General features: G+C 41.9%; 2 protein-coding genes and 1 non-coding gene across 3 annotated transcripts; all 3 read left to right on the top strand.

Moving 5' to 3' along the window:
• The first annotated feature begins 16083 nt into the window (after positions 1–16083).
• On the top strand, positions 16084–56634 carry Iml1 (GATOR complex protein Iml1). The gene is given in 33 exon segments (XM_080266731.1): positions 16084–16188; positions 16576–16719; positions 17276–17445; positions 17985–18110; positions 18497–18637; positions 18773–18915; positions 19723–19910; positions 20441–20637; positions 21104–21240; positions 21848–22015; positions 22278–22413; positions 22700–22838; positions 23269–23378; positions 23745–23868; positions 24594–24905; positions 25362–25433; positions 25650–25814; positions 30290–30325; positions 35130–35344; positions 35919–36118; positions 36499–36676; positions 37674–37805; positions 38451–38531; positions 42164–42316; positions 43815–44017; positions 44324–44522; positions 45343–45442; positions 46259–46444; positions 47207–47364; positions 47627–47839; positions 48361–48585; positions 52428–52517; positions 56257–56634. Coding segments are annotated over 33 exon segments (5094 nt in total). The 5' UTR covers positions 16084–16145; the 3' UTR covers positions 56467–56634.
• Positions 45756–45874, top strand: LOC145392290 (5S ribosomal RNA). Its single transcript, XR_013895962.1, has one exon. It is a non-coding gene; the product is annotated as a 5S ribosomal RNA (ribosomal RNA).
• Positions 56635–65307: 8673 nt separating the features above from the next.
• On the top strand, positions 65308–71088 carry LOC145392165 (uncharacterized). Its single transcript, XM_080266615.1, has 7 exons — positions 65308–65564; positions 67361–67469; positions 68380–68651; positions 68962–69349; positions 69733–69853; positions 70084–70263; positions 70592–71088. The coding sequence occupies exons 1-7, from the start codon at positions 65308–65310 to the stop codon at positions 71086–71088; spliced, it is 1824 nt and encodes a 607-aa protein (XP_080122741.1).
• Positions 71089–72089: the final 1001 nt, after the last annotated feature.

Consider the following 72089-nt stretch of genomic DNA (forward strand, 5'->3'; position numbering starts at 1 on the left):
TGAAAGTATCCCTCTCCAGCACAAAATAGCAAGAGTAAAAATGAAATATACATCACGAGTGACGGAGTTGCAGGTGATGCATATGTGACTGTTTACGGTACTTCTGTCACAAGATAATACCCTGGCCTGTGAACCAACCAGCAGATTATAAATACAAACACTACTTCATTACCACCTCGTATAAATTAAAAAGGACACATGATTTCATTACACTTCTGCTCAGAGTTTCTATTTTCAAAACCCCATCCAAAACCTGCAAATCCAGTATACAGATTTCATCTCTGCATATGGTTCTCCTCAGCCTCAATCCATACCTGGGCTGCCATTATTAATTTTAACTGTCTTCCTATTACAGTTCTTAATTTCCCTTCATTCATTCATCATATGCCCATACTTTGCCTTTAAACAGTAATACATCAAACCATCTACTTCCGCCTGGTAAACACTAATTACAGTAATATATATATATATATTTACTAAACCGGGTACCTTACCTCTACACTCAACTGTCTACACATATATTCACAACTACTGTAATGGCCACTGTAACTACTTTTTAAGAGTACAAATGGCATAGCATAAATTAAGTAACATTAAATATGTAAAAATTACACAAGCACTACATGCTACATATTTAAGGTTAATCGAGATATTCTTACACTGTATTTACAATCTCTGACACCCATCTGGTTCCCTTATGCAAAACCAGGCAAGGTATATGAACACCTTTAAGGGCTGTTCTTCTACTATGAATTTTATACAGCATAGTCCTAGAGAGCTATGGGAAAATAGTCAGTGATATAAACTTAATACATTACATTGTGAACACAATAAACTTCTGAGTCTGGAATACCATCCCACTTTACTTCCTCCACTCCTTGAGAGCAAAAGTAATGGGGTCATGGGTAACTGAAGAGGTGGGTGGACTGTCCACACTGCCAGCGGACATGGCTCGGTCCAGGAAGAAAGGACTCGGGTTTAGAGGTGAGTTGGTGAGTGGCGGGTGACCATACAGACCCTCTCCGCTGACTAGGGGCTGGATTGAGGGTGAACCAGCATGGGGCAGTGCAGGGTTGCTTTCACTGTACAGGGAACCACTGGTTGTGGGATTCAATGCTGGCATATCATAGCTACTTGGAGAGGCAACTGCTGCCGGCAGAGGTGTGGGGGGATTGTCTAAATTATAGTATGTTGGTGGTGAGAAACTGTCAAAGCTGTTGTCGCCATCCTGAGGCTGCAAGTACACAGGGTCGTAGTTCCCCAGCAAAGAAGGCTGGGATGTCGATGGGTAGCCATACAAGGTCTGCTCACTGACTGGGTCACTGTACATAGGATCATGGCCAACTGGTGGTCGAAGAGGGAGTGGAGTGACTGGCCCATGACTGTCTAGATCATACAGAGTGACCGACCGTTGCAGTGAATGTAAATCATAGTCCATTGGTTCAGTGGGAAGTGGTGAGACCATGTGGTGACTGTCCATGTAGTAACTGGATGCTGTGGGTGGCAGTGATGCAGCATCATCACTGACTAGTGTTGCTGTGGGAGCACCAACTGTAAGTTGAGGCTCCAAGCTGTTACTTGCAACATTCATATCATACAGTCTGTTGTGGGTTGCTGTTGTCACTGATGAACCAATCACACTTCCACTCTTCATAGTTGTGGAATCAGCTGGAAAGCTGGTCGGCAGTGGTGTCATAACTGCCTTACTTGAAACAACTGTTTGTGGACTGTTTTGACTGTGAGTGGAAGGGGGTAACGTGACAGGATGGTGGGGACATCTGTCTTGTGATGGGGCCGGCATGGGCCTGTGAACTGCAGGTGAAGCAACAGGTGTGGTGTGGGTGGCTGAGGTGGTTAGTAGGGGATTCTGGGAGGGTGTGGTTGTGGGGAAACAGCACTTAATTGTGGTGCTGGTGAGGGCACTGACAGAAACTGTGGTGGCAGCAGAAGCAGCCTGTGCAACTGAAGAAACCCCAGGGGGCTGTGGCAGTGCTGTGTCAGGCAAGGAAGATTTTGTGGTGAGTGCTGCAGTACTGGGAGACAGTGCTGTGTTTGTGGCCGAGTATGGGGAATCATGTTTGTGGCAGTGGGTGGTTAAGTCAAGCAGAGGAGTGTGGGGCGGTGGTACACTTGATTTTGTGTCTGACTGCTGACCACGGGTGAGCACAACGTTGGCTGGCATGCCCGTGGCCAGGTGTGGGGTGGCGAGGAGAGATGACGTTGTGGTGAGGCTGGGAGAAGCTGTACTGAAGTGTGACAGATGTGGTGAGGTGTGGCGTGGTGCTGGGAAGGGTGGTAGGGTGGTGAGTTGTGCACTGGTATGATGACATGTCCTTGCTAGCGGACTGGCTCGAGCTGAATTGAAGATGGAACTTTTGGGAGTGACTGGGTTATGGCTCACAGATGGGATATCCCTTGTACGGTCATGTTTGGAGGACTTTGAGGCAGAGGGAAGTGGTGTGATGGTAAAGGGTCGTGATCCAATGTTGAAGGGAAATACTGAGGTGGTGGGGAGCTGTGTTGCTGGCTTGAATGAGGGAGGTAGTGAAGGGGTTAGAGAGGTTGTGGTGGATGGCAGTGTGGCTGGTGTTACTGGTTTTGATATTGGTGTAGATAAGGATGTGGTAAAAAGCGTTGCTGAGAGTGGTGTGGGAGGGGCCGTGCGCTGAGGTGGATCTTTGGGTGGCAGTGGCAGGACCGTAATGGGTGATACCACGGGTTCTGGTGTAGGTGTGGGCGACAACATGGATATTGGTGTGGTTGCTGAGGGTGGAGATGTAGGGGGTGAGGCTGATAGAGGTACCTGTGTTGACAAATTGGTAGGTGGGGCAGGAGAGGTGGAGGTGAGGAGGGCACTGACAGCAGGTGATGATGTGATGGTGGTGTTGGGTGGTGAGGTATTGGAGTCAGGTGGTGTCATTTCAACGGCAGGTGGTGTGGTTGGTTTCAGTGGCGGTGTGACATCATCCTGTGACATGACAGGTGCAGTGGATGTTGGCTTGGTGGCTGTTGCTGGAGGTGTAATGGCTGGTGGTGGTGGTGGTGGGGTGGGGGTGCTAGCAGCCTCAGTCATCTCTGCTGAGGTACTGGCACTGGCAGCTTCTGTCACTACTCCAGGTGGTGGCGTCACTGAAGATACTGGAGTGTTTGTGGTGGGCAGAGGGGTTAATGAAGCACACAATGTCACTGGGGGTGATGAGGGACTCACGGTAGAGGGTGACATCACTTCCATGGGTGAAGGTGTCTTTTCAGAGAGGGATATCATGGTGGTGGGCATTGGATATCCTGACTTAGGTGAAGAAGTTCTGGCACAAGGTGACATTACTATATTAGGTGTTGGAGATCTTGATTTAGGTGAAGTCCTATCACTTGGTGACATCCCTGTGGTAGGGGTTGGAGATCTTGACTTGGGTGAGGATGTCCCAGCACCAAGTGACATCAGTGTGGCAGGTGAAGGGGTCCTGGCATCAGGCGCAGGTGTTCTTGACTTTGAAGATGAACCAGGTGATGCCATCCCTGTTGGCGTTGGAGTTCTTGCTGAGGAAATGCCGGCGACAGACACGCCAACTACAGGAGTCTGTGAGGGTCCTGTTGCATCTGCCAGTGCAGGGGACGATGGAAAGGGTGGGTTTGCAAGCAAAGGGGATGAGGCAGAGGGTGGATTTGCAACTAAAGGAGATGATGCAGAGGGTGGGGTGGTCTGTGTGGTGGTCTGTGTTTGTGGTGATGGCTGTGGTGGCCAGTCTTCCATCACAAACACAGTGCTGTCTTCATCATCATCATTGGGTATTTCCTGAAGGGAGAACAAATTCCAATGAGTAAATAGACGAGATATGGATGAGATGAAATAACAATGGCAGTGAAGGGAATAATAATAAGCTGTGGAAGATAAAAAGTACTACATAAATATTTTTCAAGCTGGCTGTAGCTACTCTTTAAGACAGCTACAAGAAATATACACATGATCATGATCATGGTGATCATCATCATTTTAGTCCTATTTCCACCTAATATCTAAGGTGTCTACAATTTTAAAATGTTAAAGAAACATTGGGGATACAGCTGATGATGCCGATGATTGTTAGTTAATGGGTGATGACAACAACAATGCTGACGATGTTGATGACAGTTGATCATTAATACACAATGATGATGATGATGATGATGATGATGATGACAACTGATGGTTAATGCACAATGACAATGAAGATGACGACTAAAAAAAACACTCACCTCCTTTATGATGTCAATATCCTGCTCAACTCCCAGGACGGAACTCTCAGCAGTCATGCAGTCCGGGGAGGAGCGTGGCCGATTCATCCTGGTCTCCGGCAGCTGCCTCACCAGGGTGGCAGCGGCACGGTGAAGGAAGGGACGCTGGGGGGCCTGGCCTGTGCGAAGCTGGGCCATGGGGGTGTTGGGGGCAGGAATGATGGTACCAGTTCGGCTGTTGATCAGTATGGAGTTGCCCGCTGGAGTCAGCAAGAATGTGGCAGGGATTGTAGAAACCGTTGTGTTCTGTGGGGGTGTGGGTGTGAAGGGGTTTATGAGTGGGTTGGGTGTGGTGTGTACTATGCGGGTGCCAGCAGGAGTGTGGATGGGCTGTGTGCCAGGCTGGGCTGGACGTCGCAGGGTTGAGGAGTGGGTGGCTGCAGGTGGAGGGGGAAGGTTCTGTGCACCAAAGTTGTCCTCATCACTGGCATCTCTCTCCTCAGTGATGCGTATGACCCTATCATCAACCACTGAGGGGCCGGATGGGTTTGAGAAGCCACTGAAAGAGGAGGTGGATGCTGGGCTGTCCCCAGTGAAGGGTGAGGGGCCAGGTGCCACCCGGAAGCCACTAACCTGAAGCAGCTCCGCCGTCCGGATCAATGACCGCAACTCACTCTCAAGTACTGTTGTCTCACCTCTGAGGCATCACACACACAGAATCACGTGTCATTAATTTATACATTAATTGATGGGCTGGTATCCAACCCTACTCCCCCCACCCCCCAAAAAAAAAATATCATCCATAAACAATAGGAAGACACAAGTTGGGGAAATATCAGCTGTATGTAAAATGAAATGGGGCACATAATCATTCACATAAAGACTTACTGGAAGCTTCCCTCAACCTCACATGCACAACCACTTACCCATTTACAAATGCATAAGGATGCATACATGCACATGTGCACACACACACACACACACACTCACACACACACACACAGTCTTTACTGATGTGCTTCTAATACACCTGTCAAACACACATGCCAAGTTACGGATGGGTGTCAAACCCATCATGTGCTTCTCCTTTCCTACTCTATCCCCCCCTCCCCACCCCACCCAAAAAAAAAAAAAAAAGAACAAAAGAAAACTCAAACAAGGAATACAACAAGTGTGAAAAGAAATGCAGCACAGCAACTCACTTGTACATGAAGCTGATGATGTGTGAGAGATGTGCAAATGAGACAGACGGCGGCATGATGACCACTGGGTGCTTGCACGGGTTGGCCTGCAGCACACGCTGGAAGTATGGACTCATTGCCGACAGTACCAGCTGTTGACAGAGGACATCACAGCACGATGAAAAAGACTGACCACAGTTATCACATATGTCATCCACAGGGAGGGAAGGTTATTCCATGTAAGTGTAATTATTTCATACCAGATTAAAGTTTTGGCAAGCCTTACTCTAGGCTGGGTTGGGTTGGGTAGGGTTGGGATGGGTCAGGTTGGGCTGTAAGACTGGACTGTTCTGGTGCACTATGCTGTGTTTGGCTAAGTTTTTGGTCACATTAAATATGGTTACATTATGTTGGGTTAGGTTATTTAGATTTTGGGCTGGGTCACTGAAAGCGCTATGCTATGCTTAGCAACACTTCAGGCCAGCCTGGGTGATGATAAGTTGCAGTGCTGGGAGGGGAGGGGGGATTGGTAGCAGATGAGGATGGGTAAAGGTGCTACCACTCCCTCCCTCCCCATCACTGATACTTATCATCTGAATGTAATCCAGCATCTTCCCACAAACAGAAGTGATGCTGGAGGAGGATGCTTTTACACACTAACACCAATATAACTGGATCACTCTGGCTGCCTGGTAATGCAAACATCTCTCAAATCCCTACCCATCTCCACAAAGGAAGGATGGTGAACTGCCAGAGAAGGGCAACTTCAGCAAGCAGCCAACCAGGTTGTTTCAAATGAACCTGAAGTTACTACTACGGTACTATTACTACTACTATTACTGCTATTGCTACTACTACTGAAGGAGGAATATGATCCTGGAACTAAAAAAGAAAGATTATATACTGATAACACACAACTCCATATCACCCCACGCAAGGATAAGTACTCCACAAACACTCTTCACAAACGTCATGAACACCCTGACCTTGTGAGCGCTGATGGGCCGCCCCTCTGCCGTCAGCGTGACGTCAACAAATGCCTCGTCGTTGACCAAGGCCTCCAGCACCCGGCGAGAGTGGTAGTTGTGCTGCACGTGGAGCTGGTCTGATGCAGCAAACATACACAGAGTCAGTCACAAGACAGAGAAAAAGAGAAGCATGCATGGATACTTTCAACATCATCATCAACCTAATTTGAATACAGGTAAAACTGTCAAGTAGCAGCAAGATGAAAACTAAACAGGATATCACCTGGGTTCACGGGGTCAAACAAGACGAGGAGTCAAAACTGGCTTTGCAACTTACTTGGTGACCTCGACATGTGGGGCGGGAGGTTGGAGTTTAGGGGGTCGCGTGTCTGAGAGGGTCCTGTCCCACGACTGTCATCCACCGCAATGCCCTCAGGGATGCTGCACTCCACAGTCATGGTCTCGTACTGCTCTTCAGATGAGCGACTGAAATTTGATGAGCTGCTGAATCCCGCTGCCTGGCTGAAGCTGGGTGTCCGGATCAGATTAATCGGAGTTGCAAACTGTCCAGTCTGAGTGAAGCTACCGGGGGTGATGTGACTGGCCACACGACCATAACCGCCATAGCTGGTGCCGGCCATGGCCAGTGGCTCAAACTGGATGCCAGAGAATGACTCACTGTTGATCTGTGCACTGGTGGTGGGGTCCTCTGCTTTATTTATCTCAATGGCCTGTTTACCTCGCCTGGCCCGGCCTCCTCGTGTGCCTCGGTTTCGTCCGCCTCGTATGGGCTTTCCCCTCACGGCCTTCCCTCGCCGGTTGCCACCCCGCTTGCTGACAACAGGAAGGCCAGCAGTGACCACCATGGGGACAGTGGACAAGGGGAGGGGGGCACTGCCTTGCAGGGAGGTGGACCCGGTGTCATGGAGGGGGGCAGGCCCAGAGACAGCTCCAGAGGTGAGATCAGCCACCACGGAAGAGGAAATGGGGGTACCAAGGGGCTGGGCAGCTGGATCAAACACTAGTGGTGCATCTGAAAAGGATGATGATGATAATGTACTTCACAGTTACTATTAGACACTTCTCATACTGTATCCGTCAAGACCAATTAGGCTATGGTAAAGTAAAATGGGGTCATTTTGCCGCAAAACTAATAATTCCAAGTCAAAGGCCCACAGTTCCCAAACTTTTGCATGGATTCAGCTTCTGTTGGGCTTAGGTTTTAGAGGAATGCCGACCTAACAAAGTCATGGGAAGTTTTTATCCACTGTGCAAAACAAATGGCATTGGAGAAATGAAATTGCTTACCAAAAACTTTCTGCATTTATTGCATCAATAAAAACTGGAAAAAAAAAAAAAATCTATTTACCCATTATTTACAAGTTTCAGGTTATAAGTGGTTCAGAAATGTTTGCACTGTTCACACACACACACACACACACACACACACACACACACACACACACACACACACACACACACACCAAAACAGTACCCTGCCATGCACTCATGCCATGGGAGGCCCCCTGACCAACTTACTAACCATGAAACAATCAGTGAAACAATGATGGATGCCATCAACGAAAAGTACACCTAATACATGGCACTGGCCCTACTGTATGGTAGTCTAGGCTACCTAAGACTAGTTATAATCAATTGTGTATGATATGTGGTGTGGTATTATAACAATAAATATAACAATAATAACAACAAATAAGTTGTGGCGAAATTGCCCCGTCAGGTGGAGAAAGTTCATCGTGAGACACTTTATTTTTTCAAAAACCTGTGAGTGGGCCAAAACTTTTTTTTCTGGCAAAAGTTATTACTGGTATAAGTATCTTTAGCAGAAGGGCTGAATGTACAGATAAAGCAATAAAAATGTCAACAGTCCATATGTGGCTGTTTATGTTTAGCAAAAACCACCATTCGCAGTGAAATTACCCTGTGTTACCCAAATAACTATACAGTACCAGCACGGTAAAGAAAACAATACAGCAACCTCAGCCGGAGGAAAAAAAAAAAGTTCTTACCTATGCGTCGCCTCTTGCGCCTTCTGGGCCCGGGTTTGGCCCTGCCCTTACGTGCTGGTGGGGCAGTGGTGTCCTCCAGAAATTCATTATCCAGCCGTATTTCCATGCTGGCCCTGACTGCAGCTGCACGAGGGGCTGGCGGCCCCGGCGGCATCTCTGAGGCATCATGTGGTTTGACGTCCACGTGGGTGAGGCCTGACCCATTACTGCCAGACTGGCTGGTGGACGGCTCGGCCTTAGCTGCTTCACTGGTCAGGTCCTTTGGCTTTTCCTCTGTGGTCACCACTCCACCAACCTGAGATAAATTTGCCATTAGTACCTACAGTAAAACCCACTGTAAATTACAGAATACTGTAAGTGGTTGGCTACGTGTGTTAGGGTCTTCGGTTGGCTCCTTACCTCAAGCTCCTTGATATAAAGCTATAAATACAAATTTCCATACAATATACACACAATAGTGTTGCTGGCATTGTGAATTAACTTTATCTTACCTCACTCATACCTTAATTATGCCCTTAATAACTGATACTGGTACTGTACTACAGTATTTCATTCACCTGATCTTCCTTAATTGTCAGTGACACTTTAGCAGCTAAAAATTTCCCTCAGTTGAGCTAAACTGCTGCGTGTTTCTAGAGAATTCTTCTAATCATGACTAGAGATGAAAAACTGTCTGACAAGACCAAGAACAAAACACAAAAAGATCTCATAGTACTGAAGGTATTATGTGGTAAAAACTAGTCTCTAGCAATCATTCAATCCTTCCCCATGTATGCAGAGGCCCAAGGTTAAACTAATTATTAAGCTGAGTGACATTATGTAAGCACCAAACCCCAACCTTCCCTCAAATTTCTACCCTGCAAATGTATGTTGTGAACCGGAAATGTTGGATGGGACAAAGACACAAGTTAGAGCTTGAATTCTTTGTTTTCTCAAGCATTTTGGGCTACACAGAACCTATCTTCTGAGCGGCTGGCTGTCCCGTGTAGCCTGAAATGTTAGGGAAAATACACAATTCCAGCTCTACCCAGTGTCTCCCTCCCACCCAACATTTCCACTTGTTGTAATGGATCACTTATATGTTGTGAGCTCTTACCGTGTCCTGACTGCCACTGGCCACGTCCTCCACCTTCCACACCCCCACCTTGCCTGCTTTGGCGGGAGGCTTCTTGCTCCTCATGTACTTCTTCTTTACCTTCCCTGCTGGGTTCTTGCCATAGATTTTGTCCTTGTAGAAGTATATGGTTGACCTGGTGCCAGAGAGGATTTGACACTTGTCAGAGAGTGTGAGAGGAGGTGGAGAGGAACTGAGAAAGACCAAGGATAAGATGGAGAGGAACTGAGGGAGACCAAGGATGAGGTGGAGAGGTAAATGAATACGGGTGGTGTGAGCTGGAGGAAGTGCAGCTTGATGGCAGTAGAGAGGGTGACATGTAACTGATTTGTTTATGATTACCTGCTCAGGGCTTAAGGAATCTGACTATTAACAGATCTATGGATCTGAAAGAGTCCTCATACTGAAAAGGTTACCATATTTACTCAGAAAATGTCACATGGATTTAGCTAGTGTCACCTCCACACAATTTGATTCAATTTATGGGAAGGCTCTCTCAAGCTGAATAAAACCATCTGAGGGTAATAATAATAATAATAATAATAATAATAATAATCTATAATAATAAAAACTAATAAAAATAATGATAGTAATAAAAATAGTAATACTAAAAATAATAATAATAATAATAATAATAATAATAAAATACTACTACTACTACTACTATTACCACAACAATAGTACAGTAATAATAAACAAAAGACTGAAGGGGATATGATGGTTTGCATTAAAAACCATCTAATCACTACTAATCATATTCATTTCCTTTTTATATCAGATCCTACACTGGGTTTGGGGGTGTACCTGGTAACATAAATGATAAAAAAAAAAAAAAAAAATACACAACCACTTGGGGTACACAAGCTCACAATACAATGTTAAAAATAGCCGACTAAATTAACATAAGAGAAAGAGAATTAAGAAACAGGCAAATAAATAACAGCAGTGTTAAAAGTAACATGGCAAACAGCAACATTTAATCATAATCAGAGAAACTGATAACTAAGATGACACCTAACAAAATACTCTGACAAGACTAACTGGGATACTGAACGTAAATGTAGCTGCCATTAGCAAATAACTTTCTCATTTACTTACAAAAGTCTGCACATATTAATACTTAAACTGAAAAGTTGCACAGGTAATTAATTATACCATATCATTAGACTAACCTGGACACACTGAAGTTCTCCATTATTGTATCCCATGCCTCGCCTGCTTGTATCTGCTTTATCAGGTCCTGGCGCTGAGCTGGTGTCAGCTTGATGTAGCTGCGCTTGTTAGTCTTGGACATGGCTGCCACTGGGGTTGACGGATTCATCTGCCAGACACGCAAATTCACGCAAATGAGAAGGCCAAACTCCCCATTAATAGGCCATCTTCCAGCCTTCTGTTATTTCTCGGGTTTTCCGCTTTTACGGACTAGTTCAGCTCATCATACCACCTTCCTCACATTTCTCGTGATCCAACAGCCGCTTGGCACGACACTGGCATCACTGGGAACTAAATTAGGGTCCCAGGTGATGGTAAATAAGAAACTATGGCTGGTCTGTTGTCTCGCCACTCTCTCAGCTGGCTCCCTAAATGATCCTGGAATCAATTTGTCTTTCAGGCAATTTTCTGGGCTACTGTATGGTCAGAGGCCCACGCTGATTCAATTTAAAGCATCTCCTGTAGGATAATTGAGCAATTAATGAAGATAAATGGAATTAGACCAACACTGTAATGTAAACAAATGAGAGTTGAGATGGTCCCTCATTCTCGACGCCGCTTGGCTGGTCATACAGTCTCGCTCGGAGTACTTGATTCTCTTTCACTGTAATGCAGTGTCAAAGGGAAATAATGTAATATAAAGTCTACTTTGCACTCCATTTGTGTACAGTAATTGAAATAATCCCATATGCATTGTCAGATTACCACATAATTTTTCGATAATTATGGTACGCGCGCTCCTTTCTTCAACTGTTTCAATCAACATTAGAATTTCAGTAATAATTTCCTTAAAGTAATGCTACTCGATCAATTGGATGTGTATTAAAGCTGATCCCACTCTTACCTCTCAAAGTCACGGCAGTATTCTGATCAGTGCAGTACCATGGTAATTTTCTCAAATATATTTGTCTATATTTCAAGGGTAATGGCTGATTATTGACTAATGGACGTTGTTAGAGGTCAGCAGAAACACCCAGCCTCTGCTGCACCCGTCATGTTTTCTTTTGAAAAAAAAAAAAAAAAATGTTTACATCCATATTTATGCAGGTGAATTGTTTATTGTTGTAAAAGTATACGGGGTACATTTGCAACGAAAGATGGTGGTGGGTCTTGTCACAACCACCTTCAGTAAAAATGGATACAGTGGTTACAACTGCATACAGCATACAACAACAGAAGCTGATGGAATTTGCAAACCTCCTTTGCGCAAACAGAGATTTAATAGCCTATATGTCTCGGGCTGTCGTTCTAGCTGTCATGATTTTCATTGTCACCCAGTCAGGTCTAGCGGTACACAAACAAATAAGATGTAACAAACTGACTGAGAAAGGTGTAGCTGATGACAGAATGAGGTGTGATGAATAATGTAAGGTGTCAAGAAAAGGGAAAATAGGTGTGAAAAATGTTAGATTGGGGGGGAATGTATGTATTGAGCGATAACCAGCATTATTTCACTGACAGTAATCACTACTAGATAGACCCTGCCATTTTACGTAAACAACAGGAAATGAAAAACACATGCATACGAGTTCTAGAGGAACAAGAGAGAAAATAAAGAGTTCTAGGGGAAAAAGAGAGAAAGTACAGATTTCAGCGCGAAAGAGGAAAGTCAGGCAGCTGCGTAAACTGTAGGTGTGTTTATGAAGGAGTAAATCCACCTCTCCGTGGGAATAGAGAGGTGCGCATCGCCATTTTTACTTACCTGATGACCAGATATATTTGGATGTTTGAAACTGTAGCCTAACACCTGTAGTCTCGCGACATTTATATTTCCATGTCTTCTCTCCTCAAATGGTTTTATTTAGCTGTACGGGTAAGAGCATATTTGTGGATGGCTCGTAACATCAGGCAAGATATTTCACAGCTTCGGAGAGAGAGAGAGAGAGAGAATAATCTCACCTTCCTGCCCACCAATGACCCTGATCCTCTCGCACTCTATTGTATAAATCTATGAACACACACACACACACAAACACACACATCGCTTGCTGGCTAAGTGGTAATGTTCTCGCATGCCATCTGGTAGACGGGAGTTCGCGCCTCGCTCAGGGTGTGAAAAGTTTCACTGACGAAGTGGGTGGTTACTGTCCCCCTCGAGCAAGGGGACGGGTGTGTGCGTGTGTGAAGGTCACAGCCTTGCCCTTAGATCGGACTAAATGAGCTCTCAGCTCCCCTCCGGGAGGGTAAAAGCTGACGATCACGACCATCAAGTGATCCTGACCGACCCGGTGAATTACACACACACACACACACAAAATAATAGGGCAGTACGAGCTTGACTCATTCCCGTAAAGTTATAATTAGGTAAGAACAACGAAAGATATTTATTATTGTGTGAGTCATGGAACCTTGACATCAAAGTGATTTCTCCAGACTTCCTCCTCCTCACCTGACTTTCCTCCAGTCGGACCAGTCCTCTCCACACTCCAGACTTTCCTCCACTTCTCTCTAGACTTTCCTCCACATCTCTCTATTGTAGACTTTCCTCCACTTCCCTTCAGACTCCTCCACTTCCCTTCAGCCTTCACTTCTCTCTAGACTTTCCTCCACTTTTCTTCAGACTTTCCTCCACTTTTCTTCAGACTTTCCTCCACTTTTCTCCAGGCTTTCCTCTACTTTTCTCCAGGCTTTCCTCCACTTCTCTATAGACTTTCCTCCACTTTTCTCCAGACTTTCCACTTTTCTCCAGACTTTCCACTTTTCTCCAGGCTTTCCTTCTCCTCCTCTGACTTTCCTCCAAAATCTCCACACATTCCTCCAGTCTTCTCCAAGCCCTCATCATCATCACCATCAGACTATCATGAAAAATTAACTGATAAGGAAGATACCGACGAGAGTATAAAAGACACCATACTGATACAGATAAGAGACGAATTAACTTGTATTAAATAGGTGGGTGAGATCCGTAAATACAGACGTAGAACTATCATCATCATCATTAGTATAATTATCACCATCATTGTCCCCATTATCATCATCATCGTCATTGTCGTCGTCGTCATCGTTAATTTCTTGCCATATTCCCACCTGCAGTAGGCTATGTTGAGAGGACCGAGTGGAAAAATACATAGGTATGGAATGGGGTGGGGAGGTACTGTAGAGAGTATTGTGCGACAAGTGTGTAACTGGAGGCTGTTCTGCTATGTGGCCACCCCTTGCTTTAGACCTTGCCCCTTGGGAATAAATGAATGAATGAAAATGTGACTTGGTGGCGCAGGCAAGAGTGGCCGGAGGTAACGGTGTCTGAGCTAGAAATAAAATGGTACCCGTATATCATCCTCGTATATGTCTTGATATGCTTAACTATATAAATAGTGTCTAACTGCAAAACTAATATGTCGTCCATATTTATTTTGATTATAATATGATCATGCTGGTGTGAAGAATAACACATCGTGGCATTTGTATTCAAATTTCTGGTTAGTGTTGCATAGGAATTTTGTAGTGAGTTTACGACGAGATATTGGGGCAGGGAACAAAAAAAAAAAAAAAGTTTGGTCCCCAACTAAAAATTCAGGAGGAACAACTGCCCCCCTTGCCCTCCACCCACACTTCCGGCATCCATACGGGCTGGTAACGAAATGGGTGTAGCCCACTCCTGGATCCGCCCCTGCGTGATGGCTGCTGATACGCTCTGTAACATGGCATGCACGCTAACCACAATGCTCACTACTGTTCCAAAATGACAGATCTGGGAATGAAGGTCTACAGATATCTTTATACTTCTGATTTCCTGAATACCACCGTTACGTTCCCTCTATTTTGTATCCTGTAGATTGAAGTATATTCCTAATCGTATCCGCTCTCCATATCTATTGTGGAAGCCATGACACCTAAGCGTGCAATTTTCTTCCTCGTATACAAGACAATAATAAAAATGTGGCCATGACAACAATCTCTAAAGCATCTACTTTATCCGTACTCACCAAACACGAACAGTGGATCAGGCTGGAGTACCACGCGGTGATGAAAATGAATAAAAACGCGATTCAAAATTCAGGGGGCTCTATCTCTCTCTTACACACACTCACACTTTCTCCAACACCAACTGGTTCCAATATTTAGTCTATTCCTTGGCCTGGCGGACGGTGTTGCAAGGTAGAACTAAGCTTTTTTGTAGAGATACTAAGCTTTTTGAAATGCAAATCTAAGGTAATACGACACGGCGGTGGGTCGGAGTGTTTCATGAACCTTTAGAGACTCAGAGCAATTCGTTCAAAAGCCAGAAATTATGGCGAAAGATAAACTAATTTTCTTTTCAATATGCCTCAAATCGGAAAAATTACAGTGAAGGGTTACTCTTTTTTTTTTTTTTTCTGTTTTTATATGACAAAATCTGAAGAAGATTAACCACATGTTGTCTTTTTCACCCATGAACAGATTAAAAATTCAGAGGTGGTTTGGGAACATGTGATAAACTCCGGAACACTCAGGGATTAGAATAGATCCGGCCATGCTAATTTGCTAAAGCGAGCAGTTTTAAAAAGATGTTAACCCAATTTGAGGGAAAGGTTGACGGAGTTATCCTGACAAAACTTATCAGGTTTGAGTACAAGAGGTAAAAGATCAAAGCTACAAGGCAAGCTAATAATGGTTTACCTTACCTTGTGACCTTGATCTTTAACCTATTCAGGAAAAATCGTTGGTATCATCATGGACCACCCCGCATCACCTCCATCAAATCTAGTGTGTGGTCATATGCAGGGGTAATGGATACCAAAGTACTATTTAAAGTGCCAGTATGCAGTTTTCCCAATACCACTTTCTTTCTTTCTTTTTCTACTTAGGCTACGTATGGTACTGGGTGTCATCTTCAAAGTCTCCCATGAATCACCCACGCTTAGGAAACTCAATATTATCTCTAAATCTTCTTGCAGTCTTTGAAATCTTTGAAATATAAAACTAATCAGGCGATAAGTTTATGGACAATATTATGAACGACACAGATTGTAAGTCTTCTCACAATGGGATGAACATCGCAAACAGGTTGCAACTGGTGCATTACTGATTCAGTATCTTCTGACTTTGAAAATAGGAAAGATCGCGTTTTTACTCACTTTCCGAATGATCATATGTGTAAGATTAATATTCTCCTTGTAGCAACAATGAACACATTTCAAGTTATTGGAATGCACTGATGGGACAAGTTGCGAGTCCTTGATCACCAAGTTTGAAATTCCCTGTTAATTAAAGGGATAATTCGTTGAGTCACATATATCGCCACTCCCTGAAATGAAGCTTATTAGCAGCCGCAACACTCCAGTAAAAGCAAGAGGCATCATCTCATTTGAATAAGGGCAATGTAACAATAAAAACTGCATTTAATATTTTGGGGACGATACGAAAGATCCAAATTGTAGAGGGTGTTGGGTATGGTGTAAACAAAAAGCTGCGTGATGTGCTAGTTAGGCCTATAATTTCAACAGTCATGAATAAATTAAAGCTACAATACCATCAGAAGACCTACCGAGGTGAGTGGTTGTGTGTGACCAACAAAGAGTACATGTATTTCAATATAGACTGTATAATAACCATGTACAAATTTAATATTGTGATTTATGTGTACACTGCTGATCCACTAATATATTTGTTTTGAAGGGTGCTTGGGTGTATGATATTGGACTATCATGTTGTTTTTGCCATTTTGCTTTTCGTGGTGACTCAATGCTCGACTTTTGAAGGTAGTGTATGTCAAGGGGTCTCACTAATCTGAATGGCAAATGACACCGAATGACGAATCACAACGGTAAATGTAGATAATAACCACTCCTAACTGTCATATTATATCTAGGCCCAAAGTCTGGATGAACCTGGGGCCGCAAGAATAGCTACAATTTTTTTTTCTGTGTGTGTTTCAGATGAGGAGCTTTTGGTCAATATCCGAGAGTTGGGTCCAGAGGTGAAGGCAGGGGATGTGATTGAGATATATCACCCTGAGGATGACCTCCCCCGCCTCCTTCTCCAGGTACCCCATTTACTCGAGGATGTCGGTGTACAGAAAGGTGAGTTACTGGTACCATGTTTTTTTTTTTTGTTTTTTTTTCATATATTGGCAGTGAGGATTCAGACAGCCACAGTTCAGTATCAGTTGCAAAATTCAATACTTGCAAGATTCAGTAGCAACTTACTGGATGATGATAATGATGGTGATGATTTTATTTGCCAGATTCCATTAGCATTACTTACAGAGGGAAATACGGTTATGAGGCGATTTGTTTGTGGCCACCCCAAACGGGATTGAGGCGTCTGGCAATAGATAGATAGATAGATAGATAGATGATGATGATTATATTCTGCCATGGATACTGGTTATATTGATTATGGTGGAAATGATGATGATGATATTGATGATGATGATAGTAGTGATGACAATGATACTTCTTCCCAGACACCATTGGCATTGAATATAATGGAAAATAGGGAAGTGATGATGATAAAATTAATGATGATGATACTAATGATGGTGATAATACTAATGATCATGATATTAATGATGATGATGATACTAATGGTGATGATAACAGTGATGGTGATGACAGTGATGCTCTTCCACCGCAGACACCATCAGCATCGAGTACAGCATCGCCACAACATTCCAGCTGCGCAACTACAAGGATGTAATAGTGAACCGAGTCGAGCCCAAACATGTGGCTCTGGAAATGGTCGAGCTTACTTTCAAGGATCAGTATTTGGGACGATCTGACATGTGGAGGCTCAAGATGAATTTGGTAAGTGTAGGTGTGGTGGTGGTTGTGGTGTGTGGCATGGGATGTGGTGGTTGTGGTGTGTGGTATGGGATATGATGCTGTGGTGGAATGAAATGTGGTTGTGTGATGGATTGGGAGTAAGATGGTGTGGTGAAGTGGAGTGGGAGTAAGGTGGTGTGGTTTAATGGAAGTTACATGATGAGGTAGAGTGGAGTGAGGGTGAGATGGTGTGTTGGTGGCTGCATTATGACAATAAGGTTTGAGGTGGTGGTTGATATGGTGTGGTTGTGTGAGGTGGAGTGGTTGTTGATGATGATAAGGTGTTAAAAGGTGGGGTGGTTGTTGTGGTTGTGGTGTGGTGGAGGAAGATGGTGTGGTTGACAGTTGTTAGTGTGCTGTGAGTTGAGGTGGGGTGATTGTGGTATTGAAGTAGGGTGTGGAAAGTTTTTATGAAGAGTGTATTGATAGCAGTGATGAGGTGTTTAAAGATGATTATGGTGATGATGATTATGCTGTTGATAATGATGTTTCTGATTATAGTGATGATGATGGTGTTGCAGGTAAACTCAGTGGTGTACATCAACAAGAAGCTGGAGTTCTGTTATGGCAGTATCCGGTGCCAGGTGTACGAGATGTGGGCCCAGGGTGGCAAGGTGGCCTGTGGAGTGGTTACAGACGACACTAAGGTCAGGCATGGTGGTGGTAGTGGTAATATTATAGGTAGTTCTTGTCAAGATTTCTCTCACCATACCAAAATTATCCTATTCTCCTAAGTGAAACAAATACTGTGGCTGTATAAAACACATTAACATACATTACTGTACAAATATGGTGCTGGAGAGGGATGTATTTACATGGCGACACCACTGTAGCAAGGTAGCTCTGCCGCCTAATTATACAAACATCCTTTAGCTCCTTTCCTTTCCCCTAAAAGAAGGATGATAGAGTGACAGAGAGGGTAGGTTCAACCTGCAGTCCACTAGGTTCACGTTTCAGATGAACTTGGGGATATAAATACAGTATTATTATCATCAAAATATGTGATTTGATAAGAAACAATTTTACCGTACAGGTTGTGTACCGGTCATCAACAAGTATGGTTTACTTGTTCATTCAAATGAGCTCTGAGATGTGGGAGTTTGACATGTATGGTGACCTCTACTTTGAGAAGGCTGTCAATGGCTTTCTTTCTGAACTGTTTGCAAAGTGGAAGGTAAGTTTTTTTGTTTTTTTTAATCAGCATTTACCCCATCTGGATATTTATATAAATCCATATACCACTGTGGAATGTTTATATTAGTCTACTTACCACTATGAAGTGTTTATGTTATCCATTTTGCCACTGCAGAAGGAAGGCAGCAATCATGACGTGACAATTGTGTTGTTCTCCCGCACGTATTATAAAGCCTCCAGCATCGATGAATTCCCTTCATATATGCGGGAGTGTCTGCAGGAGGACTACAAAGGACGTTTCTATGAGGATTTTTATAGGTGGGGACTTAAAGAAAATACAGTTACATTGTACACATGGTAAAAAAATATCACACAGCTGATTTATTTTAGGTGTACACAGGGTAAAAAAACATCACGCAGGTTATCCATGAAATATTATGACGCCATGGACATTGAATGTAGCTATATTGGCAGTGTATTATGATGGGATTTGCTTGAAACATTATGAAAGATACTGAACCAACCCTGCATAATACATTTTTTTTATGTGTTCCTTATATATGTTTATGTGTAAATGTATGTATGTGCATGTGCATCGGTACTTACATGCAAGTAGGGCAAGGATGGCATTTGAACTGCTGGAAGCATTGTTAACATTTTAAGCTTGTAAGTGGTCTCCTGTAAACTGTACAGTATAATAGTTTGACAGTGGTAACTAGATGAAGGGAAAAAAAAAAAACAGTGTAGATTGAAAGGCTGCTAGGCCATTAGCAGGAGGATTCCAGTCTTGCTGTAGGTAACTGGTGCCACTTGACTCAGGTGTCTATCCCCTCTTTTTGGGTTTGCACGCAAAATAATCACCTAAGGTAACACCTAGGAAAGGTAGCTCTGGTAACCTGGTTGATGATGGGGCCATGTATCCCTGGATAGTTGGTAAATAGCCTGCCACATGCTTAAAGCCCTAACTTACAGAGATAAGTACTGTGGCCAGGCACATGACGGCATCTTCCCTCACCTTTACCTCTATGTTTTCCCTGCTATTCTGCCAGTATCCTTCCTTCTATTGCTTCCTCTTTACATCTCTTGTTTTTTCCTTTCTCCCTATTATTTTGTATTTTTATTCAGGGTGGTGGTACAAAATGAGCGTTATGAGGACTGGAGTGCCACCCTGACTCGCCTACGTCGGCTCTTCAACAACTACCTGCCCACTGTTCTTGACCACCACAGGCAGCCTGGCATATCTGTCCCTGAGGCAACAAACTCTTGTGCCTCCCAGGGAAACTTTTTGGAGGTGCTCAATATCTCGCTTAATGGTAAGGCTCCACGGGATCTACAGTAGAATAAGCTCTAAGGGCAAATTTTTGAAAATGCTTAATATTTTGCTTAACCCTTTCACTTCACTGATATATTCGTCCATTACACTTGCACCAGTACCTACAGACAAATTCAACTAGTAGGATAGGTCTCTCAGTAATGTTGGAGTAAATGAAGGTGATATATAACCCCTCTTGTTCACAAGTTCTGTTCAAAAGTGAAGAAACTCATCAGGTGATAGCAGAATAAAGTAGAACAGTATATGGAGGTTATAGTAGAATGAACTCTTAGGGCAACTTTCTGGAGGTGATTAACACTAATGATAAAAACATTAATGATAAGAGTAGGCAGGAAGTGTAGTTGAATTAAAAATGCTCCCAACAATTAAGCAGTGGAAATAAAGTACAACAAGACCCACTTTTATACTTTCTCTTTCCTTGTTTTTATAATTCTTCAAGTTCATTACCAGTGATTTCTAGTCCTCTTTATGCATTAATATCACACAAACATATAACCATGCCTCCATCAGTGTTTGAGAAGCACTACCTGGACCGGAGTTTTGACCGGACTGGCCAGGTGTCGGTGGTGATAACGGCTGGTGTTGGGGTGTTTGAGGTGGACCGAGAGCTGACCAACATCACCAAACAGCGCATCATTGACAACGGTGTGGGATCAGATTTGGTGTGCGTCGGGGAGCAGCCTCTTCATGCAGTGCCATTGTTAAAAGTAGGTGCTTGTGTTCATTGTGGTTGATGCTGTTACTCAGTAGTAACCCCATCAGTGTGGTGACTCTTTAAAAATTATGTTCTTGCCACCACCAGATGATTATGTAGAACTCAGGAGAGACCACCTTATTTATAGGGTATGGTGGAGACTGTTTCCCACTCATTCACTATGATTTGCCTTGCATTAGCCAAATAAAATTGTCAGAAGGTAGCAAGACTGAACTGCATGAAACAGTCTGAATAAAGAGGTTAAATAAAACAGCGTAGTTAGTTTTATCCATTCATAGGAGGTTATCCCCATGAATTGATTGATAAGGATTTCTGTGTATATATAACCCATTCAGATCTGCAGGTCTGTCTTAAGCTGGGTAAGACTGTTGGGCAATAGCAGTAATAATGTGCAAAAGACATCTTTGAACTTAAAGTGTACAGGTTTGTGTTGATGTGAACTTCCCTTCCTTATCCAGTTCCACAACAAGAAGGGCAGCCTGAATGCCGATGACTACAGCATGCCCCACACCTGGATCAACCTCAGCTTCTACTCCACCAGGAAGAAGGTCGGCTACGGCTCCTTTATCCCACGCATCAAGCTGCCCCCAGAGAGGTAGGTGGGATTTGGTGTGTGGCAGAACATCATTTGTGGTTAATAGTTTCTGAGTTCTTTGAAATTGCATAAATCTATTACAGTTAAACACTATCCTCATTTGATCATACTTTTTTTTTTTTTTTTTTTTTTTTTAACAGTACTGTGTTATTCTGTATCAGTATCAATCCAAATGAGGTCCACTGCAGAGCAAGACCTTCTTTGAGGGAGAATGATAGATAAAGTCAACAAGTTGAATGGGGAAAGCCATTGAGCCCAAGCTGATTTATTCACCCATTGTCCTGGAATGCAGGGCCGCTGCATCATCCAGGTTGCCACAGTTACCTCCTGTAGATGTTACACTAGGTTCTGATTTTACTTTCTGACCTACAAAGAGTGGATGGACACTAGAGACTTTAGACTACATTGTGAGGTGTGAAGTGACTAAAATCTGGAGGAATTCGTGATTGACATGTTCTGTACTTCCATGGGATTGTGATGATGATATTGATGAAGATTATGGGCAGGTTGATTATGATGTTAATGTGGGTTGGATGATGATGATGATAATGATGAAGGCAATTGGCTTAGGATGAAAATGATAATGCAGTTTTTCCTGTTTTTGTAGACCCAAGACTGGGGGAAGACAGGGCAATGATAGACTTAGCACCAGCATGAGCAAACCATGTGTCAACCCGACCCCTGCCTCACAGGAGACAGCCCTGCCCAACTCCATCTTTGACTATGATGCTTATGATGCACAGGTGTTTAAACTGCCAACCACACAGAATAATAAGTGAGTACAAAATCCATTGATGACGATGATGATATTCTCTTACTTGTATTTGTTCCCTTCCTCTTTATGATGTTCAGGTGTTTAAACTGCCTTTCACGTAAATTAACAAGTGAGTACAAAATCTTTTCGTGATAGTGAAGATGATGATGATGATAGTTCTGCTGCTCCCACCACACAATAACATGTGAGTACTGGGTTCACATTCAGATGAGCCTGCTGTTGCAATTACTGCTACTACAATGGGTTTTATTTTCTGTGTCAGGACGTACCGCAGCCTCCAGCGTGGGATGGGAAGAAAGAAGACCACCTCCCAGTCGTCAGCATCAGTGCAGCCCCTCACCAGGATCACACTCCAGCGCAAAATGTCAGACCCAGATGTGTACAGCAGTGTTGAGCAGGTGTGTGTGTATAGTAGTGTATTTAAGGACATTGTCCATATGTTTAGCAGTGTGTATGGCAGCTGTGTTTACATGTACAGTATAACAGTGTGTATAACAGTGTCAGGCAGGTTTTAGTTTAATATTTCCGGGGGTAGAAAAATCCTGAGGCTGTTATTGCTGATTTTGCTACTGGCCAGCTACCGTACTCTAGCCAGGAGACCATATACACCACAAGGTAGGTCTGGATGGTACTGTATTTGTTAATTTTCTTGTAAACCAGGTGGTGTTTTTGTTTCCCCACCAGGTCTCCTCCTCAGTGGGACCTCTGGGCACATCAGTAACCTCCACCTCTGTGTTTGACAAGTCCCCGGCCATCAACATCCCTGCGCGCATCACGGAGAACAAGACCTACTCCCAGTCCTTTGGGGCTCTCAATGTGGAAGGTGGGTTGAGGAAAGTTGGGTGAGCAAAATGGATGGATTCTTTACAAGATGATTTTAGTTCTTTTCCCTTAACTTGGCCCAGATTTTCACTCTTTTGTTCCTTATTTCATGTAGGTCATTGGCAGAAAAAGACAATACTGTACTACGATTCTACATAACTTCCATAGCGCTTCATTGTGACCAGCACAACATTCTAGTGATAGCCTGCTGGTACAACTTGTTATTTAAGATGGAGACGGTAATTTTAGGCCAGGTTAGAGGAAAAGATAATGGTTCTCTCAGTATCATGTTTTCTGCTTCCTTAATTTCATGATGATGATGATGATACTGATGATGATGATGGTAATAATAACAATGATGATGATAGTAATAATACCGGTAATAATGATGATGATGATGATGACTGTCCATACATTTCTTATCCCTACAGGAGTAAACCGAGCACGCAACCAGACATTGTACGAAGGAGAGGAGTTATCTCCCCCTCACTCGGGTAAGGTCGGGTCCAGCAGTGGCAATTCACCCAGCGATAACCCTCAGGTCAGTTGTTTTGCGATTATTCAGTCAGTAAAAATCATAAGTGGTGTTAGGGGTTAATTGGGCAGTATTTTGTTTTTGCATTCACCATACCGGTTTAGGGAACAGGAGTGCCCTCATAGTGAAGGGTTTACTTTTGACTGTATTTCTGTTATTCTGTGACTTATTTCAGCTTAACATAGAATCCTAGTAGTGAAGGCTTGATATTAATGTTTATGCAGCTGTTGATTTTATTCAGCTTTTGAAGAGATCTCATGTAGTTCAGGGCTTAATGTTATTATTATTCATGCTGCTATTAAGTGATTTTATTCAGTTTATAACACCTGTTGTAGTGAATGCCTTAATTTTAACTTTATATTACATCCGCAGCCACCCAAAAGAGGCGTCAACACTCACCGTGCGGGCCGGTCGCTCATCAACCCGTTTGACCCATCACACGTCACCATCAAGTTGACGTCAAACAGGCGTCGCTGGATCCACATCTTTCCTAAAGGTTTGTGGCTGGTTGTATTCTCATGGGCTAGGAGGCTCCCTCCCTCCCTCTCTTTTTTATTCAAGGAACCAAAGACCAGAAGTCTACAAGATTGTTCCCTCCAAGAGAAAAAAAAAACAAAATAACAGATACCCAGGTTTAAGATCTGTTCATTTTGAGATGCCAGGACACACTGTGTTTAAAAGACTGGTATCTCTCTGTACAAGTCTACTTTGCATATTAGTGGGAAATTAGATTAAGATAAAAAGAAAATTTAATTCCCCTTGTGAAATTTAGGGACCATAAAGAAGGCTATCATTGTCCAGAATAGCCTGTGGACTGGTACACTGGCTGCCAAAACACCTGATGGTGCTCTGCATATTATACTTTCATATTTAGTGTGTTTATCAATCACTTACTTTTTATAATGTAAATAATTTTCATAAATAATATACTGTACAGGAGAGTACTTAAATGTCATCATCATCATCATCATCATCCGGACCTCCATTCCCACCGTAGGGCAGGGTGAGGAGTAATATGCAAAATTAGTACAGTATTTAATATATATAATAGTAGAGAATAGGTACTAGGCAGCCTTTCTTCATAGTAATGGTGTTACTGGTGACTGATGTACATGGAGGTGATGATATTGCTAATGGTGGTAATGATGATGATGTTGATGATGCTAATGATGAATGATGATGTTAATCCTTATTAATTCTGTATTTACTTATGACCAACAGACCAAACTGGCGTATTGATCCAGCAGCATCACTACCAAGCGTCCAGCAGCCGAGTGCGAGAGGAACCGCCCTCAACCACCACTGCTACCACCACCACCACCACCATCACAAACAAAGAGGGGGACATTGAGCACTCCGCCATCCTCTCTTCCACCCCGTCCCATACCCCAAACCTCCCCTCCACCCCCACCAACACCCCACTCGCTCCCTCCACCCCCACTAACGTGTCCCACCTCTCGTCCACCCCTACCGTGGGCGGGGAGGTGCTGGGATACAGAGCACGAACTCTCACCACCCAACTTAGTCAGGAGAGTGAGTTCAACATTTTTACACCCCTCAGTCCAGTGACATTCTTTTCACATTGTTCTTACTGCATACAGACAATGTTCTTTGAATTTGGAGGAGACATCTGGTTGTGAAATGATTAATAAGATGTGCATTGGAGCCCTCCAGTCCAAAAAGTCTTTCCGATCCTCAGATAAGTCATCAAGTAGTAACAAGAATATAAAATGCATCATCATAGTGAAAGAGTTAACCCCCTCACCATGAATACATGTCATAACTAGACGAGCAATATTGAAATAAACTGATCTTGTGGTGTGACAGTAAAAGAGAAATATTCCACCATATTAAAGGAGTTAATAATTCTCGTACTTTTGTTTTTTCTTGGTGCTGGCCCCTACCAATCCCATTAGTTAGTAAGAAGCAGGGTCAGATAATGAGTGACCCTATTAGTGACTGTAGTAATTGTTGTTTCCTTTGCGTCAGGTGTCAACAGCCTAAGACGTGACACTTTACCTCGGAACTCCTCCCTCACTGGCTCCCTCACCTCAGTTGACAGTAAGTTCAAGTTTGATTTTGCAGCTTTTTGCAGGTTGCTCAGTAGCAGATAGGTATACTACTGCAACTTAGCATCTTTTGCATAGTACCTCTTCATGACTAGCATCATTTCTTAGTGTTATTCTATTGTTACTGCTCAGATTTTAGGCAGAGAGGTAGTTAACTGACCAAGTTCACTGAAGAGAGCATAACACAACATCCCATCTCCATCTATAGCAATGGGTCGAGGTGGCGGGACACCCCAGAAGAGTCGAGGCAGCGTTGGCAGTGTTGGTGGGGCCAGGATGGTGGCGGGGGGCGGGACAGGGAAGGCCAAGTGTCCCGCCACACTGCTGTGGGGTGCCACTGGGGAACAAGAGTGGACTGCTGCGCTTACCACAGGTACTGCTGGTTTAGGACATTACTGTACCTGTAATTGATTTCAGCCTTGATTTTGCGTGACTTGCTTTTTTATGCTGTTCAGTTAGCTGGTGTTGTATATTATTAAAATCAGCCAGTTCCATATTACCTCCTTGAAAGTGTGAAGGCCTGAGTTTTTTTTTTTTTTTTTTTTTAAATAAATGTGTCCAGTTCTGGGCATAGGCTTTACAGCCTGCTCTCAAGGCCCAGTAGTCCTCCTACGTACCACACACCTCTCTACATCTCACCACTTCGGCGCTAACACTCACCATCCATACTGAATACATGCTAGGGCTGCCTCATACAGGACTGGTGTGTTGGTATTAGCCGGGGTATTTTTATGACATGTCGGCGCTCTTCTGGTTGATCAGTAAAGTCTGATTTGATGATATTCAAATCCTTAAACTGTTCCCTGCCCCAGCGGGGATTTGAACCTGGGTCCGGTAGGACTGCAGGCCACCTCTCTACTGACTGAGCCACCGCCTCCAGTACATTTAAGGGTAGATGACCAAACTGTTCCCTTGATAGTGCATTGTTGAAGCGTTGCTGTGGGATCCATGGATAAGAAGGAGGTAATGTGGAATTGTCTTTTTATTTTTATTTTTCACAGTAAAGGAGCAGTACATCAACGACATGCTTGTATTATTACTTTCTCTTTCTCACTCACTCTCTCACTCATGGATGTTCTCATGCATTCACAGCTTCTTTCAAACTCTTGTCATCTTTTTTTGCCTTGTTGTTTATGCTTCTAAACCCTTCAGTACAAGAACTTATTCCTAATATGAGTGAAATTATCTGATGGCACCATGAATAAAAATAGCATCATCGTATTGCAAAGCTAAATGGAGAGCGTTTCTAGCCATTTTGTGATAAGAAATCCCTCCTTAGCTCTGTCAGGGTGCTGGAGATGGATGCCTTCATATGTTAGCTCTGATATCAAGGGGCTGCTCTGTCTGGTGATGCAAATGTCCCTCAGCTCCCTCTCAACCCCCAAAAGGAGGATGGTAGACTGCTGGAGAAGGGTAACTTTAGCCTGCAGTCTTCTACATCCTTATTTCAGATGAACCCAGGGCTACAACTGCACCCTCTTAGTGTAATTATTATTATTATTATTTTTTTCCTTCCTGCTACCTCAAACCGTTTTTTTTTAAGTTTTGGAGAGAAGTATTGAAAGGATTAGAGGAGGATAAATGAACTTGCTTTTGCAATGAGAATTCTCCTATAAACTACATATAATTGTCTTAAAGTAGCAATAATAAACTAGAATATACATTACCAGACTGATGGATTTAAATAAACTTGTATACAGTATCATGATTTTCAGAAGCAAGATTGAAGTAGAATAGATGATGCACTGAAGGGGTTAAGTTGTTTTCATCATATTGCCATTAATATTTACATGTCGATTCTTTTCAACCTTTACTAAGTTCCTTCTTGAGTGTTATTTTGAATGTGTAATTTTTTCCTGCTTACTGTAATTGGAAAATAATTGACATGGACACAATTTGTTTTTCCTTCAGAATTGTGGTCGCGTGTTTTACAAGCATATATTGTTGTTGTCATTATTGTTGTTATTATTATTATTATTATTATTATTATTATTTGTTTTTTATTATTTTTATTATTATTATTCATGGTAGTAGTGGTGGTAGTAGTAGTAGTAGTAGTAGTAGTAGTAATGGTGGTAGTAGAACTTTGTGAGATTTTCAGATGGTTACAAGTTCCGTCACTGCAGCCGTCCTTCATAATAATTTAATGTGTTTAGTGCTCATGAAATATTGTTGCATTTCAGTTTTTAACCAAAACATGTTTATTTTTGTTTTTGTTCGTCCTAGGTGCTGTGGGTAAATATAACATGTACTGTATTTTTTGTTCTTTTATGTAATTGGAGGCTACAAATTATCTGAGTTCATTCTAAGAGATGCTGTCAAATTAGTATGTGCATTCCTGTACATAATTGCACTCAACCAGGTCGTCATTTTAGATAACAGAATCATTCTTTTAATGAAAAGTAAGTTCTGGTGTTGAACATCATGAGTGTCTGTTAATTCATAGTGAAGCCAAGAAACCATTTACAACGCTGGGTGGTAACCATAAAACCAAACCATACGTGCTCCCTACGTGTCAACAAATGGGTTGGTGGGGGGTTAGTGCCCCTCCTCATAAAATTAATAACTCAAAGTCAAATGGTCACCCCTTACGGGATCATGGCGTCTGGCAATAGATAGATAGATAGAGATTAGTGCCAGAATGTATTGGCCTTTTCAGAACACTTAAGCTTTGGTGTTCAGTTTTTGGAGTGTTGGTTGATTGACATTGAGATAGATGTCAGAGTGTATTAATAATTTTACATTTGAATGTGTAAGATTTGATGTTGGACATTGGTGAGTGTATTTACAGTATTAGTGTTGAGATTAAAACTGATTGGTTGATTTTAACATGTAATTCAGACAATGTAACATCAGAGGTCATTGCTGCTGATGTGTGCAAAATTTATTAACCATTTCGTATTCGAGCATGTAATTTTTTGTGTTGGAGTTTGAAGTGTATTTATCATGCCATTTTCAAACACTTAAGTTTTTGTGTTGGAGTTTCTTGAGTGATGATTATTCTGAAATTGAGATGTTCTGGAATTTATTAATCATATTATAGTGGAATACTTAAAGTTTGATGCTAGAGTTGAAAATTGTTTACAGGATGACCCTTGGAATTTTTGAGAAGCTTCAGGAAACTGTTTTAGGGTTAATTTGGTTTTTAAAATGCTGAACCAACGTGGGTCCAGTTCTCAGCCATTACAGAGTGACAGTTACTGATGATCTTATGGACAAAAATTTTTCTCGTACACACCATTCTGAATTTAAATTATACTCGACCACAGCTCACACCGGTCCACACTTCCCCATGCTTTGCCACTGTAATCCTACTTTCTCTCATCCATAAGATCATCAGTAGTTGTAACTTTGTAATGTTTGGACACATGTTGATATAGCATTAATTACAGTACAGTAATCCCTCCACTATCCGATGTAATAGAGCCAAAGGCATGTCCGGAAAGTGGTCCCATCCGGAAAGTGGGCACCTGTCTGCTGGACTGGTACTTAAGGTCCCTAACCTAGCCTAACTTTGAAAGCCACCCAAATAACTCCCTACCGGACATGCATAGCACCTATTTAAACCTATTTAAGACGCTATTCACACCAATAATGGACATGAAGCATGAAATAAATGAAAAGGAACCAAAGAATGAGAAATCAGAAGTGATTGTACCTCAGCCAGGGTACTTACAGCACGTCTGTGGCCACCTTCTTAAGGCTTTGGCAGTGGTGAAAATGCACTTGAAGCACGTACAGTAATCCAGTGTTGTGCTTTACTTACAGTAATTCTTTGCACTGTGAGTTATAATTGCTTAACACTGCACATTGTTAATTGCACCACGCCAGTTTCAACCGCCAGTTTGCACTCCACAGTTAATTCTTTGCATTCTAAATTCTAATTTCTTAACACTGCACAACACTGTAAGTTCCCGTGTGGTCTACTGGCGAGGTATTGCAGTTTATTCACTGTTTATTAAAAAAAAAAAAAAAAGAGCACATGTGGCATCCACTGCGATAAGCATCCACTCGCGATCGAAGTTAAGCAGTAACTGTTGGAGTGTTGGTGACGGGGAAACAGAGTTGCCAGATCGCAACAGCCACATTGCCAAACTCCTCAATTTTCATTACCAAATTTAACTTTTCATTGCCAAATTTTTACAGCTAGCATTTATCCTTCACTAATTATATAAACAAGTAGAAATAAATGTAATCATTCTCCTTATAATTAACAGCATGTTGATTATTTTCATGCTATGTAGGCTAGCTGATTAATCAGAGAGAGCAGACAATCCACCATCTCCATCCTGTGTATACTCACACATGTGAAAAATCCATTTGGTAATACATTATTCTGATTCGTTACCAAATGAATTTTTCATTACCAAATTGGCCCACATTTGGTAATGAAAAATACCAAATAGCAACCCTGACAGGGGAGGGGGGAGGAAGGAAGGGGTAAAGGGGTGCATGGTGTAAACAGCTGTTCGGCGCCTCGCGGCAATTTAAAATAATGGGAGGGGAAAAAAAGTTTTTTTTTTTTTTTTTTTTTTTTTTTTTTTGTTTGAAGGTCCAGGTCCACAATGTCCGGTAAGTGGGGTGTCCGGAAAGTGGGTGTCCGGATAGTATAGGGATTACTGTACTCAAAATCAGCCCCCAAATAACTTGAAATTTGTCATATACAGAATCTTGAGTCACCCTGTATTTTGTGTATGATACTTGAGTGCCCCTTTTACCCCATGAATTCGTGATATTAATTCTTGTCCCACTCCTCTCCCCACCTCACCTCACGTGTGCCCGGTCCCCCTACCACCTAACCAGACCAGATACCAGCTCTCTCTCTCTCTTTTCTGATTTTCATGCCAGCGCCTGAGAAGAGGGATGTTGTCAGGACGAGTATAGGTTAGACTCTTTAATTTCGCCCAATTTTTTGACCACACTAACACCTGTAACATCCATTCTGAATTAAGATCATACTTGACTGCAACTCATTCCCTTCCACACCACCTCACTCTTCCTCACTCTAACTCCATTTTCTGTAATTATAGTCCCATTTTAAATTAGGATTATAGTTAAAAGTGATGGAGTTTGAGTGAGGGAGTATGGGAAGATGTGGAGGGTGTAAATATGGCTGAGTGTGATTTTAAATTGGAATGGACTAAATCTGTGACCTAATGGGGATGCACTTCTGCCACCTACCATACCACTTGAAATAATAATTGGCAGTTTGTTTTAGTTTTTTATTAGGATTTATTCTGTGTAGTTTGGAAGAGAAATGTAGTTATGTTATCAAAATTTAAGAATATGGAAGTGCTTGGAGTATTGGCTGTGTTCTTGTACGTTAAGCAGTATTATTATTGAATACACAAGTTACAGTGCAGTTTACTGACATTTTTTATAAACTCTTTCATGTTGCCAACTGCTATTAAAGTGAAATTGTATGCATTATTAACCCTTGCAATCTGGTGATGTATTTTTCAACTTATTTTCAAACTGCTGATGCGTTTTTCAGTTTATTCTTGCCACCACTGGACTACCTTATTCAGCTAAGAGAGGAGCTCTAGTAGTGAAGGGGTTAATGAAGGCTTTATCTGACCTCTCCAGTTCCAGGGGTTTCTCCAAAGCTGAATGAACTTGTATGGAGGTAGCAAGAATCAGCTAAAGAATATGATGTCAGATTGAAGGGCAGTCTCAGGCAACCCCTTGCAATGTGTAGGAACCTGAGAACTGTGCTCCTGTGTCTCTATATAGGTGGTAATAGAAAGTTACCGTTAAAAACTTCCCCATTACTGAATACCACACTGTGTTTTTTTTAGCAGACCACAGTGCCTGTATTTTTTTTTTCCTCTCTTGCAGCAAACATATAGTAGCAGGTTATCATGAAAGAGTGTATACTTATGGGAGAGTGTGATACATTATAGACACTAATTTTCAGATGTGAATTGTATTTGACATACAGTAAAATATTGTGGTACGTAAAATGCAAAGTTACTTAATCTATGAACTTTAAAATTTATTTGGCCTACAGTACATTATTATGGCCATCCTATGTACAGTCACCAAAAAAAAGTACCATTACCCATATATTCAGTAAGTTAAAACCTAATTAATGTTTCTCTGTATAATGCAGTGCAACTGGTGATTTTGAACTGACAGAAAAAAAAAATCAGGCTGATGTAACGTTACTGTACTAAACCTCCAAATGTTGGCTGACAATTTATGTATTTTACCTAGCAAACACCAGGCAGTTTTACATGCCATAGGGAAGCCTCTTACTGTCCAAAAGTTAAAAACTATCAACAAAATCTAAACAGTGGCTGATGATCTGTGCCTTTTTATTTTTATTTTATGCATATTTATAGTTAATGCTGTTATTATTACTCACCAGTATGAAAATACAGTACCCATCATCCAAAGGTTAATGAATGACAGTAGAATTGATATGGTTATTGAAATAAGATAGCCTGTTCAGTATTGTATGGCATAGTAAGCATACCTATCCCTTTTTTGTTGATTGTACAACATGGGAAGCTCTGATCGATGATAAGGAATTTAGTTGATTGACTATCTTATTTGTGAGAACGATCTCTTGCTCAAATTTCCCACTGTAAAGTGAACTGTACTGTAAGAAAAATGCAACAAAATTAGTAGTGTGTTTCCTGTGAGATGCAGAACTATTACGGTCTGACTGGCTCCTTGTTGTGCATTGTGTGGCCCTGTGATGGACGCCTCTCAGGACGCTTGGCGGGACTCTCACATAGTAAAATTACAGTTTCATGATTTTGGAAGGCTTTCTAGCACCTCTTCCTTGGTTGTTTATCTTGCTCATTATCCCTCCATATGCCTTTTTATGTATATGGATGGATAGATGGATGTATCTTTTTTATTACCAACAGACTGTAGATGGCATAAGTATCATATAAAAGAATGTTAACTTACCATATACTTAAATAATCTGGCAAGGAAGAGGTGCTACAAAGCCTCCTGAGCCAGTGAGAATATAACCTTTTTCTCTCTCTGGCTTGTGTCGTGTGTGACACCCCCATTTATTCAGCATATACAGTATATACTACACATGGTTACCTTGAATTTTCCAGTACTGTAGTTTATCGTTTTGTCAGTATTTGAGGAAGTATAATTTGGCTACTTATTCACTCACTTTAATAGGGGTTGACAGACACATCACAATGGTGGAATGTGCCTCATCTGCATTTAGTCTAGGAGTCTGGGATCTCTGCTTTTATATACTGTAGGGTGATGTTTTGGTGGTATTGTCACAACCTTACCTTTAACATTTACTTCAACTAGTCCTTGCCTCACTGATTACCACATTATGGAAGGATTAGCAGGTTTCCTAGTCCGTGGATATGGCTGGCTAATATCGTTTTGTACATTATTTATGCAGTGTATGGTGGTATTAGAATGATTGAAGTAACAGAAAAGGATGGCAAGGTGTAATAAGCAAAATAAATTTCTTATGAAAAGGTTTTAGAGAGCTTCTGTAATCAGCAAGAATACTGGCCTAGTCCCTGTTTTAAGCTGCATTTTTGGACATTATTTTACTATGTTTAATTTTCAAGATGCCTTTGGGACATTCATTTTTTAGCATGTCAAGTCCATGGCAAAAAAGAAGAAAGAAAAAAGTTCCAGTGCATAATATACAGCAGATTTAACAGCTTCCCTCAGTTAACAGTACTGGTTATGTATGATGTTTTTGAACACATCTCGGTCTTACAATGGTGACTTACTTGAAGGGCTTAACTGCCATAGCGGGTTCATTATGCACAGTCCTGGTGGAACACTGAATAGGTTTGTGGCAGGATACCGACTTGTTCATTTAGTGTTCATTTAGTTCATGTGTGTTGGTGATGGATGTCTTCATGTAGCAGCACTGATATAACTGTGTACAAATATCCATCTACCTCCTCCTTATCTCCCCAATAGAGGATGATTCCACTTGGTTCACATTTAGGTGAGTCTGGAACCATAACAACAACAAGAATTTAGTCCACTTGAGGAGTCATTTAAACTGAATGTTAAAGTTAAGGTTGCTAGAGTGTAGTAATCATTTCTCCTTGTGTGTCTGTGTGTGTATACTGTCTGTGTGTGTGCATTTGTGTGTTCATATAAATTTGTGTTTATCTTTTGGTTATATGTAGTCATTTTTCCAAGCAACTGTGTATGTAGATTTGCTTGTCATTTTGCTGGGTTTGGCTGGCATGGGAGCTTCAGTTCTTGGCTGATTTCAAAATGTAGTATAGAATTGGTTAGAAAATAAGGTCTGTTAGATTAATTACAAATTATGTATACCAAGTAATGCCATACTGTTGTTTTTGTGTAGAGTTTAAAGTAGGAAGCTATGGAATACAGAGTCATATTCACTGTTGTTGCAGAGAGTGCATTGCCTCGACTCCCATTCCCTTGGTCCAGACACTCTCTTTGTATCTAGTTCTCATCTCCATACTGTAAATCAATCAGTAAGTTCACAAAGAACTTTCCTGGGTACACAGTTGTCTTTTAATGTCTCTCCCACTTCCTGAAAAGAGGATGGTAGGCTGCAGCATTGGCACAAAGCTATTTTCCCAGAGACATACTCCATTTTGCTCTAATAAGGGACTATTTACTGAGTGTCCCAGTTACTAGCCAGAGACATAATAGCTGATCTAAATCACCCACAATAACACATGTAGCCTGCCTACAACATGCACATTACACACAGATACTGTTCAGTCAGACTGAACCTCTGCAAAGATGACAGAATCATCATTTGTGTTTATGATTATTGTGATAGTCTCAGGAATTCAGTATATGCATTTTTACATGTAGTTAATTTTTAAGGTACATAATACAGTACCTCACATCTTACATCGCATAGTTGCAGAAACACAGGTATGTCTGCATATACTGAACACACATGTAATGTAATGTAATGTAATGTTTTACATTGTTCTGACAGTTCCCCCAATTCCAGACCTTTAGGTAGTTATGTTTCTATCAGTCCTTTCTTGTTTGGGATCATTGCTTTATTGTCTTTGTATTATCGATTCAGTTTGAACCATTTCTTGTATTGTTTTTGCAGTCCTTCTTTTATCTTATTTTCATCTGTTCAATGGTTTTATTGTGTTGTTTTACCTTCCTCGTACTTCTGTTTGGTTCCTTATTAATTTGTTGAATCCACTGATGTGCAGTCTCCAGGTGTAGGATAGACTCATCAAACAGTATATCTAACCCTTTCAGTTCAAAAAGTCTGTCCTAAGTTGAGTAGATGTCAGGGGATGACAAGGATATAAAAAAAAGAAATGGCTCATTTGTCTATAATAACCCTTCCTCCATCCAGTACAGACCATTTATATAGATTGTTTTTTGTGCGTTAACCATTTCGCCCACATATTCCTTTATACATTACTAATGAGATATATTTGCACACAATGTTCCCTGGGTTAAGTTTTATATACAGATCTTCCTTTATTCAGCAATGACCAAATATAAGATCATTTTCCATGGGTTTGTGTCTGTAATAGTCCCTCCTCTGTATAGTAATATCCATACTGTGTAGATAATTTTCCATGGGTAGACCATTACTCATGTTTTCCTTCATTCAGTACAGTACAAATCAAATACAGTATCTGTAATTAGTAGATCCATTTCCATGGGTTAAGCGTATCACCTGGCTCCTTCCCTCGTTAATCCACCCCTTGCCTCTAAGGTGTGGACTGGAAGAGCCTAACCTTACCCGCCTGTCTGCCCATCACCACCGACTACTTCCCTGAGGACCAGTCTCTCCACAACGACTATGTGGTGGCCGACTACAACCTTCTGGCTGATGTCATGGAAGAGTGTGCCCGTCCGTCTCTCCCTTCCCGCCGCCCCTTCACCACCCAGATGGTCTTCCTTGAGCTGGTGTCTCAGCGGCTGGCCCAGGTGTGAGGGACATGAGGTTTATGATGTTAGATTGTGCTCTGCTGTATATTTGTTATGTTATCTTCTACTCTAAGTTTGTATCAGTGTATCTATCTGTATATTATTTCTGTCTTTCTCTGTCTGTCTTTATACTGTATGTTTATCAGTCTTTCTGTCTGTTTATCTGTCTGTGTGTCTGTCTGTATATTAAACTGTCAATCTGTATCATTTGTCTCTGTGTCTCTTTTTGTATTTATCTGACTGTTTATATCTGTCAGTTTGCCTGTGTATTTGTCTACCTATTTGTTGTTCTTGTTAATGCCTTGCCCCCTCCCAGGAACTACACAACAGAGAGTGGTAGTGATGGACGTCTCCAAACTTCTGTGTCTATACACATCCCTGCTGCCATCTCAGACACTCCTAATCCCATTACCATCTTGTTACATACACTTTATTACATCACCATTTTGCATTTCTGTGTACATTCTTTGGATCTTTAGCTGTAATGTCCAGATAAATGTAAGGTCCAGATATATTTTTCTCCATTTATCTCCCAGTGCTTGTGCCCGTATGATCCATGTTTGTGGTGTATTAGGGTTTCCAGATGATCATGCTTGGTGATGGTGGTGGTGAGTGCCCGGGTGGGTGTGGCAGGTACATCGGTGTAGGGTCCCTCATGCGGTCGCGTCACCCACCCGAGGAGGACACGCAGGAGTACCGCCTCTCCATTGGACGCATATTCCACAAGATCCTCCTCTGTGGATCCACCATCACCGTTACCATATACCGCCCTAGGTCAGTTTGAAGTTGAGCCAGGTCATTCTTGTTCTGTACTACCATTGTTTCTGCTGCCATCAGGCAGGTCAAGATTATATCAGATCATATCAGGCTGGAGTAAAAAGGGAATGAACACATGTATTGTGCCCCATTAAATAAACATTGTTTGTTATAGCTCACGAAAGTTCGGTGGGCTCTGAGGCGTTTCTTAAATCCGGAATCCGTTAAATTGAGGTTTGTTATAGCAAGAGTCTACATTTTCATCAGTAATACAGCATAGAAAAGGATACTGACAGGTGATGTACAGACTAAGAGGTGCTTTAAAGTGTCTTGTGCCTCCTAGAATACTCATATAAACCAGACCCTGTGCAAAATAAAATAAACTCCCTCTCCCACAGACACCCGTACCCGCAGTTGAAGCGCAGTTACAAGTACCGCTTCAAGGCCCCCTTCATGAGCAGCTACGAGGTGTCCTGGGTGGAGTTCCGCACCGAGCGCCTCGAGACCTACATGTGGAACCACCTGGACAACTACATTTGCTTCAGAGGGGAGTCCATTGATTACCCACTCACTGAGGTGGGTGGAGGGGGGATTTGTTCTCTCTCTCTCTCTCTCTCTCTTAGGCTTGTATAGACTGTCCTTGTTGTCACTCTTTTCTTTTTCTTTTTCATTTCTCCCTTTTTTTTAAATTCATTTTTTGCTGATAAGTGCACAGTAATTGACCAGAAAAAATATTTATTAAGCTCCATTGCTACCTTCAGTGCTGATTTGCCTATTCCCCTCAGTATACAATACCAGTTGTATGGAACACGTGTGATATTTTGATACAATATATATCGTCATCATCATCATCCAGACCTTCTTTCCCACCCTAGGGCAAGGTGAGGAGTAGCAACATCCAGACAGCCCAATTTTGCCCGATCCAATGGGCCACGCTTCCATTCAATCATCATTCAAGCCCCCGGAGTCCTGGCTCTCACTGCCGAATAATGAGGACTTGTGTATTTTTTAAAGCTGAGAGTGCAACATTGTGAAGAAGACACCAATTTTAGATGATAATTTGTGAAGCATGTGATGATTGTGGAACATGTCTGACTTTCCTGTTACTTGTATCACTGCAAACTGCACACTGTCATGTGGCATGCAGACTAATCACATTCATCAGTCACATTTGTACTTTAAGTGACCAAAAAAAATAAAGGCATGCTTCCTTATTTTGCAAATGTGGTTATAAGAATATGGAGCTTGAGAGACTGACTAGGAGAGTGTGAGTGAGGAGGAGGGGAAGTGGAGGAAGTGGAGACCAAGGATGAGTTAGAGAGATGGGGTAGGATGAGTTAGAGAGATGGGGTGGAGCAGTGTAAGAGTAATGATAGTGCAAATTGAAGATAGGGCAGCCTGATGGTAGAAGACAGGGTGACACAGAGGTGATTTGTTTGTGGTCAGCCCCACAGGGATTAAAGTGCCTGGCTATAGGTAGATAGACAGATAGATACTGTAGACTGGTAGATAGATAGACATAAGTAGATAAAATATCCATCATTGTCTACATCCATTCATGTTTATTCTGCAGTCACTGAAGTTCTGGCGTTTCCGAGTGCTGCTGGTTCCTGACTGCCACCGAACGGCCACACGCACCGTCCAAGAAGGCACCGATGACACTACCGCAGATGTGTACACCACACCCACTCTAGAGGAGCAGCAGGTAGGTGGGGGAGGAAGGGGGAGAAGAAGTAAACTCAGTAATTATTATTATTATTATTATGAGCTGCATTGTCATTATCTTCATCATCATCTTCTTCATCATGATCATTATCCTTTTCATCATCATTATCTTCATCATCATCTTCTTCATCATGATCATTATCATTTTCATCATCATTATCTTCATCATCATCTTCTTCATCATGATCATTATCATTTTCATCATCATTATCATCATCATCACCATTAATTATCATCATTGTAACCCAGAATTCCACAAATAAATGGATGTACGACCCATTCCATAAAACACTCTGTTGATGGATTTCTTGTTTCCATTTGTGGACCCTTGTGATGCAGTGTATTAATAGGAAACTAGGATGGGATTGCAGTGATGACAAAGTTTTTTATTGTAGTCTGTGGGTGCTGAGGATTTTAATCAGCAGAATATACTTCTTACATCAACCCAGGAGCCAGAATATAATTCTTAGATAAAGAAATGAAACTGTGTTGTGGCAAGAAGGAGAGCATATTCCAAAAACAGACAATTCCTTGAAGGATATACTTATTAGGAACAAACAGGCATAGTATGTAATTAGAAATGTGGATATTTCTTGACCTCCTGTCCTTTTGCTCCTCACCTCAGGCCACCATAGAAGGGTTCCTGAGGTTCATGGAGATGACGGTACACAGACTCAAGCGGCCGGCCAATGCCCGCAAGTCCAGGGTGAGTCTGTCATACCACTAGGCTGGCCCCTTGCCAGTTTGGGGGCATTTCTGTCACTGAGGCCCACCAGTGTTTAGAACAGTGCATATATCAGTGTTAACCCCTTTATTACAATGGCCCACTCAAAATCTCTGTAGCCAAAAATTTCTATAGCTAGATGCCTTACTTCTGGAGGAGTGACCGCAAACAAGTTCCTTCCATGTCGCCCTGTCATCTGTCAGGCTTACCTTCCTCCAACTCACACCACTCTCTTTCATATACACTCTACCTATTTACAACATCCCTCCTCCACATACTTGGTTTCCCTCTCTCCCTTCCCCATCCCCACTTCCTTTCCTTCCCCATCCCCTTCCATTTCCCCTTCCCCTTCCCCATCCCCATTCCCTTTCCTTCCTCATCCCCTTCCCCATCCCCATTCCCTTTCCTTCCCCATCCCCTTTCCCTTCCCCTTTCACCTCCACCTCCACCTCCACCTGTGCCTGCACCCCCACCACCGCCCTCTCATACAATCATGATGTGATTAAAGTTGTTTGGCCATAGCATGAATAAAATCAATTACGGTATGTGTCATCAGATTGAAAGGATTAACGGACAGTGTTTCAAACCCGTCACTACAAGATCTCTGAAGTTGGAAAAAAAAAAAAAAAATGGAAGTAGAAAGCAGAAAATTTGAAAAAGACATGAATGTACTGAAGGGGTTAACACACTGTAACCTTAGACCAAACCACTCAGTCTGTAATGATGCACTAATGCTGATATTATGCATGTGTTGAAATTTTTTATAATAGGTAGTTGCGTACTATTTTTTTTACTGTGGTTTAAAAGACAGCAAGTAGTATTATGTCATGCCAAAGAGATTCAGAATTTTTCCCTAGTTTTAAGCACAGTTTGATTTATCGTACTAACCAGAAAGTAGTGAAGTATTCTGACATGCCAGGACACTGTAGACTCTCGGCATGCTTTGAAGTTTGGCTCTTAGATTTCAGGTATACTGTAGTTACATTTTCCTTATTTTCCCCACCAAAAATTTGAATGAACTACCCAACAACTTAATCAAATCAAATCAAAGACAGAAAACTCAGCCTCAATTAAATGGAGTCACATGGAAGAGAGACACATTTCCACTTGTCATAATCGATCATCTATAAATGGAGCCAGCTGAAGTTAGCATCCAACATATGCTGTACTTCTGATATACTATAAACAAAGTAGAAAGTGTGGAAGTACCTAAATCATCGTATAGTCAACGAGAGAATTCTGGACACACCTTTCATCAGCTCCGTTCTGTATTAGAGGTTTGGTTTTGCAGGAAGAACTAGAGACAAGGAAAGATTCTGGACATTATTTTGCTTGTCCCTCCTGCAAAACTAAATCATAGTCAGGGCAGAGAATTGCCTGTGAGTGTGTGTATGAATCAGGCCAATCTTGCAATACGATTGACTGATGAATCAGGCCATCCTTGCTACATGGTTGACCGATGAATCAGGCCAACCTTGCTATATGATTGACTGTGGTGTGATTGTTTACTTTAAGGTCTTAACATTTTAGCTCCCCCCTTTTTTTTTTTTTTTTTTTTTTATGTAGGATCTCCATTTTTCACCCATCAGTTACTGCAGCCCCCTATGAAGCACAATTTTTTAATGTATGAGTGTCAGTTTTGCTTATATGATTGCCGTGACCCCTACATTCAGTAAACAATCATTCATTACCTGATTGGTTTCCGGTAACGTAACCCAATCATGCAGTGCGGTTGTGAATTCATATTTTTGGTGGGAAACCTGGACCTTTAGTGATGCCGGCCTGAAGTTTAAGGGTTGTGCGGGATGACTTGCTTGTAGTGTTTATGACAGTGATTATACAGGGTGTTGGAGGTGGCTGTGGACAGTGGAAGACAGGTGGGGTGAGGTGTGAGAGTGAGAGGTGTGCAGCATATTAAGTTGTGATAGTATAAGGTATGGTGTGCATGTGTGTGTGTGTGTGTGTGTGTGTGTGTGTGTGTGTGTGTGTGTGTGTGTGAGTTGTGGCAGTATGGGGTGTTGGAGTGTAAAGTTTGGCAGTGTGAGGTGTGATGTGGGTGATTGTGGCACTGTGAGTTGAGTGTTGAGGTGTGAGTGTGCAAACTGTTGGAGTGTGAGTTTTGGCAGTGTGAGGTACTGTACAGTATAATATGTTCGTTTGTGGCAATGTGACTTTTATACTGAAGTGTTGGTATGTGAGTTATAATGAGTGTGAATTGTAGGACTGTGAGATGTGGTAGTGCGAGTTGTGTGAGGTGTGACTGTAAGGTGTAGTAATATGCAGTGTGGCAATATGTGGTATGTGTTTGGTGTCAGAGTATGAGGTGTGGCTGTGTAAAGTGTGGCAGTTTTAGGTGTAGCAATGTCTTCAGCTGCACAAGGGCTTATAACACTCTGTATATCATGCTAGACCAAGCCTTACTGAGTTCTGTAGTTGCATCTCTAACCTAGTGCTGTTATTCAGTATCTAACAGTGTGCTCTAACTTCTAACTTACAGAATGTGTCTTGGGGTTTTTTAGGCTTAAAAAATGAGGTGTGATCAATAACCTCTCTTACTGAATTAAAATTAGAAGTTTGTTTTTGCTGCACATACGCTTATAATGGCTGTCCATAATACAATATTATGCAGCTGGAGTCACTAAAGCAGCCCATAACTGTGGGGATTCTTATTTTTTATTATATTTATTTATATATTTATTTTACTTAAAGAGAAAATCCAGGTTATATGACAACAGGATTTAATATTGCTGGTATGTCTTATTTCACCTTTAGTGTACAGGTATCCTATTAAGATTTACAACACAAAAATATTAGTGACACCTTAATGGAAATACAGTAAGCATTTCTAAATATCTTAAACCAACTGAAGACCTTTGTGCATATTTTGAAAGATTGTCAAAGAGCCTCACAGGATTTACTAGGAATGAGTTACACCTAAACATTAATATTGTGTTTATTTCAGTATGTGGGTATGATCAGTCCATTAAAATAATTGCAGCACTGTGGAAGATGACGTAGTATTTTCTATGCCCCGCTCAAGTTTGCACTAGACTGTAAAACACACCCACTCACCTGCCATGTTTGCCACTGCAATACACAACCTACACTTCTTATCAGAAGTCAGCCCGCACAGTACAGTACTTTGGCCTTGTATGCTTGTAACTGGGCACTACATTACTTTTTCTTTTGTAAATATAGTATAGCATCATAGTTTGCTGCAGCATGACAACACAGGTGCTAGAGAGGGATGCCTTCACATGGTGGTGCTGATATAACCAGGCATCTCTACTGCCTGGTTTGACATACATCCTCCGACTCCCTCCCAAACCTCCAGAAGGAGGATAGTAGACCTATAGAAGGGCAGCTTCAGCCTGCAGTCCACTGGGTTCATGTCCAGATGAATCTGGAGACACAACAGCATCATGGCACCACATTTCAGTTCTGCATTTTGTTAATATGACATGATAGCATTTTAGTTCTGCATTTTGAATTCAGTTTGTGAAATTATTGATCACATCTTACCTGTAGCAGTCTTGTTATCCAAACTGGGGATGGTAGTAGCCGTGTAGGTGCATGTGTCAGTAGTTGGCTTTAGTGTCAGCGGTAACTTGCAGAAAACTGGGGGCGGGGGGAAGGCCATTGGGGGGTACGTTGGCAGACGACACAGCTCAGCACTGGTGGGTCCCTGTGCCCCCCTCATCCCCCCTCCCTCCACCACCCCATCCACCGCCGCCACCACCTCCGCCACTTTTGCCACAGGTGGCCAGGTATTTATAAAACTGATTACCGTCTGATGGACTCCTCCTCTTCTGCCACCTCTTTTACACACACTCCTCACTTGAAATTTCATGTGTGCAGGTACAATTCAGGTTCATGGTTGAGAGTTTATAAGAACATAACTACTCTGCATTCTGACCCTCCCCCCCTCCTTTTTTTTTTTTTAAGAATATTGACTCAGCTGAATACAACACACAGTGGTAACCCAAATAAAACAACAGAGTTTTCCAGCCATCCTTCACAGTTAACTTGAGAAAGACTGTAAATTCCTGACAGCTGAAGAAAATCATCCACAAAACCCAACTACTGTACTGTATTATTCTAACATATCTCATGAATCATACTTATGGGTGAAGTTAAACAAGCTTAAGTGAGGAGTGCTTGTGTCTTGATTGAGTGTCATGTGTTGGTATGTTGTGTATGGATAAGGTATGTTGTGTATGGATGTGGATGAGGTTGATGATACTACAGTATCATTATTGAAATTGAAAGTTTGCTGAGACTTCCCTCTTGGCTGTGATGATGGAAGATGCTACATGAAAGTTTATTTATGTGACAGCAATGTAAAGCACACAATTAAAGAGAATGAGAAAGAAGGATACTCTCTCATATTCAGGAAAGGTTGAAAACGAGATTGAGAACGAAGGATGTTCTTTGATGTTTTGGAAGTAATGATTAGTGTGAAAGGCAGGGGACAATGCTGGATGAGATTGCTGGCTAACTCTTGTTTACAGTGATACATAAGGTAGGTAGATATGTGGAACCGTAGCTTCGGGCATTGAGTCGGATACTTTACTCTCTCTCTCTCCCTCCTCTGCTGCTGTCCATGCCTGCTCCAGTCAGCTTTCATTCCTTTCTGCTTTTTCTCTCCTTTCTTTGAGAGTTCCCATGGTTTTGTACATATTCTTTCCTTGTTTTTCAAGCCCTCATTACTCCATTCTTAGCTGGTGAAAGGAGTTCAGAATGATGATGATAATGTTGATAATGATTTCCAGTTGTCTTTAGGTTAGAATGATGATGATGATGATGATAATTTCTGATTGTGTGTGGACTGGAATGAAGATAATAACTTGCTTCTGTACTTAGATTAGGATGATAATGAGGGTGCTGCTGATAATATCCACTGCAGTTAATTTATAATGATGAGTCTGATGACTTGTGTTTACCTTCAGTTGACTCTACACTGAGTGATATTACAGGGTGGTAACCTAATAGCCAACAAACAGACACCTGGTGGCTTAGTGAGTTGAGATGCACCAACAAGACATGGCCTGTATGGATCTCATCCCAAGGGATGGTTGGAGCCTATTGCTCACTTACTGCTACTCAGGGACAAACAGCTGGTCACCCATCATTAATGTCTGGACTGATTAGCCTAGCCCCAGGTCCCTAGGCTCATAATAAAGCAGGGAAGGATTGGATGATGGATGGATGAGTGAACTACAGGTGTGTTTGATTATGATAACTTTCAACCGAACATTTGTTGAGTAATACCACCTGTGGATGGCTGGTCAGAGTGTGGGAGGGTTCCGGGAGCGTCTAGGCAGCAACCGTGTGGGTGAGCGTCCCCGGCCTCGCTCCAGCAGCAAGGCCGAACGGCTGAGGTTTGAGAGCGGCAGCAGGGAGGTGCACGGGGAGGCACCCGAGATGAGGTCGCTGATTGAACCAGAGGAGGAGGCCAAGGATGATGGGTGAGTGGTGATATATGAAAAGTATAGAGAGCTGTAGTGCATAATACTTAGGTACGTGGATTTCATCTGTACTAAGAATGAAATTTGTTTTGTTTCAGCGTTGGAATTTGGCATTGTCTTAAGGTTTACCTGTGATGGTAACACTGTGTAGGCAAGGCAAGTGTGCTGTGAGTGTAGGATTTGATTCCCTTTTCACCTCCCTGGTATAGTTTGTTGTGGAAAATGCATCTTTATGGGAATACACGGGACGCAACTGGCCATGACTCAGAGTTTAATATGTTTTCCTATACAACTTTACCCCATCAGAGAGAGTAAAAAGTACCACCTTGGGAGCCCATTGAATGAAATAGTTGAGGGTATGCGAGAGCCACTGAAGGGTGTGAGTCTGCTGCAGCGGCTGCCTTCCCTGCCGGCCCTCACCTTTGTGGCGGCCGATGCCACGACCTGGGTTTGTGACAATGTGGAGGGCGCCACCTCTGAGCTGGCAGCTGTTGAGTTGCTTCAGGTGTGTGGAATACTTTATTGATAGTGTTATTTTGACTCCAGCACCACTTGAACATACACCCAGTGAACTGCACACCACGCTGAGGTAGTCCATCCAGCAGTCCACCATCCTCCTTTAAGGGGATAGGAAGTGAGTTGAGGATGTTTGTATAACTGGGCAGCAGAGCCACCTGGTTGTGTTAGTGTGAAGGCATCCATCTCCAGCACCTGTTGTATTATTGCTGCCGCCCAATAAAGTACTGTAGTTATACACTCAATCCCTGCTTTATGACTGGGTTACATTCATGGAAAACCGATTGGTAGTACCAGTAATAATATAAGCAAAAATGGTGATCATATATCCCCCCAAAATGTGCTAAAATTGTATAAGTGAATGATTGCATAAACAGGATATTACAGTACTGAATTTGAATGCTTTTAGCTTACCCCATTGACTCTAAGAAAGCCCAGCTAAGTTGAAGGAAAATCAGTCTTCTCCAATTAGTCAGAGTAGTATCCAAATGTCATTGTATTGCAGGAGTAGATGAAGAAGGTTTTTGACCCTTTGAAGACAAGTGATACTATAACCTATTTGATTTCTCCTGATGGAACTGGGCCACTCCCACAAATTGAATACTAAGTTGTAGTTTTATGAATTTTAATAAAGCATAGTTATGAGGCAGGAATTAGTGTCCCTGGTTACCGGCCAAATCAACCCTCTAATCTGACTACACTTGGCCATTAATTGAACTGAGAGAATTTGGGGAATTTTTATAAGGTTAGAACAACATCCTACTGGCTCATGCTTTAATACTAAATGATTTGTTTCCCTCTCCTGGCAGAATATGGTGAAGAGTGAGTTGATCTGCCACGCATCTGGTGACCACCACCATCCCTTCATACACGGCTTCTTCCTCTACTTCTTTGTCACTGGCAGCAAAGGTGACCAAGTGATAGCTTGCCCTCCACTGCCTTGGATATTGGTTTGAAGAACTGACTGTTGTCCTTTCACCTTAACATGGTTCAGATATTTGTCATTTTGCAGCTTATTTCACATAGCTCAGTGGCAGAAAAAGCCAATGCAGTGGCTCTGCTTCTGTTCCATAGCAGTTCTTCATGACTGATATACTGTATTGTAATGTAAATCTGATGTTACACTGCAGGATTCAGGTTGAATAGGTGGCAGTTTTAGACCAAGTTAAAGTTGAAAGAGTATAGGCTAATTTACATTCTGGACAGGGAAAAATAACTCAAATTTAACGGCCATGCCACGTTGAGTACACCGCTTCCCGTCCGATCAGCGAAGTTAAGCAACGTTGGGTCTGGTTAGTACTTGGATGGGTGACCGCCTGGGAACACCAGATGCTGTTGGCATCCCTACGTGTCAAGTGGGGTTGGTGGAGGATTAGTGCCCCTCCCTGTAAAACAATTAACTCTAAGCCCTTGACCACCCCGTTTGGGATACATGGCGTCTGGCAATGGATGGATGGATGGTAAGGGTTGGGGGATTATACTGTATTCAGTTTCAAGTTGTCTGTGTGTATTTCCTACTGTCTGTGATCTCCATTCTCTTAAAGGCAATGTGTTCCGGCATCTTGAAATCAATGGATCTTGAATTTGGGTTTCTTATTTTATTTATTTATTTTTTTTCTTGGGAGAAACAGTCTCGTGGGCTTCTGGCCTTGGGTTCTGTCTACCTTGCATTTTAAAAAATGTAAGATTTGAGAAATGAATTAAGAACTTAACTTTGTCCAGCAGAGCAGGACCAGACTGGGTACGATCCAACAGGGTACCAGGCGGAATGGCACGAGGTTGAGGTTGAGCCCCTGGCCACGAGAGGAGGTGTCCCCACAACCCCACACCCTGCCTCACCCACACCACACCCCTGTCCCACCTTCCTGCAGCCGGACCTCCCAGCACACGCACCATGGCGGGGACGATACAGTAGGTTGACCGTTTCTATCTGATTATGTATTTTTAATTTTAATCACTGCTCCAACAGACTTTTATTCATGAACCCCCACACCCTGTTTCACCCATGCTGCACTCCTGCCCCACTTAAAGTTAGACCTTCCACCAAACGCATACTCTGTAGGGGAGATTACAGTACATTGACCTTGTATGGTTGATGATGTATTTTTTCACTTTGCTTATGCTCCACCAGACTGTTTTTTAGACTGTTTAATTCACCTACCACCCAACACCCCACCTCGCCCATGCCACCACACCCATACTCCACCTTCCAACAGCCAGACCTCAAACCACATACACAATAAAGGGATCAGGACAGTATGTTACCCCTTTGCTGAGGTTGCTGCACTCACTATATATTATTCATGTGTCCATAAGGTGATTAGGTCCATGTGAGAGAATGTAGCAGTCAGAGGTTTCACTTTCTCTCCTGAGCAATCTTTTCTCTCATGTTCCCTCCTTCTAACCTTTCTTCTTTCTAACATTACTTCTTTTAGTTTTCCTTTCTTCTGATCTTCCCTACATCTAACCTTCCTTCATTCTAACATTCCATCATTTTAGCCTTCACTTCTTCTGACTTTCATTACATCTAACCTTCCTTTTGTTCTGATATTCCTTCCTTCAAACTGCCTCTCTCTCTAACCTTTCCTGCACACCATCTTCCAACACTTACCTAACCTTTACCTCTCCCGTGTATCACCTTCCACACCCTAACACATATAACATCCCCGGCAGAGCTGTACCGCACTGGCCACCTTGACCTGGACACTAATAGCCGCAGTGACCGTGTGGAATGGGGCCACCTCAAGCATCACTCCACCTTCTCACCGCTCACCGCCTTTGAGCTCATCGTTCAGTGGCTCTGTGCAACCGGAACCATCGTCACTGACCTGGTGGGCTTGCTTGGGATAGTAGGCAGGAGTGTATTGTTTGTATAGGCCTTGAGGCATAATCTGTCTGTGCACTCTCCTGGATATAATGATGGTACATAGCAGTTTTCAGTAGTAAGCCAATAGTAGTAGTAGTTGTAGTAGTAATAGTGGTAATTGTATTTTTTATGAATTAGCTAGTCACTGCTTCCCACCACAAATAGAAGGTGATTAGGTGACAGAGGTGTATCTCACATTGTCATATTTATTAGGGTACATATTTCAGATGATGACATGGCAGCGTAAGGCCCAGGCATGTGGTCTTCACTTGTTCCCGGTGCCGAGTGATCCGTTTGCCCTGCCGTACTCCTGCCACTCAGACCCCCTGCGTGGCCCTATCCTCATCCCTCTCAATGTCACCTGCATAACTGATGCCGGGCACCAGCCGTTTGCACAGTTCCCCACTGCTACATGGGGACGACGCATGCACTTATTCCAGGCAAGACACACAGTGGGGTTCATTAGAAAGAAAGGATGAGAAAGAGGGGGGAGAGAGAGAGAGAGAGAGATCCATATTGTTTTTGAGCATCTTCCTCTTCTCTCATGGTAATAGGCTATCCCACTCCCATCTTCCACATTGCATAATGGTTTTACACTTCTAACATTACTGTAAGCCTCTGTTTCCTTCTTGTATACAAAAAAGTAGAAAAGGAAGAACCTGTTAAAGTGAGTCAAGATCTGTTTTTTAATATTCACATGAGTTAGGTTATTGTGTACAAAGGGTATTTTTGCCTCTGAGGCCAAGCCAAGATTTCAGAGGTTTAAATGATGTGTGAATGATTGTTTGACTCATTTTACTTAGTGTGCTGGTCTTAATTAACTTTCTTCTGGGTTTGCTATTTCTTTCTGGATCAAAATGAGGAATTAGGTTTTGGATGATGATGATGATGATGATCATGACGATGACAGTGACAAATCTTAATCCATGTTTGTAGTGTAATGTATATGTGTTTCCATCAGGAGGCCATTCTGAAGCGCTTTGGGTTTGTTGGCTATGTGACGGAGAGCCACAGTCCGGAGCAGAGCCAATTTGTGCACGTGACTGGCAACATGTTTGTGATGGTACACTCCCCAGGGGCCCTGCTCTCCCCTGCACCACTCTCCCCCGCCCCTGAGCCCACACTCTCACGCCCTCGCTCCCTCGCCTGCCCCACACCTGGCCCACCCACCCCAGGCCTCTCACAGGTAAGTACCCACCCGGAAGGACAACATAGGCAGAGGATATACAGTGCGGGGTGGTCCATATATTGCACTATGAAGATTTAAGTAGAGGATATGTACAGCACATAGCATCTTCATTGCATAGCCTTTTATGTATTCTTTGTGCTGTCAGATAATTAGATTTATGTTAACCCCTTCACTGCGATTGTGTATTTTTCACTCCATTCTTGCTATCTTTCATGTTCCACCTAGGAGAGACTTTTCAAATTGAGGGAGTAAGATTCAGCCTTCAGTAACCCCTTGCACATGACACTCTATTCGTTAGATGAGTACAACAGGCCATTCTTAAACTGAATCCAGCACACCATTCCTAAATTGAATACAGTCATCTGGAAGTAAGCAGGAGTAAACTAAATGATAAGTTACCTGATTCAAGGGGTTAAGGGAGATCTGTGGTAGTGAAGGGGTTAGATTATATTTCAGAATGCAGGGCTAATTGTTGCCAGCAATGTGTTTAGTACAGAATGCCATCAGGAACAAGAATGAAATGCTGTAGAATGCTGGAATATGGCATGGCTATGTTTAGAATAGAATTAATGCTGATATATAGATGTAGGTATGGTATGAAAATTAGATTAGTTTGGAGAATAATATACTAATTGGAGTTAATAGTGTCCAGTAGTAATTTGGATAGTATATCTGGAAATTCATTTATATTTGAATAGTGTCCTTGGTGAGACCATATTGGTGTGGGAAGTTCGGTGATGATGATTTGAAATATAACACAGAAAAGCATTTAAATTGAGAATACAAGGTTATGATACATTAGTACAGTATGAAAAGATTATAAACTAATGATGAAAATAGTTTTGTGGTATTTAAATAATGATCAGTAGTCAGAATTGAAGGTTATGAAGACATCTTGTATGGTGCTGTTTATAGTGGAATTTCAGCACTTTGTCTTGCAGTGTTTATTCTGTCCTAGATATCATTATGTCACCTCATTGATATGTGACAGAAAGATTTCATTTCAATTTTTATTTTCGTATGTGATTTTTGCAAGCGTTGTTGGTGTTAATTTCTTGTTAATTTCACCTGCATTTTTGTTTGATTTTTAGGAGCTGGGGATATATGATTATTTTGGAATTAGGAAGTTTTATTGCAATGAATAAGAGGGTTTGTTAGTTGACAGGAATAAGTAAACATCCTTGTGTCTGATTAGCTGGTGATTATGAATAAGAGAAACCTGTGTATTAAGCTGGCATGTTTATCGTAAGCATATCACAAAATATCCTTGTTTAACCAATGGTTTTTATGATGAGTGTGTATCTGTGGGTATAGGGGAGAAAGAACACTGCTTATACACTTCTTCCATGTCATAAAAGAAAGGTAAAAGGGACAGAAGTTAGCTGTTAACCTAGACAAGGGTATTGATTAGCTAGTACAGGTGGTATAAAGAAAATGAAGGTGGGGTAACATTTGAAATTATAAAGAAAATAAAGGTAGGGTAACATTTAAAACTACTATGTAAAGAAAATGATGCTTGGGATAATATTTAAGAGAATATTAGGCAAGTGAAGGTAACGTAACATTTAAAAGTATATAAGGCAGTGAGTCTTGATGCGTGATAAGAGTAATGCCTGCATGAGCGATGGCATGTCAGCTTACGGGAGCTTTTGTGGTCACTCGGTAATAACAGCAACTAACAAGAAGCATTGGTGATATATACAGTCCTGCATGATGCCACACTTGTGTAGTAGTCCATTTTGTGTTTGTGTTTAGTTGTGTAATGACTCAGTGATCGAGTATGATGTTCGTGAATTACCTGACCCATTGTATACAGTACTAAAATCTATCTTGCTGTCTGACAATGTGTGTTTGTATCAGTCTCTCAGTTTATCAGTTGCCAACACTTATATACAGTGTGTGTGTGTGTGTGTGAAGCCTGGGAAGTGATTGAGATATAAATGTTATAGGTGTAAAAATAATGTTCATATATCTGTATATATTCCAGTATTAGGAAAATATAAGTAGCATACCAGAGAAAATACAGGAGAGGATAAATTGGTAAAGAAGAGATGCAAGGAAGCAGCCTAAGACCATGAGGAAAGAGAAGTGCTGTAGTAGCTGTAGTAGAATGGATAAAGAAAATTACTGTATTTTGAACATGGTGCGAATATATACTGTATTAAGTCAGGATGAGATTTTAGAGCCTTTGCTAGTGAGACTGAAAGGGATGACTGTATTTTGGTTAGGTCCACAGAGAAAGCTAGACATTGATGATGATGATGATGTTAAGGTCCCAGGAGACTGCAGAGTATGAGATGTAGTGCTGCTGCTGCTGATGATGATGATGATAATGATGATGATGTTGATGGTAGTGATGATGATGATGGTGATAGATTTTTGTATACATTGGGTCAGACGATTCATGAAAGCGCTGTTTGATGTTGTGCTTTCCATTGCTATCTCATTTCATTGACATCAGAAAGTTTGAGCATATTTTCACCATTATAATTAAGTTGTGGTGTGCATAAAGTGTTATGATTATGATTTATTATTATTATTATTATTATTATTATTAAGGAAAATTATCAATATGATAGTTATACATATTGGTCAAGTGTTCTCCCATCCTGTCCTCTCTACCCATCCCATTCTGCCGTGCCCAGTTTTATCCTGTCCTTTTTCCTCACATTTTCCAGATTGCAGGAGGTCTTCATTGTCTGTCTGTCTACTTACCTGTCTATATGTCTGTCATTGTCTGTCTATCAATCTATCTATCTATATCTATCTGTTTATCACCATGCAATTCAAGATGGCCACAAATGAATCACTCTTCTGTCACTATTTTTTTAATATTTTTTAAAAAGCAGGTTTGTGACACACCCGACACCACGCATCTCACGTATATTACAGAAGAATCACCCATTAAAGTTTCATTGGTATCCGTAAAGCTAATTTATACCTCAGTTAACTTTACTTCCTCAGTTAACTCTTATCAGTTATATGGAAATCATTAAGGCAGTTTTGAACACATCCCTGACCACTCTTTACTTCATTGATGCATTTTTTTTTTTTTTTAATGTATTTTTGATACCTTGAGATAATTTTTTTTTAACCCATTCTGTCTGGTGACCTGTTTTATATTTTATTCTTTCTGTATCCTGATTTATTTTATTGAGGTTTGGGGAGACTCTTCAGACTGGAGTGGTTAACTATAGCCCAACCCATTCACCTTTGAGATACCCCCCAAGTTGAATAAAAACATGTACAGAGAGAAAGAATTAAATAAGGAAAGATGCCATTGGATTGAATGGGCTGACTTTGGTGAGACATCGTGTAGTGAAGAAAGATGATGATCTCCGTTGAACTCACCTAGAAAAGCTGTCCCCCAAAGCTTAATAAGGTGATCAGGTGGCAGTGAGAAAAAGGTAAAAGTATGACACTGAATTAAAGATGCTAAACTGACTCTCATGTACCACCCTGATCCACCTTGACAGCTCCACCCTTCCTTAACTCCTCTCTGTCTCACATTACACGGCATCACCTCACATCATGTACTGTCTCTTCTGTTACCTCATGCCTCCCCACCTCATTCCATCTCCCCTTATCCCTCCTCTCCTCACTTCACTTCACATGCTATCACATCACATCACTTCTCCACCTCACTTCGCTCCTCCCTGCCACACTTCTAATCCACATTGCCACTTCACTTCAACCTTCCCCTCCTCACTTGACATCAAATATCGCTTCCCATGACGTTACATCACACAACTTTACTCTTTTAACCTCACTTCTCTTCATTTCACTTCACTCCTTTGCTCTTCCACCCCCTGCCGTGTCTTAACCCAGCACCTCCCCAGGAACCGCTCTATGGTGTGTCCAGCCCGCATGTGGAGTATTTCCATCGTTTGATTGCTGATTTGTACTCCCACGAGATCAGCGAGAAGCAGGTTTGTGACACACCTGACACCATGCATCTCACGTATACCTCACCCCAGCCTGCACCTCACCCTTAGCACATCTCACCCTTAGCACATATCACCCTTAGCACACTTCATCCCAGTCCTTTTTTGTCTCACCCTTTACCCTTATGTCTCACCCATTTATTTTTCACACTGCATCCTTAGCACACCACAGTTGAGACTTATATACCTCACCCTTAATGCACCCTGCCTTATCCTTGGTCCTTCTCCTTCACCCGTAGCACATCTTATCCTTGGTCCTTACACTTCACCCGTAACCTACTGTACATACCATACCTTTGTCACATCTCACCCCTGGTACTCACACTCATCTCCTTATCCTCACATCTTCTCCTGATCCTCACTGCTAATCCTAGTACCTCACTCCTAATCCTAAGACCCCACTCCTAATCCCTAGACCTCACTCTTACCTTACACCTCACAGTAATCCATACACCCCACTCCTAATCCCTACATCTCACTCTCTCACTCCTACCTTACACTTCACACTAATCCATACACCCCACTCCTAATCCTTACACCCCATTCCTAATCCTTACACCCCATTCCTAATCCCTACACCCCATTCCTAATCTTTACACCCCATTCCTAATCCCTACACCCCATTCCTAATCTTTACACCCCATTCCTAATCCAACACCCCACTTCTAATCCATACACTCCATTCCTAATCCAGACACCCCACTTCTACTCCTATATACCCTACTTTTAATCCTTACACCCTATTCCCAATCCATACACTCTATTCCTGATCCTGACACCTCACTCCCAATCCCCACAGTTCCCTCCTGACCCTCATACCTCACTCCAAATCACCTAATTTCACCGTTATATTAAAATTGTTGCACATCACGCCTTGCACCCTGCCTTTGGTGTTAATTCTTCACTCTTTACCCCTCCATCTTGGTCCACACACCTCACACTTGACCCTAACACCTCACCCTCGATGTTGACACCTCACTGCCCACATCTCAGTCATTTTTTTAATCCCACACATCTCACTTGTCATAGCATTTAACGGATCGGCCACATTTAATCCCAGCAAAGCAAACTGTTTACTTAATTGTCTCCCTTTGTTTGGGGACAGTAGAGACATACACTAGCACACACACACACACACACACACACACACACACACACACACACACACACACACACACACACACACACATGCTTTTCAGATCCAGCCAGACACAGTGAGGTAAGTGTTGCAATGTTTCCTCTTGAATTATGTGTGTGTGTTGCATGTGTGTTGCTGCTCACTAATGCATGCAATGAGCTTCACGAAATACACCACTGCAGTTCACTCACTTTGTACTTATCCTGGATCCTAGGGCACTGTTTTTTATTTTTTTTTTATGAGATGCTTTTGAGGATTTTTGCCAATTAGATTTTTTTTTTTTTTTTTTTTTTTTTTTTTTTTTTTTACAGGAGCGGTAGGAAGTGACTTTTCTCAATCCGACACCAGGCCATTGCCATACATACCCAGCAGATGCCCATAGTTCATTTATGCTGAGTTGGCCAAATTGTCAACCTTTTTGCAGCATGTTTCATGTATATCAAGGGCAGAGAATGACAGTACAGTACTACAGCCGTACATCCTTTCCACAGCACTTCTTTGTGACTAGTATCATATTCTAGCACTTCTTTGTGACTAGTATCATATTCTAGCACTTCTTTGTGACTAGTATCATATTCTAGCACTTCTTTGTGACTAGTATCATATTCTAGCACTTCTTTGTGACTAGTATCATATTCTAGCACTTCTTTGTGACTAGTATCATATTCCAGCACTGATCTCTTATTTCTACTCAGTGTTCAAGATGGAGAGATGGCAATTTTAGGCCAAGTTAGAGTAAAAAGGGTACAATAAATGTATCAGTGGGTCTTGTTCTAAATGCTTTGGAGCTTTTGTAAGATCTTCATCACTAGTGAATTCTGTACATTACACCTTAGTTTCCTCCTGTGTGTTATTGATGCAAAAAATATTACAATATTAAAATTATATAAATAGCACACAAGAGAAGGCCAAGGTGTAATGTGGAAAAATAAATCACTAAGGAAGGGTGTTTTGAAGCTTCTTGTGTCACATAGAATATGACCCAGGACCGGACACACAAACCCACGTACAATCAGTTCCCTGTCCCAACTCTGGTTTTGGTTTACAGGAAGGAGAAGGAAGCTGTCAAATCTTCCTCTGTCTCCTGTTGTAACCACATAAATTATTCTTGGTTACTAGGAAAATACTGCAGGTTATAACTTTTCTGCAGGAAGATCAGGGAAAGGAGTGCAAAATTTTCCTGTCTCGTTCTTCTTGTAATAAAAACATATCTAAATTATGGTAGAGAATTAATTGCAAATTTACTTAAGAAAATCACCTCAGGATCCCAAGAAATCACAGGAAACACCAGGATTAGTGTGGACTGAGTGAACAGCTGAGGCATTTGGTCAAAGAGAGACAGATATGTGGTGTGCCACGTTACTATGCTGGTCTGTTTTGCCTTCTTTGACTGAGGGGCTTTATAAAGCTGGCCCATTGACCCAAGTAGTTATAAAAGTTGACTCTGCCTATGGATGATGAGGATGAAAGTGATGATGATGATTGATGATGATGACTGATGATGGTGATGATTACAGGTTTTAACTCCACCCACAGTATACAGGTTCCAATGGCTTGAGTGGGTGGTCCTGTGGAGAAAGGATTGAAACACCTTAGAACCATAACATAACAGTTTGGAAGATTACACCTCCTCCTCAGTGAATTTTTTTGCATATTACACTGTGCTGTTCTCTCGTATGTTATCTATACCTTTGTAATATTGACTCATATTGCATAAATAACATACAAGAGATTAGTAAAGCACCATATGCAAAAATAAACTGGTAAGGAAGAGGTGTTTGAGAGTTTCCTTATACTTTATTTTATAGAGTGACATGTGACCCAGTTTTTCATGGCACTCTGATGATAGTCCCCATACTTTTTTTTTTCCTATGAATCATTTTTTATCTTTGCTGTGTTAGTAGTTGCCTTTTTTTTTTTTTTTTCTTTTTTCTAATGCTCTCAGTTATTTTGAGGGACTGAAATGGTAGTTTCCCTGTAATTATTTCCTAATAATCATGTATATAGATTAGGTTCCCTTGCAGCTGCTCTCATAGACTTATTCTTTTATCATATAGTTTTTAGATCATTTTCCTTTTCCATTTTGTATTCTAGTAATCCTATACTATTTTGCGGCATACTTTTTTTTCCTTTTTTTTTTGTTACCATGTTTTTAACTACCTCTAATTTAGTTTCGCAGCTTTGTGTTTTTTCTGATGTTTCTATGCATAGTCAGGTACATTTGTTTTGTCACCATTTGTCCATTTCATGCATCCTTTTTTTTTTTTTTTTTTTTTTTATGTTGACAGTAATTTATGCAAAATTTGCTGATTATTGTTTTTTTTTTTTTTATATTAATCTGAGTTTTTTTTAAATAATAACCTGACAGTTTTTTTTATAATAACTTGACAACTGGGCTGTTCTCTTAACTTAAATACAATGCAATGCTCTTATTGCTTGAAATTCAGTGAGCCTTTGTTATGAAGTAGGAATGAGTCTCTTTGGTTTTATCTGATCTATACCCCATGAGCAGAGAGGGTTAGGGATCTTTCTCTACAGAGAATAAATACACAATAGTAATTCAGCATTTCTGGGACCCCCACTCAGCCTGGTTTCCTGTGGACATTCAACTACATGCTAACCAAGCGCTGGAAGACTCCGCCCATCTCCGGTGACGAGGCCATGGCGGAGAAGATGCTGCAGGACTTCAGGCTCTTCTGTGCCAATGACCAGAACCGCCTCAGGGATTTCTGGGACTCACACCTGCCTTTGCTGTCTCACTCTGGGCCTGTTGACGACCTTATAGCCGAACCGTAGGATGTGTGTGGAGAGGTTTGCAGGCACTTACGGTGCTGTAGGGTGTGTCTGGAGAGGTTTGCAGGCACCTAGGGTGCTGTAGGGTGTTTCTGGAGAGGTTTGCAGGCACTTAGGGTGCTGTAGGGTGTTTCTGGAGAGGTTTTCAGGCACTTAGGTTGTGTGTGGAGAGGTTTGGCGTACTGGTTGATGTGCAGGCACTTAGGTTGTGTGTGGAGAGGTTTGGGGTACTGGTTGATGTGGTTATGTTGAATAGCCTCAGAAATTTTTATGGCCTGCACTTACAGGAATGGGAGAAGGTATACTCCATTTTGATTTTCAGTAGCCTATAAATATACTGCTTACATACAACACCTAATACTGTACAGTACTTGCAGTTGTGGTGTGATTGTTTAATGTGTGTGTGTGTGTGTGTGTGTGTGTGTGTGTGTGTGTGTGTGTGTGTGTCTGTCTGTCTGTCTGTTTGTCTCTGTCTGTCTGTCTGTCTGTGAAGGGAGGGGGGGAATTAATTCCATGACAGAGACCTGGCCTCGATATTCATGTTGAACACAGTAGAGAAGAAGAAGCAGATGTACGTACCATAGATCTTTGGTACAGCAGGGGTTTGGGTGGATTAATGGTGGGTTGCTGTGCTTAATAAGAGAACCAGATGAAAGAAAGTGTGAGGGTAAGTTTTTGTTGGGAGAGGTATTACCATTTTGTTTTACAGTTGCTGTTGCTGATAACTTATGGGCTGTGATGCAGTGGTTTGGTGTATATATTGATGGATAGGAAGGCAGACAAGCAGACAGTTGTTGGATGGACTGATAATTTGAACTGATGTAATAATCTGTGTGGTCTAATGGTGGTGCTTCATAGGCTGTGGCATCAGGAAGTAGAATTATAGACAGTGAAGACTGAATTAGTATGAAAGTTTGTTGTTGCAGCAAGTGTAACACTGTTCTGGTACTCTGGCATTGAAATTTGGTAACCCCTTTAATGTGATGTTATCTTTTTATAGTTATTTTTGCTATTTCCAGTCCCTACTGTGTGACGTGGGAGGTACATCTCATACTGAGGGGATTAATGAAGGCTTTGTCTTATTCCTCAAGATCCAAAATCTCTTGGATACTGAGTAAAATCTTCTGAAAGTAGCTAGGAAATGATAGTAGTAGTAGTAGTTGTAGTGGTAGTAGTTTTAGTAGTAGTAGTAGTTGTAGTGGTAGTAGTTTTAGTAGTAGTAGTAGTTGTAGTGGTAGTAGTTTTAATAGTAGTAGTTGTAGCAGCAGCTCCAGGTTCATCTGAGACACGAACCCAGTAGACTGCAGTTCACCATCTCCTTTTAGGGGTACGGGGAAGTAGTTGAGGGATGTTTATATAACCAGGCAGTTGAGCAACCTAGCTATATCGGTGCCACCACATGATGACATCTCTCTCCAGCCCTTGTGGGAAAAAAAAAAAATCTGAGAAAAGAGGATAATGTTTATGCCAAATATTTCAGCATGGATTCTGTGATATTTAAGAATGGAACTGCACAATGATGTGGTACTCCTAAGTCATGTTATGTATGTAAGTTTTGTAAAGGGAAATTTGTATATATTGTATCAGATTTGTATTGTACATTTTTAGAAATTCAGTTTTTATTAATAGACACCATTTCTATTTCTGTAGTTTAAGTAAAGCTGTATATCATAGCATGTTTGTTTTCCATCCTGTAGATTACTGTATAGAAGTCATTTATCTTCATATATATATAGTAGGTTTTAGTGCCAGTGCTGTGAAAGGTGTAATCAAATGAAGTGCTTTGTGTCAATGGGTTTTGCCTGTTGGACAGAGTGAAGTATTTTAAACGACTGAATGAAGAGTGAATGGATGTTTGGATCAGTTTGAAAAGGACTAATTGTGGCTGCCATTCCCTCCAAGAGAAGATCTAGTTGTGCAGTTGACCTCATATGAACTGATAAAGGTAACCAATAGATAGAAACACTACAGAGGAAGATTTATTGGACAATAAATTGTGCCCTCCATTTATTCAGCATTTTGCAAGTATTTCTGATTCCGGATGTGCTGCTTATATGAAAAGTCAGAAAACTAAAATTAAATCCGCTCACATAGCTCTCAGATGGAAGGGTTCTCCGTCAAGGCATTACAAGGGACAAATGTGTAAGGTTGAAGCTTCATCAGCCCTGAAAATGATGCTAAAGTTGTCAAGAAACCAGCTGCAAACCAGCCACTGTGAAATTATAGCAATCTTTACCCAAATGTGTGACAAGGAAGGGCATGAACCGTTTGGGTGTTGTTCTGATAGTGCGACCTACGAAATGGTTTAAATCACTGCTATAGAAATGGTTTGAATTACTGTTACCTACGCATTCTTCGTGTGTGTGTGTTTATGTACGTAAGGGAAGTTTCTCTCAGACAGTGCAAAAGCATATGATCTGTGCATCATGAATATTCGAAAGAAATTGAAAGTCTGGATGATACGAAGCCTACTATGCCAAAGAAGGTCAATAACACAAACAAAACCCATTCGTTTTTCTTCAGTTCTGATACATCTTGCATATCTGTGAATCTATCAGCACACCATTATAATTATGGTGTGCAATTTTAGAATAAATATTAACTTAATGACATGTCAAATGTGGCTTCAGGGTACCCAAGAGTTCAGAACCACCCTTAAAGAAAACGTAAGGTCATCTCATTGAAGGGTAGCTAAGCTAAAATATATTTGTCCTTAGTATGTCAGTACAGTAGAGTTTCCACTGATGATTAATGACTGTTATCATGTCCTGGCCTTTGAGGCTGTTTTGATGGTTAATTCCAGTCTTTCTGACCGAGCAGATCCTTCAACAGCAGGCAAGCAATCTCCTCTGTAGGGCCACCCCGTGCAGTGAACCGACATTCTCTTGCGGTTGACGACGTTTAGCAACAGTGAGGCCTGGGGAAATGTATGGAGGTTTGGTTCCCGGATAGACGCCGCGTTTGCGTCACCATCTAGTCAGCAGGGGCACCATTGCAGGCTCCACATCACCCCGTTAGCCTGTGAGGTAAGGGACCGGAGGGTGCTAGAAATGTATAGTTTCGTGAGCTTTCATGGCTAGTCAGGGGACAATTTTTAGATTCTTTCCTCCTGTATAACTAGTGGACATGAGCTTGAATGGCCATGAATATATCTCATTTAAAGTTTAATCGGAAATAGTAAATCATAGGTAACTAAACATTTTGCTGCGCATGATCATCTTTCCTGCCTTGGAACTGAGCATAGGAATTAACCAGGAGGCATTGATCACATCGGTTAAAACATATTTTCTACCATATTTTGTTCAGTTGGATAATTGCTCAATGAAGACTAGGAATTTCTTTTCCAGTTTTCATTTCCTCCTTTCTTTGTCAGTCTCTCACGGTCGGGACAACTCTTCGTATTTTATTCCAGCAAAAACCGGACGACTTATATGTAGCTGTGAGTGAGTAATAGAAGTCTGAGAAGGTTAATTCTTCTCCTTTATTACTGATGCAAAATATGTCGATAATAAAAAGAGACAAACAAGAAGCTCTCAGAGTCTGCAGTACCCGCCCCCTTTTAAAGATCGAATGAATGAGTTTGCCCTTTGACACTGGTGTTCGGCCGATTGTTCTGAAGATTACATTACTTCATCCTTACCTGACTACAGGTATGTGCCCCTCCGCAAAAGGAAGAAAATCTGGACCGTGTTGAACGATCCATAACCCATTTTCATTGCATTTAATTATTAGTTGATTTGTTTTTTATATTTTTTTATTTATTTTTGACGTGTGTGAAGTGTGTGCAAGATATTCACAGAAGAAATCTGTGCAGCATGTGAGGTGGTGTGTGGGGTGAAGAGAAGACGAAAGGGGGTGCAGGGAACAGCATGGTGGACTGAAGAGGTGAGAGAGGCTGTGGCACAAAAGATGAAAGCATATAGTGAGTGGTTGAGATACAGAGGCGTGGAAGAAGTTGAGAGACGGAAGAGAGAGTTATATGTAGAGAGGAAGAGAGAGGTGAAAAGATTAGTAAGAGTAGAAGAGTGGATGAGGAATTTGGAAGGAACTTGAGTGTAAATTGGAGGGAATGTAAAAAGATGTTCTGGAAAGAGGTAAAAAAAGTTAGACAGGGTGCCAAAGAAGTTAGCTGGGGAGTGAAAAATGGTATATTACTAGTGGAGAAGGGAGATAAAGTGAGCAGATGGAGAGAATACTTTAAGGAATTGTTGAACATAGAGAATGAAATTAATGCAAGTGACTGGGGAATGACTGGGAGAAGGAGGGATGTGAGAAAAGAGGAAGAAATCAGTAGGATAGAAGTTGTAGAAATAAATGAAGAAAGTTAAAATGGGGAAAGCCCCAGGAATTGATGGAGTGTGTGGCGAAATGCTGAAGCATGGGGGAGAGATAGTAGTAGAATGGATGTGGAAGATGTGCAGATTGGCCTGGGAGGAAGGTAAAGTCCCGGAGGATTGGAAGTCAGGTATAATTATTCCCCTGTACAAAGGAAAACGGAAAAAAAAAGTGTGTGGTAATCATAGGGGCATTTGTCTTCTTAGTGTAATAGGAAAGTATAAGGTAGGATACTTATTGACAGAGGGAAATAACAGAGGAATTAGTTGGAGAAGACCAAGGAGGTTTTAGAAAGGGAAGAGGTTGTGTAGGTCAGATATTCATTCTTAGATCTTTAGTAGAAAAGTTTCTAGAGAAAGGAAAGAAGCTGTGTGCGGCCTTCATGGGTTTGAAGAAAGCATATGATAGGGTGGATAGACAAGGACTGTGGAAAGTATTAAGAATATATGGAGTAGACGGGAAGTTGTTGAAGGCCGTGAAGAGTATGTATGAGGGTGCTAAGGCTGCAGTGCGTGTGGATAGTGAACTGAGTGATTTTTTCTGTTTGAAGTGGGGATTGAAACAGGGATGTGTTATGTCTCCATGGTTGTTCAGTCTGTATATGGATGGGGTTATAAAAGAGATACAAGGTAGAGCAGTGGATGTTGGAGCGGCCCTAGTGAGAGAGGGCAGTGTTTGGAAACTACCTGACTGTTGTTTGCAGATGATACTGTGTTGTTCAGTGAAGCCGAAGGGGAGCTGCAAGGCTTGGTGGATGAGTCTGGAAGAGTGTGTAAGGAACGGAATGAATGTAGGGAAGAGTAAAGTTATGGTCTTCGAGAGATGTGAAGTCAGTGAATGTACAGTGAGGCTGGATGAGGTGGAAATGGAAAATGTGAGTGCGTTTAAGTACTTGGGTAGTGTGATGAATAAGGATGGAAGTTTAGAGGGTGAAGTGCTTGAAAGGGTGCAACGGGGAAGAAAGGTAATTGCTGGTTCCCTGAAAGCAGTGATAAGAAACAGGGAAGTGAGCATGGAAGTGAAAAAGCTACTACATGACAGTATTGTGATACCAACTCTAACGTATGGAAGTGAAGCTTGGGCGTTGTTGGAGGGAGAGAAGTCAAGAGTGGGAGCAGTGGAAATGAGTTATTTGAAAGGAGCATGTGGAGTCACATGGAGAGACAGACTGACAAACGAGGAAGTGAAGGAGCGTTGTGGTGTGGATGTGGATGTGATAGGAAGCGTTAGGAGAAACACACTGATGTGGTTTGGACATGTGGAGAGGATGGAGAGCGAGAGACTGAAGAGGAGAGTATATGTGAGTGAGGTGGAGGGGGGGAAGAGGGAGGGGGAGGACAAGAACGAGATGGAGGGATGAAGTGGAGAGGTATATGAGAGAGGGAGGTGTGAGTTCGGAGCAGGGCAGTGAAATGGCAGGGGACAGGGCGATATGGAGGCGATTTGTTTGTGGCCACCCCTTACGGGATTAAGGTGTCTGGCAATAGATAGATAGTGATAGACAGTGAAGTGTGCATGTGCGGGCAGGGAAGTGAGTCGCCGCGCGGATCCTGACGCCGTGCTGGGAGTCACGTATTCCCACGTTTTTTTGTGTCCGGCATAGAAGGCTTCGTGGCACTTCTTTCTGAGTGGTTTATTTTACGCTTTGCACCAGGAAATGCCCTTGTATGTTATTTATGTCCTATTAATCGTGACATGCTTTTCACCACTAATATTGTACCATGACACCAGTCCTGAGTGAGACAGCCCTAGCATGCATTCAGTATTGACGGTGTGTATTGGTGCTGTAGTGGTGACATGTGATGGTCTGTAGCATGGATGAGGTCTATAGCACGATGGAGGACTGCTGGATCTCAGGATGCGGACTGTCAAAACTTTGTCGAGTAAAAAAAAAAAAAAAAGGTAACTAAACTGAGTCGTGACAAATTCCGCCGGATCTCTGGTGCACACACACACACACACACACACACACACACACACACACACACACACACACACACACACATATACAGAGAGAGAGAGAGAGAGAGAGAGGCTCATTAATTTTGTGACCTTTCTTTTTCTTGGGGTGAGTGGATGATCTTACTTGTGGGCTTGGGGGACTCCCTGACACATCTTCCTTAGAATGTTACTGTTTGCACACACACACACACACACACACACACACACACACACATGGATGGATAGACAGACAGGTAGGTAAGTGGGTAGATACACACACACACACACACACACACACACACACACACACACATAGACAGAGAGACAGGTAGGTAAGTGGATAGATTAACAGACAGCAACTGACTGATAGATCAACAGCTAGACCAATAGATAGAGATGGCTAGTGGCTGGGTAGATAGGCACTGACAGACAGACAGACAGACAGGAGGCTTGATAGACAGACGGATTGACAGACACTAAAGGCTATCCAGATTATATAGACAGATAGATAAACAGATAGCAGATAGACATAGATTTAGGGGATCTTAGGCGGGAATCGAACCTACGACTTTGCGCACAAGGGATGATCAAAGAAAATTTCCTTTAATAAGACGCCTAATCCCGGAGTTCATCCAGAGTGGCTGTGACAAAATAGATAGACAGGTAGATAGAAGATTGATTGATAGATAGACAGATAGGCCCTTATTCTTGTGGGTTAAACAGGCTCCGTAACACCTTTTCCTTGCCTGTTTATTTTTGCGTATCATCATCATCATCATCATCATCATCATCATCATCATCATCATCATTCATATCATCATTCATCATCATCATCATCATCATTCATCATCATCATCATCATCATCATCCAAATCTCCTTTCCCACCTAAGGATGAGGTGATGTGGTCTGAGAGTAAGGAAAAAAAATGACAGGAAGAGAAACTAAAATCAAATTAAATAGGCCACACTTTCATTTACCATTTATTCCCTCGGAATCCTGAGAGAGAGAGAGAGAGAGAGAGAGAGAGAGAGAGAGAGAGAGAGAGAGAGAGAGAGGAGGTACAAAATAAGCAGCCAAAGAAGAAATAAATCGCTTGTTTCTATCACCATATACTTATCCCCACTCCCTCTCACCACTTCAAGCCCCCCTCCTACATGCACTCCTCGTCGTAATTCTTCCTCCTCATTGTCGGTCTTCCTCTCCTTCCATCTACTTCGCTTCTTCCATTCTCTTTGTTATCTTTCCGTGTCATTTTCGGTCTTCCTCTCTTCATTCGCTCATCAATCTCTCTTCTATCAACTCCTTTTCGTATTTTTTTAGCCTTTCTCAATCTTTCTCTCTTTATTCTCCTATCAAATAAAATTCTATCTACTATTCGCTTACCTTTCTGTCTCTTTCTCGGTCTTCCGCTCCTCCGTCTTCTCTTTGCTTCCATCCATCTATTTTTTAATTATCTTCCGGTTTCTTTTTGTCTTCCTTTTTTTCCCTCGATTATCACAACCACCACTACCACAAAAACTAGGCTACAACCACAAGTACAATCATTACAACTACCACAACTACCAACATTCTCTCTCTGCTAATCTCTGCTTGTCTGTCTCGTCCTAGATAGGTTTAATTAGAGAGAGAGAGAGAGAGAGAGAGAGAGAGAGAGAGAGAGAGAGAGAGAGAGGAAAGATAGCAGATAGGAGAGGAAAGGAAAGAGGAGAGAGGGCGAGGGAAGCGGGATGGCATGGTCATTGATTAGGATTATAGGAGGGAGGGGAAGGGGAGGGGGAGGAAGGGGAGGGGAGGGAGAATGAGATGGGGGAGGGAGAAAAAAGATAATAAAGATGGAAGGACGGAGAAAGGTAGGAATTATGAGAAAGAATGGAGGAAGGAGATTGGGAGGGGGAGGAAAAGTGTGTTATCGGTGCTGGTGGAAGGGAGGGGTGGGGGGAGGAGGAGAATGGGGAAAGTGGAGGAAAGAAAGAGCTCTAGGAAGGAGGAGGGGGTCTTGGAGGAGGAAAGGTAGGAATGATGATGAGGGAAGGAGGCTGAAGTGGAGGGGGGAAGGGAACGGGGATGTGGGAAGGGGGGGGAAATGGGAGAGAGGGAGGGGGGAGGAAGGGAAGATTCATTAGCAACGGAGTAGGCATAATGATCTCATTTCATCGTTATTTCTCGCTTATCTTTCTCCCCCTACCCTATTCCCCACCCTTATATTGCAGATCAGGAAAAATAACATGTGTGGAAGAAATAAAACCCGCCGGGGGATCTGTAATTAACGCAATTTTCTAATAAAACTTCGGGATACGTGAGAGTTCAGTAGGAGACGCGTTGGTACCTGTTCGTATGTTTGCATTGGCAGTGGCTGCAACTTCAATAATTCCTATGTACAATTAATCTCAAACTAGGATAGTATTTTATTATTATAGCGTTTGAGGTGTTATCAATGTGGATGGTATTAGATAATTGAATAGTCAGAGTTATTAGTAGGATGGGAGGGAAAATTTTAAGCCACACTGCGATCGGCACAATGGCGCAGCTTAACTCACATCTCAGGTCCTCGATGTGCTCCTGACAACATGCAGCAAAACAATTTAGCTGTTTTCTCGCCCCTACACGCGGGGCGGAGTTTTATCTGCTACAGGGACGTAAACAAGGCCATTGAGAAGCATCGGGAGATCTATGGACTGCGGTTAGTGCTGAAGAAGGCGGTGAAATTGGAAAACTACTGCCTGACCGTGGACCAGATGCGAGACCTCAATTTCCGTTTGAAGTATGGCCAATTGGATTATCAGTGTTCCGTGGACAATGGGAGGCCAGGCAGACCAGGCAACGAGTAAGTAGCGTAGCAGGAGCACTATGAAGATAGTGTGGGAGGTATGGAGGGTTAATTATGGCTGTAATTGGGGAAAAAATAGGCCCTCTCGGAAACCCTTTGTTTTCGGGCATTTCCAAGGGTTTTCGTGACCTTGAAATTTTAGACTAATGGACCTTTTCTAACCTTTGCTTCACCCATTGTCCATTTTTCCAGGTCCCAGTACAGCATAGTTTGGCCCTAGAAGTTGTAAAATTAATCAAGAAAGGCTAAATTAATGAGAGAAGTTGAGGGAGGGAGAGAGAGAGAGAGGAGCCCCACCCTCCATCTTGGGTGGAGGGTGAGTGGGAGGGGAGGTGTGCGGATTGGATTAACATTTTCCTGTACCGGTAATCATGTATTTCCCAGATGTCGTAGTTTGTTCAGAATTATTATTTAGTGAGCTTTGACTAGCTTGAAGGCTTAATGGTTCACTAATGCCCACTATAATGATTTTCAGGTACAGTACCAGGTATTATGTAATGCTGTGGCCTGTGTACTCTACTGTATTTCATTACGTGTTTAAATTAATTGGCTAAAGTGTCTTTATTAATGTCTTTCTTCCTCAGGAATATTTTTTTGTCCGTCATGTGTAATTCTGTTAGAAATTGGAATAAAATTATTAAGAGAATTGGAATTGTTCTCCTGAACTGTAACTAAATGGTGGCAGTAATAATGAAATTTTTGAAGAATAATGTGTAGTATTTCAGTGTTGATCTCGTTTTTTTTTTTTTTTTTTTTTTTTCTGTGAAAGAAATTTTGGCAGTTTTTCAGATTAGTGCTGTCATTTGTAACCTCAGTCTGTGTATATTTTGTATCTTTTTAAATTCATTTGCCATTAATTTTTTACCCATTATTTTCATATATTCCAGTGACTAACAGTTTCTAGAGAGTCTAACTTTTTCCTGCATTCCTGTACTATATACAGTATATACTGTACATTGCCTACCACACGTCCGCCCATCTTTGTACTCACTTACAGTATATACCGGTACTTTTCACCACCTTGTTTAGTTCCATTTTCTTTATGACCACATCATCCAGTCATACTCTTTACCCTCAGTCAAGACTTCCCAACCCTGTACTTTTCACTAATCTCTGTGTTCCCTATTCTTTCCACAGAAGTTCCTTAAGAGTTCCATTGTGCCCATCTTACTCTAAAATTTTCAAACCTATGCCTGACCATTGTCTCATTCTAATGTTTATATGAACTCTGGTAAATTGTCATGCACTCTTGTGGTCTCCCCATTCTACTGTACTTGTTTTGTATCGAGGCTTTCATAGCACTGGTCCCTCTCAGTGGCAGAGTGATGGCTAACTTCTAGCTATTATACCTCAAACAGGGCAAAGCAGGACTGACCTTTTTTTATTACGGTATTTCTTCAGCTTTGTACAGTGTATCTAAATGGTTGTTTACTGTAATCCTTATTTTAAACCATTGAGATAAAGCATGCAGCCTATGATCTCAATCTTTCAAACGCAGTGTGTCCAGGCATCTCAAAATGAACGGATCTTGAATTTGGCTCTCTTTTGTATTGTTTTTGTTTTTTCTTGGAAGGAATAGTTTGTGGGCTCCGGCCTTTGGTTCCTTCTTTTTTGCATTAAAAAAAAAAAAAAAAAAAAAAAAAAAAAAAAAAGCCTACTTCTTGAGTGGCTGTGAATGGTGGCCACAGTTGGTGCAGTTGCAGTTAAGTACAGGTGTCGATTTACTTATTTATTGATGGATTTATTTACTTTTCTGTGTATCTTAGTTATGTATTTTTTTTTTACCTTGTCAGTGAGCGGTGTCCGAGGCTGGTGCGGCTGCGTCTGAGTCCTGATGCCCGCACGCTGGTGGTTTATGACACACACGTCCATGAGCCGGCGCCACGCATGAACACTGACAAGGTTAGACATAATGCCCTCTTGTTTACCGTTCACCACACACACTGCAGTCATATTTTTGGCATGTCTCATTTGAACATGAACCCAGTGGACTGCAGGCTGGTTTCCCTCCTGCAGCCCACAATCCTCCTTTAGAGAGATGGGAAGGAAATTGTTGGATGTTTGTGTAACCAGGTAGCCGAGCCCTCCGGTTATATCAGTGCCACCACATGAAGGTGTCCCTCTCCAGTATCATGCATCTCGCAGTAGCTACAATAAACAATACTGTATACAGGAAACCCTTTATAAGTTGAACTATATGGGGCTCTAGGGTAGTTGGACTAACTGAATTTTCTGACATACAAAAATAATTAAAAAAAAAAAAAATGTTACCGGTACCCCTGTTTAATAATAGCAAATTATGTGATTACTTGTTTATTAACACTAAACTAAAGAACCATTCATAAAGCAATAAAAATAAACAATAAGAACAATTCAGTGCATGTCATGGGCTAGGATAGGAGGTTGCATAGGTGGAGGGGTAGGTGAAAGGGTGCAACAGTCACTTAATTATGTAAAGTTCTGCAATTATTTACTTTATTTTACAATCTGTTAAATAAAAATGTTACTTTTGGAATATGATAAACTAAAATGTAACACTTGGAATATAATAAACCAAAACGTAGCACTTGGAATATAAGAAACCAAAATGTAACCCTTTGAAAAAACACTCACATCTCGGTCAGAATTTGACCTACTGTAAATCATGCCTTCTGCAGGGTTGACTTATTTAGGTTCTACTGTATGTGGCGGGATGATGATGATTATGATGACAATGATGACTTACCACTTGGATATATTATCTTTCTCCCAGGGTCAGTCACCTCCAGGTCTGTCCAGCAAGGGATTATCTCCTCAGAGGTTGTCACCACAGAGCCTGTCCCCCCAGGCCCTGGCTGCGCACAGCCTGGCATCATGTCCAGTGCCCCTGGCAGTCCTGCCGCCACCTGCCCTGGTGCCTTTGTCTCAGTTCCGCCAGACGTCCCCGACCCTTGCCCTGCCTGCCAGCTCGTCCCCCTTGTCCACCCCCTCACCCCTGCAGAGCCACGAGAAGATAACAGTCAAATTAAAAAAGTCACAGTTCTCGCCCAATGAAATGGTGGTGGTTGGCAGCGCTAGGGATGCACAAGAGCAGCTGGAACTCAGGTGAGGCACAGAGCAGATGTCACAGGAGTATAAGTTGGTGGAGAAGTGCACAGAGGAGAGCTGGGCTGGCCAGAGAAAAAATTTATTTTATGGCAAGTGATAGCCTTGTGACAGAAATTTTCTGTTTTGTTACTCATGTAATTTGAATGTACTGCATATTGAATGTTAAAAAAAAAAAAAAAATCTCATCTTGTTTTTCTTTCTTTGCTTTCTGGGTCCTACTTCAGCCCATCCATAGGTGGGCAAGAGGGGCTGGGATGATGATGATGATGATGATGGTAATGATGACTACAATGTTTTTTTCTCCCAGGAACTCCCCCGAGAAACCCCTCACCCCATCCTACATTAGCCCTGTCACGATTGAGAAGATCACCAAGCCGCTGCCACCAAAGTTCTCCGAGAATTTAGCCACCCCAAAGGCTCGTAAACCAACAGTCAAATCCACGGAGAAGGTCACCATCACCCCGGTCAAGGCATCCAGCAAACCCATGACCGAGAAAGTGGTGGCACGACCCCCAGACAAGGTTACCATTAAGCCCATTGAGAAGGCCATAACCAAACCTTTGGAGCGACCAGCGGCTAAAGGGGAGAAGAATTTGGCGAGGCAGTCTAAAGTCCCAACTCGGCCTCCTCCTCGAAGCAATGAGAGGGCGGCAGGAAAGAACGGCACAGCTGTCAGCACGGCATACACTAATGGGGTGAGTGGCAGGGCTTGGTTTTGTATGCTGGATTTTAAGTGTTATATATGGAAATTCTTTTGTGCAGGTAATTTTTGTGGCAGGTGATGATTGATACTGATAATTGTTTGAATTAACTACCTGTAATCCTGGAAATGCCAAACATGGGAACTCCAATGGTCAGTTTGATAGAGCATGTGCCCAGCAATCCTTCGGACGTGGGTTCATTCAAATTCAGGGACAGGTATTTAAAGGTTGTGTAATTTTTGTTGCTGTAAAAGCTAAACATGTGACAACAGCATTAACAATGATGTGCTTATTACAACATTTCAGCTTTATCATCTGTTTTGTTTGATGTACCATGTATCTTTGGAAATTAATTCTTCTTGACTGTATTGGTCCAGAATTCATTGCAGAGCAACGGACTGCGGACAGTGAATGGGAACAAGAAGCTGGCCAAGAAGAAGAAGGCTAAGCAGTCAGAACAGTCCTTTGACCTTACCTCACTGGCTCCTCTTGACACAGGTAGGGTTGGTAGGGAGTGAAACTGATGGTGCTTTGTAATGCTGTTGGATCAGTTTAAGATATATTGTAACTTCTTGAATATAATCCCTCTAGGTTATTGGATTTTTTTTTTTTTTTTTTTTTTTTTTTTCCCTTGTGTCTGCATCTTACTCATTCCATCTTCTGGTTGGAAAAAGAGGATGATGATTTCAGTTTTATTTTATTTTATTTATTACCCTTTTTGTCTTCAGAGCTTGGGGTAACAGAGAAGCAGCAGCTAGCTCATGGCGTGCTGCTGCGGCTGCTCCGTGTCACCAGCCAGCTGCCGATGATTGAGTTCTCCCATGCCCTGGACACCCTTGAGACCCTCACCGATGCATACAAGCTGGAGCAGCGGGTCAACCTCACCATTCTGCATGACCAGGAGGAAAGTGAGTGCCCCCTTTGTTCTTGTTGCTGCCATGAGGGAAGAGGACAGGGTGGCAGATGTGATTTATTTGTGGCCACCCATTTTGGAATTAAAGTGTCTGACTATAGATAGATGGACAGATAGTCTTAATTAGCTAAGGAAAATCATAGCAGTTTGTTGGTAAAAAACTGTCTCAGTTTACCTTTTACTGTTGCAGGTAACTCTAAATTCTATACAGTATTTATTCCAACACCAGACAGTTTGGTTGAGGGCATATAAAAATGAGCAGTCAAAGGATTAAATAGTTTTCCTGTTTTATGTGGTGACTGACAACCCTGTATGTCTTACAGAGTGTGACAACCTGTATGGTGGGGAATCCTATGAACTGATTGACCTGGAGGCGGAGGAATATTATGACGATTATGACCCGACCCCCGACCACCGACTGGCCATAACACAGGTGGATGGTCCAGCGGATGATGCCATGGACACGCACTCCTGGTCAGAGGATGGTGCTCATTTACAGGCAGGGGATAGTGAGGATAGTGTGTGCATATCAGACTACACAGACACACTCCCTTATGAAAACAGTCACTTGAGTAACCACACACAAGTGGGGGATAGCATGTCCATATCAGATGAAACACATGCACTGCCACTTGAACACAGTCACACAGGGACACAGGAGCACAGTCTATCACACACACCAAAGAAACGCACATGTCTCCAGAAACGCACACTACCTAATGATTTGAGGGTTGGGGAAGGGGAGGGCGATGGGGATGGGTGCCATAGCCTGACCCACCATCAGTCTCGGGGCAACAAAGTGGCCAGAAGTTCATTGTAAGTTGTAAGTATCAGAGTGGATTATTTTTGTACTTTCAAACTCTGCTATGCAACTTGATTAATGGTAATTTTTTATATATATGCCAGTATATATATATGTATATAAATATGCAAGTTTGTAGGTTAGTAAGTTTGTTAAATATAGCATAATTGCCATGAAGTGTAGCTTAGCAACTATTCTAATTCATTAATATATAAAACTGAATTCTTTTTGGAATTCATGATAATTTTTCAGTGGCTTTGAAAATCCTTGTCTTTTTACTGACAAGGTGTCTTTTAATGTTTGTAATTAAAGAATTTTCCAGTTCATAACATGCTGGACAGCTGTGAAGAGACATACCTGTATATAAAGCACAGTCTTCCTTCCCTGTCCCCATCGTATACCGTAACAAGGGCTGGTGTTCACTGCCACATCTACGGCTCTGATTTATTTTTCATATCTCCTTGTAGCTCTCAGATACTTATGACTCAGCAGGATAAAATCATCCGGTGTTAGTTGGAGTAGGATACCGTACTAGAGTTGTCCTGACCATGAAGACGTTATAATCCTCATATATTTTTACTATTTGAATATTGATGGGGTTTGGTGAGTGAGTGAGTGCCTGACCTGTTTCACTGGACATATTTTTTATGGGTCTTCATTTACCATGGTTTCTCTTTCCTTGATTTCTAGACCTGACCTCGTCCCATCCTCAGCTGGGAAAAAGAGGTCTGGATGATGATGATGATGATATTAATAATGATGGTGATATAATTTACACATATGACAAACATAAGAATAGTAAAAAACAACAGGAAGAAATAGACTGCTGAGGAAGGCATGGCAGGGGTCCTTAAAGAAAAACAAAAACAAAAGGAATACAACCTTTTGGGTATCATTCAATAGCAAGGTAGCCCTGAACATTGCAAAACATTGAAATACAGTTATAGTACCAGAAATAGAATATAGAATGTCTAGCAGTGTTTAGTAATACCTTGCAGTTCGGTACTAGCCCATCTTAT

The sequence above is a fragment of the Coenobita brevimanus genome, chromosome 21 (genome assembly GCF_032717465.1).
Source record: "Coenobita brevimanus isolate Jiangsu-jjx chromosome 21, ASM3271746v2, whole genome shotgun sequence".
Classification (NCBI taxonomy): domain Eukaryota; kingdom Metazoa; phylum Arthropoda; class Malacostraca; order Decapoda; family Coenobitidae; genus Coenobita; species Coenobita brevimanus.

Excerpts from the sequence above, each read along its gene's own strand:
- LOC145392165 (XM_080266615.1), top strand. The coding sequence starts at position 65,308 with ATGCAGCAAAACAATTTAGCTGTTTTCTCGCCCCTACACGCGGGGCGG. Across the intron at positions 65,565-67,360 it reads CCAGGCAGACCAGGCAACGA|TGAGCGGTGTCCGAGGCTGG; the intron begins GTAAGTAGCGTA and ends TTACCTTGTCAG. Across the intron at positions 67,470-68,379 it reads CACGCATGAACACTGACAAG|AGCCTGTCCCCCCAGGCCCT; the intron begins GTTAGACATAAT and ends TTGTCACCACAG.